Raw genomic sequence first — 72,089 nt, forward strand, 5'->3', positions numbered from 1 at the left:
CCCTAACTATGAATGACAACTTTGAATATCATCAGTTAGATACAATAGAACTGAGAATGTATCTAACCCTCAGTATGTATGAGAGCTTTAAATATCAGCAGTTAGATACACTGACGCAGAGAGTGTATCTAACCCTCAATATGTATGACAGCTTTAAATATCAGGAGTCAGATACACTGAAGCAGAGAATGTATCTAATCCTCGATATGTATACGAACTTTAAATATCAGGCGTTAATTACACTGAAGCAGAGAGTGTATCTAACCCTCAGTATGTATTACAGCTTTAAATATCAGGTGTTAGATACACTAAAGCTAAGAATGTATCTAACCCTCAATATGTATGAGAGCATCAAATATTAGGAGTTAGATACACTGACGCAGAGAGTGTATCTAACCCTCAGTATGTATGAGAGCTTTAAATATCAGCAGTTAGATACACTGACGCAGAGAGTGTATCTAACCCTCAATATGTATGACAGCTTTGAGTATCAGGAGTCAGATACACTGAAGCAGAGAATGTATCTAATCCTCGATATGTATACGAACTTTAAATAGCAGGTGTTAATTACACTGAAGCAGAGAGTGTATCTCACCATCAATATGTATGACAGCTTTAAATATCAGGAGTTAGATACACTGAATCAGAGAGGGTATCTAACCCTAACTATCAATGACAGCTTTGAATATCATCAGTTAGATACAATAGAACTGAGAATGTATCTAACCCTCAATATGTATGAGAGAATCAAATATTAGGAGTTAGATACACTGATGCAGAGAGTGTATCTAACCCTCAGTATGTATGAGAGCTTTAAATATCAGCAGTTAGATACACTGAAGCAGAGAGGGTATCTAACCCTAACTATGAATGACAGCTTTGAATATCATCAGTTAGATACAATAGAACTGAGAATGTATCTAACCCTCAATATGTATGAGAGCATCAAATATTAGGAGTTAGATACACTGATGCAGAGAGTGTATCTAACCCTCAGTATGTATGAGAGCATCAAATATTAGAAGTTAGATACACTGATGCAGAGAGTGTATCTAACCCTAACTATGAATGACAACTTTGAATATCATCAGTTAGATACAATAGAACTGAGAATGTATCTAACCCTCAGTATGTATGAGAGCTTTAATTATCAGCAGTTAGATACACTGACGCAGAGAGTGTATCTAACCCTCAATATGTATGACAGCTTTGAGTATCAGGAGTCAGATACACTGAAGCAGAGAGTGTATCTCACCATCAATATGTATGTCAGCTTTAAATATCAGGTGTTAGATACACTAAAGCAAAGAATGTATCTAACCCTCAATATGTATGAGAGCATCAAATATTAGGAGTTAGATACACTGATGCAGAGAGTGTATCTAACCCTCAGTATGTATGAGAGCATCAAATATTAGGAGTTAGATACACTGATGCAGAGAGTGTATCTAACCCTCAGTGTGTATGAGAGCTTTAAATATCAGCAGTTAGATACACTGATGCAGAGAGGGTATCTAACCCTAACTATGAATGACAGCTTTGAATATCATCCGTTAGATACAATAGAACTGAGAATGTATCTAACCCTCAATATGTATGAGAGCATCAAATATTAGGAGTTAGATACACTGATGCAGAGAGTGTATCTAACCCTCAGTATGTATGAGAGCATCAAATATTAGAAGTTAGATACACTGATGCAGAGAGTGTATCTAACCCTAACTATGAATGACAGCTTTGAATATCATCAGTTAGATACAATAGAACTGAGAATGTATCTAACCCTCAATATGTATGAGAGCATCAAATATTAGGAGTTAGATACACTGATGCAGAGAGTGTATCTAACCCTCAGTATGTATGAGAGCATCAAATATTAGAAGTTAGATACACTGATGCAGAGAGTGTATCTAACCCTAACTATGAATGACAACTTTGAATATCATCAGTTAGATACAATAGAACTGAGAATGTATCTAACCCTCAATATGTATGAGAGCATCAAATATTAGGAGTTAGATACACTGATGCAGAGAGTGTATCTAACCCTCAGTATGTATGAGAGCTTTAATTATCAGCAGTTAGATACACTGACGCAGAGAGTGTATCTAACCCTCAATATGTATGACAGCTTTGAGTATCAGGAGTCAGATACACTGAAGCAGAGAATGTATCTAATCCTCGATATGTATACGAACTTTAAATAGCAGGTGTTAATTACACTGAAGCAGAGAGTGTATCTCACCATCAATATGTATGACAGCTTTAAATATCAGGAGTTAGATACACTGAATCAGAGAGGGTATCTAACCCTAACTATCAATGACAGCTTTGAATATCATCAGTTAGATACAATAGAACTGAGAATGTATCTAACCCTCAATATGTATGAGAGAATCAAATATTAGGAGTTAGATACACTGATGCAGAGAGTGTATCTAACCCTCAGTATGTATGAGAGCTTTAAATATCAGCAGTTAGATACACTGAAGCAGAGAGGGTATCTAACCCTAACTATGAATGACAGCTTTGAATATCATCAGTTAGATACAATAGAACTGAGAATGTATCTAACCCTCAATATGTATGAGAGCATCAAATATTAGGAGTTAGATACACTGATGCAGAGAGTGTATCTAACCCTCAGTATGTATGAGAGCATCAAATATTAGAAGTTAGATACACTGATGCAGAGAGTGTATCTAACCCTAACTATGAATGACAACTTTGAATATCATCAGTTAGATACAATAGAACTGAGAATGTATCTAACCCTCAGTATGTATGAGAGCTTTAATTATCAGCAGTTAGATACACTGACGCAGAGAGTGTATCTAACCCTCAATATGTATGACAGCTTTGAGTATCAGGAGTCAGATACACTGAAGCAGAGAGTGTATCTCACCATCAATATGTATGTCAGCTTTAAATATCAGGTGTTAGATACACTAAAGCAAAGAATGTATCTAACCCTCAATATGTATGAGAGCATCAAATATTAGGAGTTAGATACACTGATGCAGAGAGTGTATCTAACCCTCAGTATGTATGAGAGCATCAAATATTAGGAGTTAGATACACTGATGCAGAGAGTGTATCTAACCCTCAGTGTGTATGAGAGCTTTAAATATCAGCAGTTAGATACACTGATGCAGAGAGGGTATCTAACCCTAACTATGAATGACAGCTTTGAATATCATCCGTTAGATACAATAGAACTGAGAATGTATCTAACCCTCAATATGTATGAGAGCATCAAATATTAGGAGTTAGATACACTGATGCAGAGAGTGTATCTAACCCTCAGTATGTATGAGAGCATCAAATATTAGAAGTTAGATACACTGATGCAGAGAGTGTATCTAACCCTAACTATGAATGACAGCTTTGAATATCATCAGTTAGATACAATAGAACTGAGAATGTATCTAACCCTCAATATGTATGAGAGCATCAAATATTAGGAGTTAGATACACTGATGCAGAGAGTGTATCTAACCCTCAGTATGTATGAGAGCATCAAATATTAGAAGTTAGATACACTGATGCAGAGAGTGTATCTAACCCTAACTATGAATGACAACTTTGAATATCATCAGTTAGATACAATAGAACTGAGAATGTATCTAACCCTCAATATGTATGAGAGCATCAAATATTAGGAGTTAGATACACTGATGCAGAGAGTGTATCTAACCCTCAGTATGTATGAGAGCTTTAATTATCAGCAGTTAGATACACTGACGCAGAGAGTGTATCTAACCCTCAATATGTATGACAGCTTTGAGTATCAGGAGTCAGATACACTGAAGCAGAGAATGTATCTAATCCTCGATATGTATACGAACTTTAAATAGCAGGTGTTAATTACACTGAAGCAGAGAGTGTATCTCACCATCAATATGTATGACAGCTTTAAATATCAGGAGTTAGATACACTGAATCAGAGAGGGTATCTAACCCTAACTATCAATGACAGCTTTGAATATCATCAGTTAGATACAATAGAACTGAGAATGTATCTAACCCTCAATATGTATGAGAGAATCAAATATTAGGAGTTAGATACACTGATGCAGAGAGTGTATCTAACCCTCAGTATGTATGAGAGCTTTAAATATCAGCAGTTAGATACACTGAAGCAGAGAGGGTATCTAACCCTAACTATGAATGACAGCTTTGAATATCATCAGTTAGATACAATAGAACTGAGAATGTATCTAACCCTCAATATGTATGAGAGCATCAAATATTAGGAGTTAGATACACTGATGCAGAGAGTGTATCTAACCCTCAGTATGTATGAGAGCATCAAATATTAGAAGTTAGATACACTGATGCAGAGAGTGTATCTAACCCTAACTATGAATGACAACTTTGAATATCATCAGTTAGATACAATAGAACTGAGAATGTATCTAACCCTCAGTATGTATGAGAGCTTTAATTATCAGCAGTTAGATACACTGACGCAGAGAGTGTATCTAACCCTCAATATGTATGACAGCTTTGAGTATCAGGAGTCAGATACACTGAAGCAGAGAGTGTATCTCACCATCAATATGTATGTCAGCTTTAAATATCAGGTGTTAGATACACTAAAGCAAAGAATGTATCTAACCCTCAATATGTATGAGAGCATCAAATATTAGGAGTTAGATACACTGATGCAGAGAGTGTATCTAACCCTCAGTATGTATGAGAGCATCAAATATTAGGAGTTAGATACACTGATGCAGAGAGTGTATCTAACCCTCAGTGTGTATGAGAGCTTTAAATATCAGCAGTTAGATACACTGATGCAGAGAGGGTATCTAACCCTAACTATGAATGACAGCTTTGAATATCATCCGTTAGATACAATAGAACTGAGAATGTATCTAACCCTCAATATGTATGAGAGCATCAAATATTAGGAGTTAGATACACTGATGCAGAGAGTGTATCTAACCCTCAGTATGTATGAGAGCATCAAATATTAGAAGTTAGATACACTGATGCAGAGAGTGTATCTAACCCTAACTATGAATGACAGCTTTGAATATCATCAGTTAGATACAATAGAACTGAGAATGTATCTAACCCTCAATATGTATGAGAGCATCAAATATTAGGAGTTAGATACACTGATGCAGAGAGTGTATCTAACCCTCAGTATGTATGAGAGCATCAAATATTAGAAGTTAGATACACTGATGCAGAGAGTGTATCTAACCCTAACTATGAATGACAACTTTGAATATCATCAGTTAGATACAATAGAACTGAGAATGTATCTAACCCTCAATATGTATGAGAGCATCAAATATTAGGAGTTAGATACACTGATGCAGAGAGTGTATCTAACCCTCAGTATGTATGAGAGCTTTAATTATCAGCAGTTAGATACACTGACGCAGAGAGTGTATCTAACCCTCAATATGTATGACAGCTTTGAGTATCAGGAGTCAGATACACTGAAGCAGAGAATGTATCTAATCCTCGATATGTATACGAACTTTAAATAGCAGGTGTTAATTACACTGAAGCAGAGAGTGTATCTAACCCTCAATATGTATGACAGCTTTAAATATCAGGAGTTAGATACACTGAAGCAGAGAGGGTATCTAACCCTAACTATGAATGACAGCTTTGAATATCATCAGTTAGATACAATAGAACTGAGAATGTATCTAACCCTCAGTATGTATGAGAGCTTTAAATATCAGCAGTTAGATACACTGAAGCAGAGAGGGTATCTAACCCTAACTATGAATGACAACTTTGAATATCATCAGTTAGATACAATAGAACTGAGAATGTATCTAACCCTCAGTATGTATGAGAGCTTTAATTATCAGCAGTTAGATACACTGACGCAGAGAGTGTATCTAACCCTCAATATGTATGACAGCTTTGAGTATCAGGAGTCAGATACACTGAAGCAGAGAGTGTATCTCACCATCAATATGTATGTCAGCTTTAAATATCAGGTGTTAGATACACTAAAGCAAAGAATGTATCTAACCCTCAATATGTATGAGAGCATCAAATATTAGGAGTTAGATACACTGATGCAGAGAGTGTATCTAACCCTCAGTATGTATGAGAGCATCAAATATTAGGAGTTAGATACACTGATGCAGAGAGTGTATCTAACCCTCAGTGTGTATGAGAGCTTTAAATATCAGCAGTTAGATACACTGATGCAGAGAGGGTATCTAACCCTAACTATGAATGACAGCTTTGAATATCATCCGTTAGATACAATAGAACTGAGAATGTATCTAACCCTCAATATGTATGAGAGCATCAAATATTAGGAGTTAGATACACTGATGCAGAGAGTGTATCTAACCCTCAGTATGTATGAGAGCATCAAATATTAGAAGTTAGATACACTGATGCAGAGAGTGTATCTAACCCTAACTATGAATGACAACTTTGAATATCATCAGTTAGATACAATAGAACTGAGAATGTATCTAACCCTCAGTATGTATGAGAGCTTTAATTATCAGCAGTTAGATACACTGACGCAGAGAGTGTATCTAACCCTCAATATGTATGACAGCTTTGAGTATCAGGAGTCAGATACACTGAAGCAGAGAATGTATCTAATCCTCGATATGTATACGAACTTTAAATATCAGGCGTTAATTACACTGAAGCAGAGAGTGTATCTAACCCTCAATATGTATGACAGCTTTAAATATCAGGTGTTAGATACACTAAAGCAAAGAATGTATCTAACCCTCAATATGTATGAGAGCATCAAATATTAGGAGTTAGATACACTGATGCAGAGAGTGTATCTAACCCTCAATATGTATGAGAGCATCAAATATTAGGAGTTAGATACACTGATGCAGAGAGTGTATCTAACCCTCAGTGTGTATGAGAGCTTTAAATATCAGCAGTTAGATACACTGAAGCAGAGAGTGTATCTAACCCTCAGTATGTATTACAGCTTTAAATATCAGGTGTTAGATACACTAAAGCAAAGAATGTATCTATCCCTCAATATGTATGAGAGCATCAAATATCAGCAGTTAGATACACTGAAGCAGAGAGTGTATCTAACCCTAACTATGAATGACAGCTTTGAATATCATCAGTTAGATACAATAGAACTGAGAATGTATCTAACCCTCAGTATGTATGAGAGCTTTAAATATCAGCAGTTAGATACACTGACGCAGAAAGTGTATCTAACCCTCAATATGTATGACAGCTTTGAGTATCAGGAGTCAGATACACTGATGCAGAGAGTGTATCTAATCCTCGATATGTATACGAACTTTAAATATCAGGCGATAATTACACTGAAGCAGAGAGTGTATCTAACCCTCAATATGTATGACAGCTTTAAATATCAGGTGTTAGATACACTGAAGCAGAGAGTGTATCTAACCCTCAGTATGTATTACAGCTTTAAATATCAGGTGTTAGATACACTAAAGCAAAGAATGTATCTAACCCTCAGTATGTATGAGAGCTTTGAATATCAGCAGTTAGATACAATAGAACTGAGAATGTATCTAACCCTTAATATGTATGAGAGCATCAAATATTAGGAGTTAGATACACTGATGCAGAGAGTGTATCTAACCCTTAATATGTATGAGAGCATCAAATATTAGGAGTTAGATACACTGATGCAGAGAGTGTATCTAACCCTCCGTATGTATGAGAGCTTTAAATATCAGCAGTTAGATACACTGATGCAGAGAGTGTATCTAACCCTAACTATGAATGACAGCTTTGAATATCATCAGTTAGATACAATAGAACTGAGAATGTATCTAACCCTCAGTATGTATGAGAGCTTTAAATATCAGCAGTTAGATACACTGACGCAGAGAGTGTATCTCACCATCAATATGTATGACAGCTTTAAATATCAGGAGTTAGATACACTGAAGCAGAGAGTGTATCTAACCCTCAATATGTATGACAGCATTAAATATCAGGAGTTAGATACACTAAAGCAAAGAATGTATCTAACCCTCAATATGTATGAGAGCATCAAATATTAGGAGTTAGATACACTGATGCAGAGAGTGTATCTAACCCTCAGTATGTATGACAGCTTTAAATATCAGCAGTTAGATACACTGATGCAGAGAGTGTATCTAACCCTCAGTATGTATGACAGCTTTAAATATCAGCAGTTAGATACACTGAAGCAGAGAGGGTATCTAACCCTAACTATGAATGACAGCTTTGAATATTATCAGTTAGATACAATAGAACTGAGAATGTATCTAACCCTCAGTATGTATGAGAGCTTTAAATATCAGCAGTTAGATACACTGACGCAGAGAGTGTATCTAACCCTCAATATGTATGACAGCTTTGAGTATCAGGAGTCAGATACACTGAAGCAGAGAGGGTATCTAACCCTAACTATGAATGACAGCTTTGAATATCAGCAGTTAGATACAATAGAACTGAGAATGTATCTAACCCTCAATGTGTATGAGAGCTTTGAATATAAGGAGTTAGATACTAGGGACTGCATCTAACCCTGCATATGTGTCTTAACATTTAATGAAAGTCAGATACACTAAAGCATTGGATACATAATTAGTGAGTGTATCTAACTTTACATATCTAGACAGACATTCAAATAAAATGGAACTATCCTCAGAGAACTTTAAAGATCAGATGCTAGATACATATTATCTACAAACCAGAGAGTGTATCTAACTCCCAATATCCAGACATTGAATGAAAGTGCAACTAATCCTGTCCTGAATTCACTAAAAGGCGTATCTAACTCTATTAACTGAAACAAAGTATAACGAAGTATATTATGTATCTAACACCAGAGATCAGAAAAGGATAATCTTAGTGAGTGATATTAATATAACATGTAGATAAACTTCAGTAGACGGTGTATACAACTCTGTATCCAGGGATACACTCAATAGAACTGTATCTAAGCCTATCAAGAGAAACACCAGATAAGAGATATTAGATACACTGAACAATATAGCATATCTACTCTCTATGACCAGAGAATCCTACTATAAATGATGTATCTAAACTGTCCAGTGTTGCTGAAGCGGAGGGTGTATCTAATTCATTGTCCAATATGTGATCATTAAAACTTTATCTAACGCTCTACCGAGAAAGAAATCCACGAGATCGTCTCATATTAGTAGTTGGATACATCATATTACAGAGTGTATCTAAGAGATACAATCTGTACTTATGTATCTAATCTTATATAGCCACGCGCCATTACATCTGACTCCTTCCTGCTCATATAAAGCCTTATAGATTAGGTATAGGACATATAGGGGGAATCGGAGGCAAGGTACAAGAGGTCCTTGTCTATGTTACTTCTATAGTCACTCCTCTAAGCCTCCCGTACCTACTTGGATTAGTACACAATGGGACATCCACATGACAGCCCACACAGACCTTGGAAATTATCAATGCAACCTCCTCCTCCTCCTCTTGGGAGAGCCTAGGAGAAAACCTAGTAATAACCTATTTACTGTACCTATAGGGTGGTCACCGAGCTGGGTGGAGAATATGTTGAGTTTTGTACTGATACCATCGTAGAGTTCTAAGAAAAGATGTTCCAAAATTGTTATTTCATGGAGAATACATGTATTTACTGAAAAAGACATATCGGGAGAGGTGACCGGTCCTCTTTAACCCCTTAATGGCATGTCACGTACATGTACGTGACGGCCATTAAGGGGAAATATGGAGCGGGCTCACGGGCTGAGCACGCGCCATACTCTGCGGGTGACGGCTGTGTTATACAGCCGACACCTCACTGAAATGAGCGGAATCAAAGATCACCTTGATTCCGGTTTGACACCTTAAATGCCACAGTCAATTGTGAACACGGCATTTAAATTGACTGAATCAGGGGGGCGCCCCCTCAAACACGTCATCGTCCCCCTCCGCGACGGGATCGGCCAGTGACGATAGTTGTCATGGCAAGCTGGGGGTCTAATGAAGACCCCCAGTTCTGCCATCTTTGCCTCCGGCAGGGCTTCGAAGGAGACAGTCAGTATCACGATATACTGCAACACATTATTATTGCAGTATATCATGCAACCGATCCAACGATCCCTAGTTCAAGTCCCCTAGGGGAACTAGTAAAAAAAAGTTCAATTTTTTTTATAATGTTCCAAAACATTATTTCCCTAAAGCAATGTTAAAATAAATAACCGTTAATGTAACTGGAATCGCCGCATCCGTAAAAGTCACAACTATCACAAGTAGCAAGTAGTTTTATTTTTTTTAAAGTAGTAAAACATAAAACAAAAAATACAAATGTGGTATCGCCGTAATCGTATCAACCGGTAGAATAAGGTGAATTTGTCGTTTTTACTGCTTGATGGACGCCATCAAAACAAAACCCCCAAAAAATGGCGTAATCACGGGTTTTTTGCGCATTTCACTCCACAAATATTTTTTTTTCCGCTTCCCAGTACATTATGCGGTGCAATAAATGGAGCCGTGAAAACTACAAATACTAAAACTTGTCCCGCAAAACACAAGCCCTCATATGGCTGTGTCGACGAAGAAATAAAAAAGTTATGGCTTTTGGAAGGCGGGGAGGAAAATGGAAAAACGAAAATGAAAAAACTCAAATTGGCCGTGTCCTTAAGGGGTTAATGTCATCGGGATCTTTGTTATTACCGTTGCACACTCAGGACGTATCATCAATAACGTCATTCTGTCGTTTCAAGACCGCCACCTCAAATTGGGTACCTGACCTGCCACATAGGTGTTGACTGGCTCGGCATAATTTAATATCTGGCAGTATTTCATTATTGAAATTCTGATGGTTTTTCGACGTCAATTGACTGTGAGAGTCTGACAGGTCTCTGAGGTATTGGCAGAGATTAACGGCATATATACACATAAGATTACAGCTGATCGTACCGCACTGGATGGAAATCAGGGCAATGATCCAGCACATTCCAGTTCAGGCCACAAAAAGATTATCACGTTATTAATGCGTGTCAATCCAGTCAAGTGGATATTTGTTGACTAAACGGTAAGAAAGAGTATCGTACCTGGTAACGACACTGCCCGCAACAATGGAGAAAACTCCTGCGTGTAACTTCAGGCAGGGCATCTTATCTGAGAGAGCCTCGGGCAGCAAATTACTTTCCGAGAAAGGACTCAATGTGCCTCATAGAAACCTGTGCACATTAAGAAGTCGTTTCCCATACATCTATTCAGCTTATTATTGCTATAATTAGCCTCTTCGCGGTCGATCCTTCTGTGGCCAATGGTTTGATTCCGCAATAACGGGTTATAGGGTTTTCAGGTAATTGTTTTATGCCCAACCTGGCCGTGAATTCAGATTGCCATTTGTTGTATCGACAAGAATACAAACCGCCAAGAGCAAAAGCTTCTGGACAGGTGTTTTCCCCTAAACCATGATCTTCAAGCTCTACGCAGGTACCTGCTGAGGATGGCAACTCCTGTACCTGCTGAGGATGGTAACCCCTGTACCTGCTGAGGATGGTAACCCCTCTACCCGCTGAGGATGGTAACCCCTGTACCTGCTGAGGATGGTAACCCCTGTACCTGCTGAGGATGGTAACCCCTGTACCTGCTGAGGATGGTAACCCCTCTACCCGCTGAGGATGGTAACCCCTGTACCCGCTGAGGATGGTAACCCCTGTACCTGCTGAGGATGGTAACCCCTCTACCCGCTGAGGATGGTAACCCCTGTACCTGCTGAGGATGGTAACCCCTGTACCTGCTGAGGATGGTAACCCCTCTACCTGCTGAGGATGGTAACCCCTCTACCTGCTGAGGATGGTAACCCCTGTACCTGCTGAGGATGGTAACCCCTCTACCCGCTGAGGATGGTAACCCCTGTACCTGCTGAGGATGGTAACCCCTGTACCTGCTGAGGATGGTAACCCCTGTACCTGCTGAGGATGGTAACCCCTCTACCCGCTGAGGATGGTAACCCCTGTACCTGCTGAGGATGGTAACCCCTGTACCTGCTGAGGATGGTAACCCCTCTACCCGCTGAGGATGGTAACCCCTGTACCTGCTGAGGATGGTAACCCCTGTACCTGCTGAGGATGGTAACCCCTCTACCTGCTGAGGATGGTAACCCCTCTACCTGCTGAGGATGGTAACCCCTGTACCTGCTGAGGATGGTAACCCCTCTACCTGCTGAGGATGGTAACCCCTGTACCTGCTGAGGATGGTAACCTCTGTACCTGCTGAGGATGGTAACCCCTGTACCTGCATAGAGAATAGAACTGTACACCAGTCTACGTCATGCTATCGAGACTCTACTTTATTCCCTATGGGATATGGAGAAAGCAAGGTCTACCCTGTGCAAGTACCGGCATAGAACCTTTCCAATGAAGACCCGATGGTCTTCTTCACTCGTGTCTGGAAGTGGTAGTAGTGAAAAACTTTTAGGGTCAGTTCACACAGTGCAAATTTTCCGCAACGGCATTCGTTGCGGAAAATCCGCCGCATAATACAATAGCAGCAGAGTGGATGAGATAAAACAAATCTCCTCCACACACTGCGTGAATAGTGAGCGGAAAAACCACACTCAGAAATTGACCTGCGTTGCAGAATTTTATTCTGCAGCATGTCAATAGTATTTGCTTAAACGCTGCTCATTTGTTGCGGGTTTTCATCACTGAATTTAATGGGGAGGTAAAACCTGCAATAAATAGAAGATGTTGCGTTTTAATAAACGCAACTCAGAAAAAAAAAAAAATCTTAAACTTACCCAGAAGTCTCTGTTTCTTCCTGATGTTTGTGACCATGTGAGCGCTGCAGCCAATCACAGGTTGTAGCGTCGGTCACATGGTTTGAAACGTCATCACAAGAGGCCGGCCGGGATAACGTCAGAGGGCCGGCCTCCTGGGAAAATGCTTCAACCCATATGACCTCCGCAGCAGCCAATCGTAGGCTGCAGCGGTCTCTTTGGATGACGTTTCATCCCTAACTACTGTAGTTTTCTGCAGCAGACATTCTGGGCGAAATAGTGCACCACAGTTAGGTGTGGTTTTTCGCCCGGAATTCCCTACGGCGCACACCGTGGATACGCTGCATGCTTTTACACAGCGTATTTGCCCCATGTGAACTCCGCCGTATAGGAAGAATGTGCATTGTTAGAGGCTATACTGCTGTCGGTAAAAATAACAAGCAGTCATTTTTGGAAATGTTTTTGAATGTCAAAAAGTAATGCAAAATGGGGCAAATTCATATTACTTTATATGGTTTGGATAGGAAATTAGCCCATAAAATAGATGTCAAAGAAACAAAGCTGCCCTTGACCTACAATATGTTTGTTGAATGGGTAAAGTCGAAGAAATAGTAGTCCCCAAAAGCTACAGAAGCAGCCCAGGCAATGGGACCACTGGATATGAGTGCCCAAGTTGGTCTCATAAACCAATCCAGTAGCCGGTGGGACTGGACCTTAGGCACACCCCACCCTTATGTCCTATAAGGAACAAGTAGAGTAGGTGGCAGTTACTGTACAACTCTGCCCAATTATTTTTGGACCCTAATGCCGTATAAGGAATGACAGTACAGTATGCATGTGGATTTATGATGCCCAATGATGCTATATGCACAGTGATAATATCATGCCATACATAATACAAAAACACCAAGTTGACATTTATGTATCAGCATGTCCACGTAAAGCCACACTAGGGCCCAGGAGCTTCAAAGTGCACCTAAGTAGAGCCCTACGGTCCTGTGCTTGCAAAATGTGGTGAAATTAAGCAGGACTAAAGGACTCCAATTTTGAGTTTTGATAAAGGCCATCTCTGCAATATGTTTACCCTCGTCACAAACTCTTACGAGGGGTAGGCTGGTTTAGAAATGGAAATTGTGACCTGCCATATCCTTGCTGCTGATAACTAACTTATGCCTAAACCATGACTTATGGGACTGCTGATAGGAATCCTGACGGTTACGCCAAATTTTACAAAAGACTTACAAGGCACAGGATCAGATCTTGACACTCTCAAGTCTTCCTGGCAACTTCATATGTGGGCCCATGGAGAGAGGTGGCCCAGCTCCAGTTCATCCCATCCTTTTTGCTTTTTAGGTGGCGAGAACCTTTTTACAGTTCCAGAGGAAGGGAAGCAGACAACGGGGTGTAGAATTTCTAACTATAGCCCTTACCCCTCCTCAAATTGTCACTTGCTCCTTTAGTATATGAGTTGCCCACATCTTGTCCTCCATATTGACCCTTTGGTAGCCTGAAGAGAGAATTTATAATTTTCTAGTTAGTAAAATATTACCCACTGTAATAAAATGAAAACAAATTGGGATATCGCCCAGGTATCTGCTGTTAGGTAAAACTCTGACCTCAAACACTTTGTGTAATGTATGCACTGTACAGTGGACATTGGACTGCATTGTTTTTCATTTAACCCCCTAGTAGTCGCATTCAAATTGGAAAAACACTCCCAGAAGTGCCATTTTTTTTTATTGTTGAGACTTAAATGATATCTTATGCTAACATAGTTGCCACATAATTTAAGTCTCTTTACTGCATATTACCCACTTAAAGGAGTTTTCCCATATTAATTCTTTATCACCTATCCTGTGGATAGGTGATAAATATCTGATCGGTAGGGGTCCGACTGCTAGGACCTACACCAATCCCGAGAACAGGAGTACTGTTGTGCTCTATGTCAATGGAGCGGTACTGAACATGTTCGGCCACTGCTCTATTCACTTTCCATGGGGCTTCCAGAACTAGCCGAGTGATATTTCCAGCAACCCCATAGAAAGTACCGCTCCATTCACATAGGGCACTCCAGGACCCCTGTCCTCAGGATCAGTAGGGTTCCCAGTGGTCGGACCCCCACCGATCAGATATTTATCACCTATCCTGTGGTTTTGGATGTGACTACAGAAAAATACATGATATAACTCAGGATCAATATGTTGCACTGAATGAGAGCTCAGCTATGTTGTGCGTGTTCGTCAACACTGTGTTGATAGGTTTGAAGTAACAGCCAGCAGAACTGCAAATACAGCTCTGGAGGTGACTATGATGATGTAACTTAGGAACAATGCAAGTGATTGAGAATGATATGTTCACGTTCCCTATATAGGTCACAAGTACAGTCATATACAGTATGGTGCTAGGTGCTTGTCTTGGGCTATGTGAGATTCTGGGAGGTATGAGTTATGGGTGAAACACCTGACAAGTCTAATAAAATATGATATAAGACGCTGCAATATACAAGAGTTTTGTGGCACATGAACTGTTGACATGAAGTGGTTCTGGGAGGTAAAACTTAATACAGATCATTGTCAGTAATGTGATATAATGGGGCGGGAGGGAGGCACACATATATGTTTCCAGCTCATTACCTGAAAGTGGAGAAGTTTTCAATGAGACCATTAATCAGAATAATTGCAGCTTAATCCTTCTTTTAAAGCACATCACGTACTGTATGAGTAGCAACTGTGCCAGCTTCCCCAATACTAACTCTGCTATATCGCAGCGTGTACCAGGCCGAGGCACAGGCATTGTACAATGAGATACAGTAGACTCAGCAGTTAGGCTATTGGACAGTCCCAAAGGCTAAGGAGGCCCCTGTGACCCCTTCCACACTGTACAAATGAGGGTGGACCTGTCTGAAGCAATTTGGGGAATTCCATTAAAGGGAATGTGTCGCTAGAAATTTATTTTTATTTTTTTTCAGTTAAACAATTAGTATTTGAGTGATTACACATTGTTTACATTTTTTTTAATTTTTTCACAAGTCAGGAAATTAGATTCTAATTTATAACATTTCCATGTGCTGGGCACTAGAGGGAGCAATTTCCAAAATTGCAGCATAGTCACTGTGGTAAAGTAACCTCATTGATTTATGCTGCAAATTTGGGGTAGACACTCTCTCTAGTGTCCTCACACAATCCCCCCTCCCTTCTTCTGGCTAGTGCCAGAAGAAGGAGGGGGTTGAATGTTCAAACCTCCTACACCGTGTGCCGCCATTTTCTGAGCGACTGCACAGTGTAGGAGGATTAGATACAGGGCTCAGCAGACAGTATCACACGAACATACACGAACATAATACACACATCACATACACAAACATAACTTACCTGCCGCCGCTGCCTCCGCTGGTCTATGCTCCTTGCGCCGCTTCGTTGAACATATGGCCGGAAGCCGCAGCCGGAAGTCATCATCTTACTGTACGGCAGCGGCTTCCGGCCCAAATGAAAATGGCGCTGGATTTCGCTCTACGAACGAGCTTCATTTTGGTCTTTGTGGGAGCGGCGCATGCGCTGTTCCCACACAGACGGTGTACGCTTCTGTGAATGGAACGGCGCCCGTTCGCATTCTCTATGGGGTTGTATGTGCCGTATTCCATCTCTGTATGTGTCGTTAATCGACACATACAGAGATGGAAAAAAAAATGTCAGCTTCCCTTTAAGAGCTTTTGAATAAGTGATGTAATCACTGGGACGCATTTACATCATTAAGTCCAGCACTTTCATTGTGCCCCATTGCATATTTGTTAGGACAGTTTGGATTACTTTGGTGGTTTATTGATTTTGAGAACTGACTGCCACCTTGGTTTGGCTGGGTCTTGGCAAGCTTGATTGCTGTTTAGACATTTGTTTTTATTCAGATTGGTGGGTGTCATCTCACTATAGTTGTGGATTCTACTTGGTACTAGTCCCTGACTCTAACTCTGATTGTTGCATGGTTCCTGGTATCAATATAGCAAACATGAGTCCTCCTCCCAGTGCTCATTCTGAGTCAGGAGGGACTGCACCTCATTTAGCCACCACACTGCCCATCCTTTGTAGTAGTGAAGGGTGATATGGCCCTCTGGTTGGTTTACCTCTTTCAATCCCTCTCAACATGACAGAGTTTATTGTGCCATATAGAAAAGGAAAAGGACTGACCTGAGCTTAGACCCCAGCCAAGAGTCCACCCTCTCCAAGGGCCTCTTGGCTGGGAACCACCCTCTCGATGGGTCTTCTATCTGGGAACCACACTTTCCATGGGTCTCTTGGCTGGGAACCACCCTCTCCAGGGGTCTCTTGGCTGGGAACCACCCTCTCCAGGGGTCTCTTGGCTGGGAACCACAATCTCCATGGGTCGCTTGGCTGGGTACCACCCTCTCAATGGGTTGCTTGGCTGGGAACCCCCATCTCCATGGGTTGCTTGGTTGGGAACCACCCTCTCCATGGGTGCCTTGTCTAGGAGCCACCCTGACTATGGGCTTTATAGTAGTTGCAGAAGTTCCCTCAATGGTAGATCCTTGCATAAGGTCATTTTTCAGGACAATCTTCGAGTAGTGTAAAATAACTATAACACAACGTGATACCTACAACTTGCATAAGTGTGGAAGCAGGTTCTTAGCCGATAGTCCAGTTTTGCAGCATCAGATGGTTTCCTCATCATCATGTATGGTCGATTTTACTAAAAGAGGAGCCAATGATCACAACAGGAAATGAGGTCAGGAGACAATGTGTTCCCTTATAGCACTCAACTACTCTTTCAAAGTGAGGATGTCAATGTGTAGCGTGTTAAAGGGGAACTAGACTTTGAAATATCTTCTCTGACATGTCTTAGAATAAATTTCGAGGGTTTTTTGAGCTTGGCCATCTAGCTCCCTGAACCCCTCACAATTTTCTGTAACTTCTTTGGTACTTTAGAATGCAAGTACTCTAATGTCAACCACAGATATGATCTTCTGAAATATTATCTATAGGAGGGTTCAGGAGGCCACATTTGGTGGATTTGCCCTACAAGAGTGTTCCTACAATAACATATAAGGCTTTCGAAGTAAAAAATCAAATGACCGGCATTGAAAAAAGTGTATAGCAGTCCATATTCTGCTTTTAGATAGGCAGGGAAACTAGATTTTGATTGTTAGTCCTGTATTAAATTCAGCTCACGTTCAATGATAGTGATTCACCTGACATCATTATATTCGGCTTACAGTTGTCTACTATGAAGAGTAGTTCCAAGGTGGTTGCTTACTCCAACCTACCCGCTACCTTCTAAGGAATATATATGGCTGGAATGGGGGTACGTCAGTTGCATTTGGGAAACGTCTCTGTCAGGCAATCTGGGGGTAATCTCTGATGCAGGGGCATTTGAGGCTAAGGGAACCTGAGGAACAAGTAGACCAATAAAAAGAAAACAATTGTGTGGAGTTTCATAATCGACTGCTGTAGGATTTTACTGTCTATCCTCAGGGCTATAGTAAGGATGCTTTTTTTGTAGGGTCATCATACGCCCCCTACTGGTGAAGTAGAAGTCTACAGTAACAAATACGTAGTCCTCACATGGTTGTTTAGTTCTGACGTGAAGATCTCCTTTAAAGTTCCTTATTATAACTTTCCTGATGTTTCAGTGTTAAGCCGCTTGGTAAAGGACACATGGAGTTTGCTAATGGGGTTGTTATGCATTAATATTATCTACATATAGAGGTCGATCTATTGGTTTATTGGAAGAACATGGGGTAACCATGATGAGATACATGAATGAGCTTTGTACAGAGATCCTGATGGAGTCACTGAGGATCGTTCTGTTTGTCTTCACAGGTTACTTGCAGGCTTCCAGGGCTCTGATGATCTCCTGCCTGGTGTTTGGTCTTTTCGCATGCTTGTTGGGGATGCTCGGGCTCCAGTGCACTAAGGTTGCAGAAGGAAACATAGCACTGAAAGGCAAGCTGGCGACGGTGTCCGGAGCACTCTCGATATTTGCAGGTGAGATAAGATTTAATTTTTATGTAGTTGTTTGGATCTTACAAGCTGTTTTGACATCAAAATACACAGTCGAGTCACATTATTATGAGCAGCAGCTAATATCCAGAGTAACCGACGTCTGCAGCACGGACAGCAGCTAGACGGGCGTGGGAGTGACTCAATAAGGTGCTGGTCGGTTGTCTCCGGTATCTGGAGCCGTGCAGTGTGTTAAAGGGCTGTTGTACTAGTGGGGTTCTTTGGCTAGTGTCGCCCACTCTTACTACCTCCTTTATATCAGGAGTGCATCCCACATTTGCTGGAGGGTGCGTGGGGGAGGATCCAAAGAGCGAACAAGACGATTGAGGTGGTTCCACAGATGCTCAATTGGGTTCAAGCCTATGATGACTTACCCCCGCCACAGCCCATTTCTGCAGTTTGCAGCTCAGATGTCTTCAACTTCTCACTTTTCAAACATTTTTGCACCTATAAACGACGATAAAATCTCATGGTGCCACACACTATGACCCTAAATATAAAAGTGCCATACACTGCACCACTAATAATAATAGCACCATACACTTTGTCCCAGATTAGAATAGTGCCCCACATAGATCCCCCTGTAGACAGTGCCCCACATACCTAGTGCCCCTTATAGAGCCTCCTGTAGATACTGCCCCCCAAATAGCCCCTGTAGATAGTGCCCCCCATAGATAGTGCCCTAAATAGATCCGCCCTCTACATAGTAGCCCATGTAGATATTGCCCCACATACAGCCCCCTGTAGTTAGTACCCTACATACATCCCCCTGTAGATAGTAGCCACTGTAGATAGTGCCCCACATACAGCCCCTGTAGATAGTGCCCCACATATAGCCCCCTGTAAATAGTGCCCCACATATAGCCCCCTGTAAATAGTGCCCCACATATGGCCCTCCCCTGTAGATAGTGCCCCACATATAGCCCCCTTGTATAGTGCCCATATATAGCCCCCTGTAGATAGTGCCCCACATATAGCCCCCTGTAAATAGTGCCCCACATATAGCCCCCTGTAAATAGTGCCCCACATATGGCCCTCCCCTGTAGATAGTGCCCCACATATAGCCCCCTTGTATAATGCCCATATATAGCCCCCACATATAGCCCCCCCCTGTAGATAATGCTCCACATATATCCCCCACATATAGCCCCCTGTAGATAGTGCTCCACATCTAGCCCCCGTAGACAGTGCTCCACATCTAGCCCCACATATACTCCCCTGTAGATAGTGCTACATATATAGCCCCCATATATAGCCACCCCTGTAAATAGTGCTCCACTTATAGCCCCCACCCCCTGTAGATAGTGCTCCACATGTAGTCCCCCAGTAGATAGTGCCCCACATATAGCCCCTGTAGATAGTGCTCCACATATAACCCCCACATATTGCTTGGCACATAGCCCCCACATATAGCCCCCCCCCTAGATAGCGCTCCACATATATAGCCCCCACATATAGCCCCACTGTAGGTAATGCCCCATATATTACCCCCCTGTGGATAGTGCTCCACATATAACCCACACATATATCACCCTGTAGATAGTGCCCCACATGTAGCCCCCCTGTGGATAGTGTGACACATATAGCCCCCACATATACCCCTGTAGATAGTGCTCCCCATATAGCCCCCCTGAAGATAGTGCTCCACATACAGCCCCCACATATACCCCTGTAGATAGTGCTCCCCATATAGCCCCCCTGTAGATAGTGCTCCCCATATAGCCACCCTAAAGATAGTGCTCCACATATAGCCTCCCTGTAGATAGTGATCCACATATAGCCTCCACATATAGAGCTAACACACACATAGCCCCCTTGTAAATAGTGCTCCATCTATAGCCCCACATATACCCCTGTAGATAGTGCTCCCCATATAGCCCCCCTGAAGATAGTGCTCCACATATAGCCCAGACATATACCCCTGTAGATAGTGCTCCCCATATAGCCCCCTGTAGATAGTGCTCACCATATAGCCCCGCTAAAGATAGTGCTCCACATATAGCCTCCCTGTTGATAGTGATCCACATATAGCCTCCACATATAGAGCTAACACACATAGCCCCCTTGTAAATAGTGCTCCATCTATAGCCCCACATATACCCCTTGTAGATAGTGCTCCCCATAAAGCCCCCCTAAAGATAGTGCTCCACATATAGCCCCCCGTAGATAGTGCCTCATATATAGCTCCAACATATAGCCATTCCTATAAATAGTGCTCCACATATAGACCCCACATATAGCCCCCCTGTAGATAGTGCTCCACATATAGCCCCCACATATAGCCACCCGTGTAGATAGTGGCACACATATAGCCCCCCGGTAGATAGTGCCCCACATATAGCCCCCCTCTGTAGACAGTGCTCCACATATAGCTCCCACACATAGCCACCCCTGTAGATAGTGCTCCACATATAGCCCCCACCCCCTGTATATAGTTCACATATAGCCCCCCTGTAGATAGTACCCCACATATAGTGCTCCACATATAGCCCCCACATAAATCTCCACACATAGCCCCTACATATAGCCCTCCCATAGATAGTGCTCCACATATAGCCACCACATATTCCCCCTTGTAGATAGTGCTCCACATATAGGCCCCCTGTCGATAGTACTCACATATTTACGCATACTTTGGGCGGTGTAATGTTTTCTGTATGACGCTGTCCAATCAGCTTCTGCCCCTTCCCTGTCCAGCAACACAGTGTGATCTTGTAGTATACAGCTTTCATTCCCGATTCTGTATTCAAATGGCTATATCTCTGACACTGTCACAGCTAGAACTGTGATTCCTCTGTCATATGAAAGATTGGAATCTCTCCTTTCATATGCCACCGGAACCGCTGTTTGCTATGTTGTCCACAGCCCGAGATATGGCTGTTTGAATGGATCCCCCTTCCCTCTAGACTGTCTCCTAATGCTGTGAAACAGCTTCATGCTGATAGGACAGAGTCAGAGGCTGGGAGGAAGCCCCACCTCAGGAGAATCGCTGATGTTACCTCCCAGTTGTCTAATAAAGCCTCATTTACATATTTGGAAAAAAGCTCATAACTTTTGAAATAATAACGTTTTGAGAGACAAATTTTCACTAGTATTATCAGTGTGACAGCACCTATCAAATTAGCTAGGAGGTAGGGAAGTACAAGTGACAGAGCCTCTTCAAATAAGACCAAATTGCAGTACCAGGGTTATTATCTGTCTTACAAGCAGATACATTTAGAAAAATGCTAATTTTCTCTACAATTTTCTGTCAGAATGCTTGGATAAGTAAAATAATTCCAAAGTTATTACCACATAAAGGGAAGAAAATATAAGTATCACAAAGTGCCTCACATAAAGCCCCTGTAGATAGTGCTCCACATATAACCCCCACATATATCTCCTCTGTAGATAGTGCCCCACATATAGCCCCCCTGTAAATAGTGCTCCACATATAGCCCACACATATACCCCCTGTAGATAGTGCTCCCCATAAAGCCCCCTGAAGATAGTGCTCCACATATAGCCCCCACATATATCCCATTGATAGTTCCCCACATATAGCCCTCACATAAAGCCACCCCTGTAGATAGTGCTCCACATATAGGCCCCACATATACCCCCCTGTAGATAGTGCCCCACATATAGCCCCCCCTGTAGATAGTTCTCCATATTTAGCCCCCACATATAACCTCCCTGTGGATAGTGCCCCACATATAGTCCCCACATATAGCTCTACATATAGCCCCCGCATATACCCCCTGTAGATAGTGATCGACATATAGCCCCTACATATACCCCCCTGTAGATAGTGCTCCACATATAGCCTCCCTGAAGCTAGTGCTCCACATATAGCACCCTAGTAGATGGTGCCCCGCATATAGCCCCCTGTAAATAGTGATCCACATATAGAGCTAACACATATAGCCCCCTGTAGAAATTGCTCCACCTATAGCCCCCACATATAGCCCCCCAGTAAATAGTGCTCCACATATATCCCCCACATATATCCCCCTGTAGGTAGTGCTCCACATATAGCCCCCCTGTAGATAGTGCTACACATATAGCCCCCACATATACCCCATGTAGATAGTGCTCCACATGTAGCCCCCACAGATAGAGCAAACACATATAACCCCTCTGTAAATAGTGCTCCACCTATAGCCCCCACGTATAGCCCCCACTGTAGATAGTGGTCCACATATAGCCCCTCACACTTTCACACCTTTTTTTCCGATGCATCTTTCTTAGCATAGGAGCAGTGATAATCCATCTGCTTCGGAGCCCCACAGACAGTAGGGTTTGCTGAACTGTTATTTTAGACATACGTCTGGTAGTCCCCTAGTTAATTTTCACGGTGAGCTGCTTCACTGTAGCGTGTCATTTGGCCCTCGCGCACCTTCATAGCCGACGGTCATCTCTCATATCAATGGCACGTGGTGCTCCACAGTTTCCACGTCGGTTATTCCCAATGGTGCCATTTGTCCACTCACGATACACTTTCACCAACAGCAGCACGTGAACAGTTCACAAACTGCGCTGTGTGAGAAATGCTGCCACCCTTGGCCCGAAAGCCAATAATCACCCCTTTTTGCAACTCTGATAAATCGCCCCTTTTACCCATGGAAACAAGTGATATGTGTTCAGACAGCCTATCGCACACCTTATATACCCACCAAGCCAGCCCACGACACATCACTTCCTTCATGAGCTACGCGCTCCCGACATCGAAAGTAGGAGGTGGTCATAATAACGTGACTTGACTGTGTAAGTGTTGTATATCCAGAAGATGGGAAACAGCTTAGTATTTAAAGGGGACATTCAGCCAAAGAGATCTTCTGATGGGTTATACATACATGTGAGAAGATGTGTTACGACCAGCAGGTTTGTGGACCCACTGGGCTACTCCACCAGTTTGGCTTAGGGCCACCTCTAAGAGCGTTATCTAAGTAGGTTCCCAAGTCTTCACCCTTTAACCCCTCTACAGGGATCTGGTCTTCACTACAGGGAGGCTACCAGGTTGCTACCTCTTGAGGTGGTCCTGGTGGAGCAGCTGCTAGCCAAACAGACAAGAGACAGGCACTGGCAGGTGGCACGTTGAAGAATGGAAGCTGATAGCAGATCACTGGTCACAGGCAGGTAACGGGTAGCTCAACACTGGTAGATAACTGATAGCAACAACGGACTGGATACAGGCTAGTAACGGACAACTGGATACAAGCGGATAACGCGGCTGCCAGCAGGGGACACAATCAGATGCTAGCGGCTCAATGTACAAGACCCAACAACAGGAACCACCGGCCTTACGGGATGAAATTGGTGAAATCTTGGACCACCACTGATTTTCTGACTGGAAGGTCTCTCTCTATATTGAGTTTAACGGACTGCTGCTTAAATATTGTGTTAGATAACAGAAATTTCTGAGCAGGGCTAAGTGGAAACCTTACATTCTGTAAATCAGTGGTGGTCCCAGATCACAGACGTCACCGATGTTATCTTCTCACATGTATGTGAGACACATCAGAAGATCATTTTAAGTGGATTTCCCTTTTAAAAAGGTTTGTAAAACCCCTGTTCTGTGACTGCAGTAACTGATAGGCTAACAGAGGTGGGATCCCAATGGGGGACACCATTTAGTGCCTTCTTTTTTCCTAACGCAGCATTAGGAAAGGGGCGGACAACACCATTAATTACATAAATGAAAGCCCTAAATTCTTCAAAACAATGAAATTGCATTTGTCTTCTTACAATGTAGCCTCGCAAATTTGATATGGCTTCTAGAATGAAAAGGTTTTTTTCCTGCCAAGGAGCTTCACTTCCTCATAGACATCCATAGGCTGTAATATCATTTTTTGAATTTGATCAGTCTTCCCCAGTAAAAAAATTTTTATAATATTTGTCCTCCAGGTCTCTGTGCTGGGATCTCAGTCTCGTGGTATGCCTTCAACATCACCCAAGAATTCTTCAACCCCTTGTATCCTGGAACCAAGTATGTACTGACTATCGATTAGGATATTTGAACCTCCCAATGCAATTAAAACAGCTTCACCCAGATGGCTTAGGTCTTCATGGTGGACTAGGGTGGATGTTCTCAGATGTGCTGTTTCCAGAGACGGGATGGGACAACCTCCCATACTTTTGGATAGTCTCAGACATCACAGATCAAGTCACAGATCAAGTCTCAACCATGCCACTGGCAGGGTCTTCTTGACGTGTCAAAAACAGTTGGTTGACAAGTTAGCCCATTAGGTGGGCTACATACAAGACCATGAGTTTATAGTCTCCTTTTCAAGAATTATTTCAGTGGTGCTTTATCCTGCTCTGTTCCATACCCTGAGATCTTTGCTCTTTCCCTACAGATATGAGATTGGTCCTGCTCTTTACCTCGGCTGGTCAGGTGCACTTCTGGATGTTGTCGGAGGAGGGCTGATGTGCTGCTCATACAAACAAGTGGCCAAAGCTAAAAAGTAAGTTCCAGGGGGTATTTGTACATACGTTTAGGAGGGTACACATACAATCGAGGGCCCCTGAACAAAAACAGTTGGATGAACCTAAGATGCCAATCCACCCGTAACTCATGAAAATTCAACATCTGTAACCCCAACCCAAGGTTTTGCCAATGTGTGTGTATACATGTCATGGTGTAGTAATATGGCATTATATAACTACCTGTAATAATGTTATCATATGTTCCTGCAGGTCATACACCTACAACTACCGTTCAGCAAATGCCCACTCCTCGGCTAAGGCTGCACCTCAAACTGCCCTTCCTCGATACGAATCCAGTAACAGTATCTCAAAATATGGGAAGAATGCATACGTATAGGTCTACAGACTACAGACTGTACAAGGTGCGTTGGATATTTTGGCAAGAACGTGATGTCCATTTTCCATCCACGTCAAGCTCCACTGTCTGCAAACATGGTCCGTCTGCATTTTCAGTCATCAAACCTTTACGCATTGCTGTTCTGTCTTGAAACCCCCCCGTAGTGGATGTGTTGATCCATTGGTGCAAAAAAGTGAACTATGACCCATAATTACAATATTCTGAAGGCTTACAATGTGATGTACTCAATTAGCAATGCCCAAATCTTTAAAGCCAACGAGGACCAAATCTACAACTTTATTGACGAATGTTGTTCTGTTTTTGAATATTTTTGAAAATATCCAAAACTTTTTCATGTCTGTGATTTTTTTTGTACTGATATAGCACCAAAGAATGTTCTACTGAAGGACAGTGAAAGATACTGAAGGATAATATTATCAACTTCAAAAATGTTGGGAAGATCTGAATGGTTATTTGAATCGAGAGCCATTTGGTGGAGCCGCCTTAAAGGCTTGAGTGACCATTCGGAAAGTTTATGGAAACAAGGTCAACCAATGAATTTTTGGCCTGACTCTAAACTCAGGAACGAGGTTGACATTGTGTCATAACAGTTCTCCCAACAACAGGATGAATCATTTTCATGGAAAAAACCAGGACAACATTTCTCGAGTGAAGACTTCATCGTGTCCCAAATGTTGGTGGTTTTCATCATGACTACGACAACCAATTGTCCAAGTGGCTGATTTTGTCTTCTAGAAGCTTTCTTATATTGTGATATGTTTCTTTGTTTCTTTTTTTGTTTGATACTTTTATAAAAAAAAAATAATGGCCATTGATAGTGGATCCAAGCAATCTCCAAACTTTGTCTTTTTCGATGACCTTGGTCTTCAGGATGGTGGAAAATTTCCCATTTTGAACAAGTCATGATGGGTTCATGGGCAGCTCGTCTTGAGCGTCGCCGTTACTGATCCACATTGTTTTTGCAGTGTTGTATCAAGCAAATTTTTTATTGGCCAACCCCTTTTTTTTTTTTCTTCTACTGCTCTGTAGACCCCCCTAAGACCATCTAAACATTACCTGCTGACTCAAAGAAACAATAGTTAACTTGTATATCGCATACATCCTGAAGGTACCAGGTTGTTTCGAGAAAGTTGGGCTAAATGAAGGAGAATCAAACAAACGTTTTGGCCAAGATCTCTCCCGGTAATAAGAACTGTAAAAACACCTACAAATTAATATATTGTAACTTGTCTTCTCCAATATTGGTACCAAGTATGATATTCCAAGAAATATCTGCATCTAAGACGCGCTTTCGTTTTAGGCTCTGTTCCCACTTGCGTCGTGGCTTTTTCTTATCGAATTTAACGGAATCTCCAACGATTCTCAGACGTAGATGTGAACAGAGCCTAAAACATTTGATCTCGAGGACCCCATAGAAGTATTTTTTTTTAGCTATGCCACAATAAGGACAAGTCAATAAAGCTTTGCTAAACTGTAATGTGTCTCATCAAAATACAGCGGTCAGAGGAATCCCTTAGATTACAGCTGGAGGAGGTGCTGGTGTTTTGGTGTCTTTTACTAGTATTTGCTGCCACCAGTGGTCAAAAAGTATAAAAATAGTCCACCAAAATTCTTCATAGTACCATATAGGGTAGCAGTTTCCATACTAGGTGACCCAAGCCAGTCAGGCCCCTACAATGTGATATTTTGATCTCCTCATCCACATCTGAGGGGGCATCACCAAGCTAGGTTAATGTCCATGATGACAACAGCCTTATATAATAGAATTCTGCTCGCAATTTATGCCAAATATTAAAACTTCAGGCCTACAAACTGCTCCATAGAGACAATTCTATAACAGCTATATTTCTGCCCACAAGGGGCAGTATTGTAGCAGATATATTCATCTCCATAAGAGCATTGTTCTAGTAATTATATTCTTGTCCACCTGGTGGCATTGTTCTAGTAATTATATTCTTGTCCACTAGGGGGCAGTAATATAATAGTTACAGTATATTTCTGTCCAAAGGGGGGCAGTAGTACATTAGTCATATTCTTGTCCACAAAATTATAGTAGTGATATGCTTGTCCACCAGGGGGGGGGGGCATTGGTATAGTAGTTATATTCGTGTCCAATAGGGGGCAGTATTATAACAGTTACAGTATATTCCTGTCCAAAGAGGGCACTAGTGCAATAGTCATATTCGTGTCTTGTTCATAGGGGGCTGTATCAGAGCAGTTAGTGCCAGTATCAAAAAATACAAACTGCATTACACAGCAGGGGGCAGTAATGAGCACAGAAGATCTTCTCATGGTAAAGAAAAAAAAAAGATAACATAAAATTTGCCTTCAATCCTGAGGCATCATGGGAAAAACAATCACAATAACGAATAAAAAAAAATATGTATCTCTAAGAATTACTGCAGTCGTAATTGGAGTTGTTCTTAAATAATTTCGGATGGTTGCTGTATCCGGCATTGAAAAATAAAAATGAAAATTACAATTTTTTTTATATCAAATTTTTAAACTCCCCTACCTAAATTTTCCAGCTTAAAAAAAAACCCCAAAATTGACACTCCAGTAGTAATGTACATTATACAGCATGACACCAAATAACGGATCGTTGGTTGTTTATACTACAGGGGGTGGAGCTCCAGCAGAGGCAGGTGGAGTTATAACATTTATGGGCGGAGTCAGGACATGTCAGGGGGAGTGGCTTATGTCATACAAAATATTGCATTTTGACTAATGTTATGCCAGTGGTTTTATATCATTGTCCGGTTTCAGACTTTTTGCCTACGTAATAAATCTCTAAAATAAATGTGTAAATTTCTGTCTAATTGGATGTGTAATTTGTAATAAAGTAATAAAATATTTTGTATATATGAGAAGCGCGTGACGTGGATTCTCTACCGTGTTGGCTGCTGTATTTGTGACTCCAGCTCAGCTGCATTGTCTATTGGAGTCCGAGGCAGTCTGAGATCCACCTCTTGTCTCATCACAGGCTGCTGCTCCGTTCACTATGATTTACACTGCAGCTCTGCTTGTTTAGCTTGGCTGCTGTGTAGGAGCACAAGCTCAGCCAGACGTCCGTCCCGGAAAGGGCTGATATTTATCAGGTAACTTCTTCACATTTACTGAGGGGGTTGAGCCTTAAACAAGGAGTTGGAATGTTTGGCTGCCGTTGTTAGATGAGCACAACTAATAGTGATATTTTTTCTATGCATTGGTCCACCTTGTGCCGCCATTACAGCTCTGACCCAACGAGGCCTGGACTCCAGAAGACCTCTGCATGTTCCTGTGGTATCTGGCACCATTAACTTCTGACATGTCAGAGGTGTGGATTGCTGGGGGTCCGAGCACTGAGACCCCCACCAATCGCTAAAATAAGAGCATTGTTATAGTAGTTCCATTCTTGTCCACCTGGTGGCATTGTTCTAGTAATTATATTCTTGTCCACTAGGGGGCAGTATTATAATAGTTACCATAACGGCTGCTAGCAGCGCCACCGAGCTTGTTGTCATGGCAGCCTGTGGGCCTAATGAAGGCCCCCTGGTCTGCCATCTTTGTACTCCTTTGAAGCCCTGCATCCGGCTGTCAGTATCACAATGTACTGCAATACGTTAGTATATCATGCAAGCGATCAAACGTTCGCTGGTTCAAGTCCCCTAAGAGGACTAATAAAAAAAAGAGTAAAAAACGGTTAAATAAAGTTGTTTTTTTATGTTCCAGAAAAAAAAAAGTTACAAAAAAAACCTTTTCCCATTTTTCGCATTCTTAAAAAAATAAAAGATAACATGACTGGTACATCATTAGCCCCGTGTACCCCTGAGGACGCTACTTAGTAGCGAAACATGTCAGGGGGGCTTTCAAACTTATCTTAATTCCTATCATTGACCGGATCTACTATACTATACTATACTATCCATCTAGTTGATTACTATCAAAATCTAACTTATTGAACCTGCTGACACGTACCTTATTGGTAGTACTTACGCCTGTACCTGCAGGCAAATCATTGTCATCCGGTCCTCTGGTAGTGAGAATTTTAAATTTGTGTGTGTGGTTTGTCCTGCTACAAGTAGCCAATAAAGATTTATTTTAACCTATTTTTGGGTAGTTGGGAAATTTGGCCTGTCGCCTGAGGGCGATCCTTTCTTTCTTGTAGCAAAATGTAACATCTCACATCGCTGAATTGAAGGAAAAAAGTTACGGCTCTCAGAATACGGCGAAACAAAACATTTTTTTACTGCCTGATGAACGCGGTAAAAACAAAATAACGGTGTAATCGCTGTTTTTTGACCATTTCACCCCACAAATAACTTTTTTTCAGCTTCCCAGTACATTATGCGGTATAATAAATGGCGCCATGAAAAACTACAACTTGTCCCGCAAAAAAACAAGCCCTATGTCGACGAAGAAATAAAGAAGTTACGGCTTCTGGAAGGCGGAGAGGAAAAAACTAGAATGAAAAAAACTCAAATCGGCCGTGTCCTTAAGGGGTTAAAGCACGTATGAAAATCACTTGTAACTTTCATATAAGACGGATTATTCCTCACTAGGGGGCGTCACAATGTCAATGTATTCAGACAGCCGTTCCGTTACTGAACCAATTTCCACCACTAGGTGGCGACCTGGAGGCCTTTCTTGGGTTTTGTGAATTTTTGGTAAGGAATACCAGGCCGGCGTCTGCGGATAATAAACCATGGGACTAAAAAAAAAATTATAAAATAAATAATAAATACAATTATAATAAATACATTTTATAAATTACATAGAAACAAAAAAAACCGACACATATTAGGTATCCAGACGACCGGAATAACCACAAGACGTCATTTAACACGTTATTTAGCGTTAAATGTAAAAAGGATAAAAAAATAAACATAAAAAACAATGGCGAAAATCACTTTTTTTATGTTCACGCCACAAAAATAAATGACAGAAATGACACAGTGAATTTTTGTACCCCCCAAAATGCGCAGGAAAAAAAAATACAAGGTCTCCGGCGTGAAACAAAACCTCAGACACGTCAATGAAAAAAAAAAAAAAAGGTTATGGCTGCTGAAAGGCAAAAATGAAAAATGTTGCTGGTTATTAAGGAGTTAAAAATATTCTAACTTTTTATTTTGAACAGAATAACATTTATTTGCTGTATTGAGACTACTCCTTTAAGTTATTGACCTGCGCTATGAAATACATGTAACACAGATGTATATACTAGTCAGGATCTTTGGAAAGTTGGATGTAACTCATGCGTTACAATGTATCAGTGCAGTAAATTGTATGTAATACCCTCTTTGTCCGCTGGGTGGCGCTGTGTCACGATACTGATAAAGTCATGTGATGCTCTGTGGATATTCTAATCACAACTCGGGTAGAGGCGTGGCTAAATCATAGCTGACCAATTGAACCTAAAGTAGTGAAACAAAAGTAGGCGGGGAAATGGGAATGAGACAAATCAAAAACGAGCAGGTGGCAAAGGCGCTTGGTGATGTCCAGAGTCAGCAGCCAATAGGAACTACAGAAGGCGGAGTCTTGAATGCCTCTCTACCAATCAACAGGTAGAGATGAAGCGCTGCCAATCATCTCCAAGGCGTTTCTAGGATACGAGAGAAGTGAAACGTGAAAAAATGAAAGAAGGCGTGGTAATGACGTTTATATCCATCTTGACCAATCAGCGCACCCCACGCTATCACAAACGTGTCCCTAATTGGTCAGTGATGTAAACCCGGATGTGTCTCCAGGAGTGGTTGTCAGATACGAATGTATGACATCCGGAAGCGGAAGTGCTAGTGTGTCTGTGTACCGGGGATGTACAGTACAGTGGGGTGACAGCTGAGCTGCAGGTACAGTGTGGGCTGCATGTGGACTGTTCTTGGTGGGAGGGGGGTACATTATGTATGAGAGAGCTGACAGGGGGCATATAGTTGGTTATTGACCACTGCTGAGCCTCTCTGGACAATACTCTAGTCACATCCAGAGCTGCAGTCACAGTTATTCTGGAGATCCCTCTTCTGGTTCAGTGTCTGTACAGAGCATGCTCCGCTGTGTTGCATTGTGAATGATGTAGTGTTTTTACCACCAGTCCCTGTACAGATAAACACTACATCTCCTACAATGCAATACATCCTGTTTACAATACATGGTAAGAAGAAGCTTGGTGACGTTGTGTTCCCCTCCTCCCTTCCGCAGGTGCAGCAGAGCAAGAACTGCGACATCCCTGCGGTGCCCCCTCCTGGCAGACATGGACAGGGCGAGACGTGGTATCAGCGGCGTCCTGTCCTCCCTCTCCCTCCTCTGTGTCATCCTGGACCTGCAGCTGGACGGTGAGTACTCATCCTCTGTCTGCCTACCCCATGACAACACTTCCTGCACTCTGCGTTCAGCCTTGTGGTTGCGGCCATGGGTAGTGACTCAAATGATCACATATCCCTATGACAAGGCTGAAGCGCATGCAGGAAGAGTTGTCATGGGGACTTAGGAATAGAGAAGCTACAGGTATCAGGGTCTATAAACTGTACTCCCACCAATAGATAGATCCATAGGCTGTGGTTCCCCCTGGTGGTGACATTCTATAATGACTGGTAATCTCTGGCAGGATCGCAGGCGGCTGTGGCTCCCCCTGGTGGTGACATTGTATAATGACTGGTAATCTCTGGCAGGATTGCTGGCGGCTGGTCAGGCTGTAGCTCCCCCAAGTGGTCACGTTGTATAATGACTGGTAATCTCTGGCAGGATCGCTGGCGGCTGGTCAGGCTGTAGCTCCCCCTGGTGGTCACGTTGTATAATGACTGGTAATCTCTGGCAGGATCGCTGGCGGCTGGTCAGGCTGTAGCTCCCTCTTGTGGTCACATTGTATAATGACTGGTAATCTCTGGCAGGATCGCTGGCGGCTGGTCAGGCTGTAGCTCCCCCTGGTGGTCACGTTGTATAATGACTGGTAATCTCTGGCAGGATTGCTGGCGGCTGGTCAGGCTGTAGCTCCCCCTGCTGGTCACATTGTATAATGACTGGTAATCTCTGGCAGGATCGCTGGCGGCTGGTCAGGCTGTAGATCCCCCTGGTGGTCACGTTGTATAATGACTGGTAATCTCTGGCAGGATCGCTGGCGGCTGGTCAGGCTGTAGCTCCCTCTTGTGGTCACATTGTATAATGACTGGTAATCTCTGGCAGGATCGCTGGCGGCTGGTCAGGCAGTAGCTCCCCCTGGTGGTCACGTTGTATAATGACTGGTAATCTCTGGCAGGATTGCTGGCGGCTGGTCAGGCTGTAGCTCCCCCTGGTGGTCACATTGTATAATGACTGGTAATCTCTGGCAAGATCGCTGGCGGCTGGTCAGGCTGTAGCTCCCCCTGGTGGTCACATTGTATAATGACTGGTAATCTCTGGCAGGATTGCTGGCGGCTGGTCAGGCTGTAGCTCCCCCTGGTGGTCACATTGAATAATGACTGGTAATCTCTGGCAGAATTGCTGGCGGCTGGTCAGGCTGTAGCTCCCCCTGGTGGTCACATTGTATAATGACTGGTAATCTCTGGCAGGATTGCTGGCGGCTGGTCAGGCTGTAGCTCCCCCTGGTGGTCACATTGTATAATGACTAGTAATCTCTGGCAGGATCGCTGGTGGATGGGCAGGCTGTAGCTCCCCCTGGTGGTCACATTGTATATTGACTGGTAATCTCTGGCAGGATCGCTAGCGGCTGGTCAGGCTGTAGCTCCCCCTGGTGGTCACGTTGTATAATGACTGGTAATCTCTGGCAGGATCGCTGGCGGCTGGTCAGGCTGTAGCTCCCTCTTGTGGTCACATTGTATAATGACTGGTAATCTCTGGCAGGATCGCTGGCGGCTGGTCAGGCTGTAGCTCCCCCTGGTGGTCACATTGTATAATGACTGGTAATCTCTGGCAGGATTGCTGGCGGCTGGTCAGGCTGTAGCTCCCCCTGGTGGTCACATTGTATAATGACTGGTAATCTCTGGCAAGATCGCTGGCGGCTGGTCAGGCTGTAGCTCCCCCTGGTGGTCACATTGTATAATGACTGGTAATCTCTGGCAGGATTGCTGGCGGCTGGTCAGGCTGTAGCTCCCCCTGGTGGTCACATTGAATAATGACTGGTAATCTCTGGCAGAATTGCTGGCGGCTGGTCAGGCTGTAGCTCCCCCTGGTGGTCACATTGTATAATGACTGGTAATCTCTGGCAGGATTGCTGGCGGCTGGTCAGGCTGTAGCTCCCCCTGGTGGTCACATTGTATAATGACTGGTAATCTCTGGCAGGATTGCTGGTGGATGGGCAGGCTGTAGCTCCCCCTGGTGGTCACATTGTATATTGACTGGTAATCTCTGGCAGGATCGCTAGCGGCTGGTCAGGCTGTAGCTCCCCCTGGTGGTCACATTGTATAATGACTGGTAATCTCTGGCAGGATCGCTGGCGGCTGGTCAGGCTGTAGCTCCCCCTGGTGGTCACATTGTATAATGACTGGTAATCTCTGGCAGGATCGCTGGCGGCTGGTCAGGCTGTAGCTCTCCCTGGGGGTCACATTGAATAATGACTGGTAATCTCTGGCAGGATTGCTGGCGGCTGGTCAGGCTGTAGCTCCCCCTGGTGGTCACATTGTATAATGACTAGTAATCTCTGGCAGGATCGCTGGTGGATGGGCAGGCTGTAGCTCCCCCTGGTGGTCACATTGTATATTGACTGGTAATCTCTGGCAGGATCGCTAGCGGCTGGTCAGGCTGTAGCTCCCCCTGGTGGTCACATTGTATAATGACTGGTAATCTCTGGCAGGATTGCTGGCGGCTGGTCAGGCTGTAGCTCTCCCTGGGGGTCACATTGTATAACGACTGGTAATCTCTGGCAGGATTGCTGGCGGCTGGTCAGGCTGTAGCTCCCCCTGGTGGTCACATTGTATAATGACTGGTAATCTCTGGCAGGATTGCTGGCGGCTGGTCAGGCTGTAGCTCCCTCTGGTGGTCACATTGTATAATGACTGGTAATCTCTGGCAGGATTGCTGGCGGCTGGTCAGGCTGTAGCTCCCCCTGGTGGTCACATTGAATAATGACTGGTAATCTCTGGCAGAATTGCTGGCGGCTGGTCAGGCTGTAGCTCCCCCTGGTGGTCACATTGTATAATGACTGGTAATCTCTGGCAGGATCGCTGGCGGCTGGTCAGGCTGTAGCTCTCCCTGGGGGTCACATTGAATAATGACTGGTAATCTCTGGCAGGATTGCTGGCGGCTGGTCAGGCTGTAGCTCCCCCTGGTGGTCACATTGTATAATGACTAGTAATCTCTGGCAGGATCGCTGGTGGATGGGCAGGCTGTAGCTCCCCCTGGTGGTCACATTGTATATTGACTGGTAATCTCTGGCAGGATCGCTAGCGGCTGGTCAGGCTGTAGCTCCCCCTGGTGGTCACATTGTATAATGACTGGTAATCTCTGGCAGGATTGCTGGCGGCTGGTCAGGCTGTAGCTCTCCCTGGGGGTCACATTGTATAACGACTGGTAATCTCTGGCAGGATTGCTGGCGGCTGGTCAGGCTGTAGCTCCCCCTGGTGGTCACATTGTATAATGACTGGTAATCTCTGGCAGGATTGCTGGCGGCTGGTCAGGCTGTAGCTCCCTCTGGTGGTCACATTGTATAATGACTGGTAATCTCTGGCAGGATCGCTGGCGGCTGGTCAGGCTGTAGCTCCCCCTGGTGGTCACATTGTATAATGACTGGTAATCACTGGCGGCTGGTCAGGCTGTAGCTCCCCCTGGTGGTCACATTGTATAATGACTAGTAATCTCTGGCAGGATCGCTGGTGGATGGGCAGGCTGTAGCTCCCCCTGGTGGTCACATTGTATATTGACTGGTAATCACTGGCAGGATCGCTAGCGGCTGGTCAGGCTGTAGCTCCCCCTGGTGGTCACATTGTATAATGACTGGTAATCTCTGGCAGGATCGCTGGCGGCTGGTCAAGCTGTAGCTCCCCCTGGTGGTCACATTGTATAATGACTGGTAATCGCTGGCGGCTGGTCAGGCTGTAGCTCCCCTGGTGGTCACATGGTATAATGACTGGTAATCTCTGGCAGGATTGCTGGCGGCTGGTCAGGCTGTAGCTCCCTCTGGTGGTCACATTGTATAATGACTGGTAATCTCTGGCAGGATTGCTGGCGGCTGGTCAGGCTGTAGCTCCCCCAAGTGGTCACATTGAATAATGACTGGTAATCTCTGGCAGGATCGCTGGCGGCTGGTCAGGCTGTAGCTCCCCCTGGTGGTCACATTGTATAATGACTGGTAATCGCTGGCGGCTGGTCAGGCTGTAGCTCCCCCTGGTGGTCACATGGTATAATGACTGGTAATCTCTGGCAGGATTGCTGGCGGCTGGTCAGGCTGTAGCTCCCCCTGGTGGTCACATTGTATAATGACTGGTAATCTCTGGCAGGATTGCTGGCGGCTGGTCAGGCTGTAGCTCCCCCTGGTGGTCACATTGTATAATGACTGGTAATCTCTGGCAGGATTGCTGGCGGCTGGTCAGGCTGTAGCTCCCCCTGCTGGTCACATTGTATAATGACTGGTAATCTCTGGCAGGATTGCTGGCGGCTGGTCAGGCTGTAGCTCCCCCTGGTGGTCACATTGTATAATGACTGGTAATCTCTGGCAGGATTGCTGGCCGCTGGTAAGGCTGTAGCTCCCCCTGGTGGTCACATTGTATAATGACTGGTAATCTCTGGCAGGATTGCTGGCGGCTGGTCAGGCTGTAGCTCCCCCTGCTGGTCACATTGTATAATGACTGGTAATCTCTGGCAGGATTGCTGGCGGCTGGTCAGGCTGTAGCTCCCCCAAGTGGTCACGTTGTATAATGACTGGTAATCTCTGGCAGGATCGCTGGCGGCTGGTCAGGCTGTAGCTCCCCCTGGTGGTCACATTGAATAATGACTGGTAATCTCTGGCAGGATCGCTGGCGGCTGGTCAAGCTGTAGCTCCCCCTGGTGGTCACATTGTATAATGACTGGTAATCGCTGGCGGCTGGTCAGGCTGTAGCTCCCCTGGTGGTCACATGGTATAATGACTGGTAATCTCTGGCAGGATCGCTGGCGGCTGGTCATACTGTAGCTCCCCCTGGTGGTCAAATTGTATAATGACTGGTAATCTCTGGCAGGATTGCTGGCGGCTGGTCAGGCTGTAGCTCCCCCTGGTGGTCACATTGTATAATGACTGGTAATCTCTGGCAGGATTGTTGGCGGCTGGTCAGGCTGTAGCTCCCCCTGGTGGTCACATTGTATAATGACTGGTAATCTCTGGCAGGATCGCTGGCGGCTGGTCCGGCTGTAGCTCCCCCTGGTGGTCACATTGTATAATGACTGGTAATCTCTGGCAGGATCGCTGGCGGCTGGTCAGGCTGTAGCTCCCCCTGGTGGTCACATTGTATAATGACTGGTAATCTCTGGCAGGATCGCTGGCGGCTGGTCAGGCAGAGGTGGAGAGTCACCTGGAGTTGGGCCGGAAGCTCCTGGCTGCGGGACAACTGGCAGAGGCGCTGTCTCATTATCACTCGGCAGTGGGTAAGTACGTGGGTATATATATAGATGGGTGCAGTCAGGATACCACACCCCAGGACCGGGTATACAGAGGGACAGTGTATTGTTTGTAGACCAGGCTCACATTACAGATCTAATAAAGTTTAACCCCTCAGCGCCATTATTGTGGGGGAGGGGATTGTTTATAATACATACAGATCCCTATGGAGGTGTGAAGGGCAGATACTACAGACCAGGTATATCCCCACAAGTACCCCTTCCCTGTATCCGCCTGTCCTGAGGTCATCGCTCAGGCTGAAAATAAAGGTGCACTCTATATAAAGAGAACGCCGCCTGCACTGTAGTTATTCGGGCACACCTGCTGCAGATCACTGACTGCACACTAGGGGGCAGCACTCCTCATTATACAGGTGACAGCAGGTGTAGTCATGTGTAACGATAGCATAGCAGAGCTGCTCCGGTTACCTGCAGGGGAGAGCTCAGCACTAAGGCCCCATGCACACGACCGTAAAAACTCTTGTACTGATCTCACGTTTCATATTGTACTCCAGTCACATCCAGAGCTTCCACCACATTTGTACTGGTACACCAAACCGCATACTCCATTATACACATTTTGCATTCTTAATTCTGCCATTATACCATGTTTTATGCTCCAGTCACATCCAGAGCTGCATTCTTAATTCTGCCATCATATCATATTTTACACTAGTCACATCACTAGCTGCATTTATAGTTCTGCATTATATTATGTTTTATACTCAAGTCACATCATGAGCTGCACTTACAATGCTTTGTAGCTTTCTATCTTATACTCCAGTCACATCCAGAGCTGCATTCACAAATGTTTTGATAATAGCCACTTGAAATCCATCGTTACTATGTCAACAGGCAAAAGCTCTGACGCCAAAGTCCTGTCAGGCACTCGTCTGCGTTGCTTTCTCTGGGAGATGTTTTTTTTTCTACATAAGATTTCTGGCATAAACCCGACATCTCCCACTATGCACCACTGCCGAGCATGTTGTGGATCAATGCTGAAACGGCAAAAGCAGCAGTGAGGTTTATTAGGCCAGTAGAAATGTGAATGCAGATTTGGATGTGACTAGAGTATGTGATGTGGATCTGTATTGGCATTTCCAGATCTCAGCAGTATATGGAGGGGTGACCTGTATATTACTTCTCATCGGTGGAGCAGGGTTATGGGGTCAGAGAAGGGCCGGGGGTCCATCGTCCTCAGTGACCCCCCTCCCCCACATGACCATATCTTTCTGTTCCAGATGGAGACCCAAAAAATTACCTGACCTATTACAAGCGAGCGACCGTTTACCTGGCGATGGGGAAATTTAAGTCAGCGCTGCCTGATCTCAGCAAAGCCATCGAGCTGAAGCCGGACTTCCTGGCCGTGAGTGTCTGACCGCTACCTGTGTGCATAAAGGGTTAATACCGCTGTGTGGCCCATCAGTGGCGCCCAGATGTATAGATCATGTGCCTGGGAATTATTAGGGGGCCAACTGTGTCACATGGGAGATGTAAATGGCTGTGATTTTAATGTGGAGGGATTGCAGTACTACTCCTTGCCTGTAGGGGCACTGCAGAGACAGTGATTTTGAAGGTTGCTGTGATCACAGTGGTGATCGCTCATTCTTTTCCTGCAGGCCAGGCTCCAGCGAGGGAATGTTCTTCTAAAGCAAGGGGACATTCACGAGGCCAAAGAGGATTTCCAGATAGTGGTAAGTCCGTCCTGATTGTGTTGCACTGCATTGTGGGAGATGTTGAGTTTTCAGGTATCTGTTGTAAATGCTACCTCTACCACAATGCAATGCAGTGAGATGTGTAATCCTACAGTTTTAGATCTGAACAAAATAAACATGACATTAAGAATTATTTGTACTCCAATGACATCCAAAGCTGCAGCACTCTTCTACTATTACATTATGTCTCGTTCTCCAGTCTCTTCCAGAGCTGCAATAATAATTCTGCTTTGTAATGGTATCCAAAGCTGTGATCACAATTCTGCCTTTAATCCATTCTTTATACTCTAGTCACATTCAAAGCTGCATTCATTATTTTAGTGAATGCAGCCTTGACTGTGGCTGGAGTATCCTGTAACTCAAAATCAGGACTAGAGAAGTAACTTTATCAGGGTGGTCCTGGATCATCCTATGGCTCTGAGGTTCCTCACATGATATTATTCTCCCCTGGCAGCTGGTGAGCAACCCCTCCAATGAAGAAGCCAAGAGCCAACTGGAGCGGGCACGTGATGTGGAGGCTCATAGAGAGGAGGCCTGGGAGGCCTATAACCGGGAGGATTATGTGGGGGCCGTCAGCTGGATGGAGAAGGTGGTGGAGGTAATGTATTTCTGAGGTACACATGTCTATGGCTCGGGGGTCTTGCATGTCCGGTACTGGTAATGTTCCTGTCTTCCAGTATTCCCCCTGGGATCCCAGTATCCGGGAGCTGAGGTCTGAGTGTCACCTGCACAATGGAGATCTGAGTAAGGCCATCCAAGACCTGAAGCCCACAACCAAGCTCCGCAACGATAACCGAGCCGCCTTCCTGAAGCTCAGCAAGCTCTACTACGTCATGGGCGAGCACGAGGAGAGTCTGAGGTGAGGCCTGTGATGTCATGTGATTTTTATAAGATGATGTCACACGATGCTTTATGATGAAGTCACATTTTTTTACAGTGTGTGGTGTCATGTGTTTGCTATATCGTGATGCCACAGGGTTCTCTATATTTGATGTCACACACTTCTTTAAATCATGAGATATGCCGCTCTGTATGGTGATGTCACGATTCTTTCTATGATGATGTCACGTCTCTGTATATGATATTATATGCCTCTTTATGTAATGAAGTCACATTTCTCTCTATGGTGATGTCACATTTCTTTCTATGATGATGTCACTTGTCTCTGTATATGATATTACATATCCCGTTATGTGGTGATGTCACGTGTCTCTATATATGATATTACATAGCACGTTATGTGGTGATGTCACGATTCTTTCTATGATGATGTCACGTGTCTCTGTATATGATATTACGTACCCTGTTATGTGGTGATGTCACGTTTCTTTCTATGGTGATGTCACGTTTCTGTGTGCGTTTGACCTACACTGTAATAATGAAGTGTTATGTCATCTCCGCGCTGGAGACCATTGCCACCCCGCTTTGGTCATGGAGAGTTTGAATGTTACATCCACTAGGTCTTCTCCATGTGACCATCGTGTATACTTTGTGCCCTGCAGTCAGGTTCGGGAATGTCTGAAGCTGGATCAGGACGATAAAGATTGTCACTCACATTATAAACAAGTAAAGAAACTCTCCAGACAACTGCAGTCTGCCGAGGAACTTATCCGAGACCAAAGGTGAATGTCCCTGCCATAGACTGCACCAGTGACCCTGCCCACAGAAACGGGCACACTCTACTGGCAGCACGGCGGCCATGCTCTACTGGTAGCCTGGGGGAGGGGGCCCTATTGGTAGCCTGGGGGAGGGCGCCCTATTGGTAGCCTGGGGGAGGGCGCCCTATTGGTAGCCTGGGGGAGGGCGCCCTATTGGTAGCCTGGGGGAGGGCGCCCTATTGGTAGCCTGGGGGAGGGCGCCCTATTGGTAGCCTGGGGGAGGGCGCCCTATTGGTAGCCTGGGGGAGGGCGCCCTATTGGTAGCCTGGGGGAGGGCGCCCTACTGGTAGCACAGGGGAAATAAGCTATGTCTACTGGTAGCCTGGGGAGGGCGCTCTACTGGCAGAACTGCGGGGCACTAGGCTCTGTCCACTGGTAGAATGGGGAGGCACTACCGGGACCATGAAGGGCTCCCAATCTTACAATTTTGGATATTATGGGTGATAGGGGGAGAGAAGTAGATAAAGTGTCGCTGGTGACATGAGTCCCCCTCCTCACCCTTTCACACTGTATACAGGACATTACATGATATATAAACACAGTGACTATGTCTGCAGATATGAAGCCGCCGCTGAGAAGTTTGATGCAGCGATGAAGACTGAGCCCGACGTGGAAATATACAGTAAAAGAGCAAAGGAGAGGATCTGTCACTGTCTATCCAAGGTGCGTCCACCCCAGACCCCCCCCCCCCGCATCCCAGAATATCTCCACCGCTCTCCATGATTGGTCTCCTGAAGTAACCATGAAAGAAGCTGGAACCACCGGCTTACAAAGAAGTATTAACCCTCTCTTCTCCTCCAGAGTCAGCACACAGAGGCAGCCATTATAATGTGTACAGAAGCTCTTCAGAGAGACCCACACAGTCCTCACGTGCTGAAAGACAGAGCAGAGGTCTACATCCTGAATGAGGAGTATGAGAAAGGTCTGTCCAAGACTACAGTGACCGGTGGTCTGCATGTGTCACAGGAGAGGAGCACTCCTCCCTCCCCCGTGCTCTCTCCTTCCCCCGCGCTCTCTACTTCCACCTTCCCCCGCGCTCTCTCCTTCCACCTTCCCCCGCGCTTTCTCCTTCCACCTTCCCCCGCGCTTTCTCCTTCCACCTTCCCCCGCGCTCTCTCCTTCCACCTTCCCCCGCGCTCTCTCCTTCCACCTTCCCCCGCGCTCTCTCCTTCCACCTTCCCCCGCGCTCTCTCCTTCCACCTTCCCCCGCGCTCTCTCCTTCCACCTTCCCCCGCGCTCTCTCCTTCCCCCCGCGCTCTCTCCTTCCCCCCGCGCTCTCTCCTTCCCCCCGCGCTCTCTCCTTCCCCCCGCGCTCTCTCCTTCCCCCCGCGCTCTCTCCTTCCCCCCGCGCTCTCTCCTTCCCCCCGCGCTCTCTCCTTCCCCCCGCGCTCTCTCCTTCCCCCCCGCGCTCTCTCCTTCCCCCCCGCGCTCTCTCCTTCCCCCCCGCCCTCTCTCCTTCCCCCCCGCCCTCTCTCCTTCCCCCCCGCCCTCTCTCCTTCCCCCCCCGCCCTCTCTCCTTCCCCCCCCGCCCTCTCTCCTTCCCCCCCCCGCCCTCTCTCCTTCCCCCCCCCGCCCTCTCTCCTTCCCCCCCCCGCCCTCTCTCCTTCCCCCCCCCCGCCCTCTCTCCTTCCCCCCCCCCCCCTCTCTCCTTCCCCCCCCCCCTCTCTCCTTCCCCCCCCCGCCCTCTCTCCTTCCCCCCGCCCTCTCTCCTGCCCCCCGCCCTCTCTCCTTCCCCCCGCCCTCTCTCCTTCCCCCCGCCCTCTCTCCTGCCCCCCGCCCTCTCTCCTGCCCCCCGCCCTCTCTCCTTCCACCGCCCTCTCTCCTTCCACCTTTCCCCCCCCCCCCTCTCTCCTTCCACCTTTCCCCCCCTCTCTCCTTCCACCTTTCCCCTCCCTCTCTCCTTCCACCTTTCCCCCCCCCCTCTCTCCTTCCCCCCCCCCCTCTCTCCTTCCACCTTCCCCCCCCCCTCTCTCCTTCCCCCCCCCCTCTCTCCTTCCCCCCCCCCTCTCTCCTTCCACCTTCCCCCCCCCCCCCTCTCTCCTTCCACCTTCCCCCCCCCCTCTCTCCTTCCACCTTTCCCCCCCCCTCTCTCCTTCCACCTTTCCCCCCCCCCTCTCTCCTTCCACCTTTCCCCCCCCCTCTCTCCTTCAACCTTTCCCCCCCCCCTCTCTCCTTTCCCCCCCCGCGCGCTCTCTCCTTCCACCTTTCCCCCCCCCCCGCGCGCTCTCTCCTTCCACCTTTCCCCCCCCCCCCCCCCAGCGCGCTCTCTCCTTCCACCTTTTCCCCCCCCCCCCCCCAGCGCGCTCTCTCCTTCCACCTTTTCCCCCCCCCCCCCCCAGCGCGCTCTCTCCTTCCACCTTTCCCCCCCCCGCGTGCGCTGGCCCTCACCTCTCCCTGTCCAATGTTTCATTCAGTGACTTTCTGTCTCCTTCTCGGTCTCCCCTTCCTCTGGCCCTTACGTCATCTCTTCCTCCATCTCTCAATTTCTCTCCTTTTTCTATCAATCTCCATAACATTAATTGTTTATCTATATATACATCGCTCGCTCACTATTCCTTCCGCTTTTTTGTTATCTCGTTGCCTTAGCCCAGATGGTCTCAGTCACTATTTGTCGCATTAATTTATTTTCTTTGCTTTCTGCAGCGGTGGAAGATTTTCAGCAGGCGAAGGAACTGGATGGAGACAACGAGGAGATAAATCAGGGTCTGGAGAGAGCGCAGAAGCTGCTTAAACAATCCCGAAAACGAGATTATTACAAAATCCTGGGAGTCAAGAGGTAACTCTCTGATTAAAACGTTACTATTCACGTGGCTGATGACTCTTAAAGGGAGGTTACGACCATACGTCTGCTTCCTTACAGAAATGCCAACAAGCAGGAAGTGATCAAGGCGTACAGGAAGCTGGCACAGCAATGGCACCCGGACAACTTCCAGTCAGAGGAGGAGAAGAGAGAAGCCGAAAAGAAATTCATAGATATTGCAGCAGCCAAAGAAGTGTTAATAGATCCAGGTACATCTGTAATAGATGCAATTATATATAATACTGCCCCCTATTGATGATGATATAACTTCTAATACTGCCCCTATATACAAGAATATAACTACCATAATACTGCTCCTACATACAAGAATATAACTACCATAATACTGCTCCCTATATACAAGAATATAACTACTATAATACTGCTCCTATATACAAGAATATAACTACTATAATACTGCTCCCTATATACAAGAATATAACTACTATAATACTGCCCCCTATATACAAGAATATAACTACTATAATACTGCTCCTATATACAAGAATATAACTACTATAATACTGCCCCTATATACAAGAATATAACTACCATAATACTGCTCCTACATACAAGAATATAACTACTATAATACTGCACACTATATACAAGAATATAACTACTATAATACTGCTACTATATACAAGAATATAACTACTATAATACTGCCCCCTATATACAAGAATATAACTACTATAATACTGCCTCTATATACAAGAATATAACTACTATAACACTGCCCCTATATACAAGAATATAACTACTATAATACTGCTCCCTATATACAAGAATATAACTACTATAATACTGCTCCCTATATACAAGAATATAATTACTATAACACTGCTCCTATATACAAGAATATAACTACTATAATACTGCTCCTATATACAAGAATATAACTACTATAATACTGCTCCTATATACAAGAATATAACAACTATAATGCTGCTCCTATCTACAAGAATATAACTACTATAATACTGCTGCTATATACAAGAATATAACTACTATAATACTGCTCCTATATAAAAGAATATAACTACTATAATACTGCCCCTATATACAAGAACATAACTACTATAATACTGCTCCCTATATACAAGAATATAACAACTATAATACTACTCCTATATACAAGAATATAACTACTATAATACTGCCCCCTATATACAAGAATATAACTACTATAATACTGCTGCTATATACAAGAATATAACTACTATAATACTGCCCATATATACAAGAATATAACTACTATAATACTGCCCCTATATACAAGAATATAACTACTATAATACTGCCCCTATATACAAGAATATAACTACTATAATACTGCCCCTATATACAAGAATATAACTACTATAATACTGCCCCTATATACAAGAATATAACTACTATAATACTGCCCCTATATACAAGAATATAACTACTATAATACTGCCCCTATATACAAGAATATAACTACTATAATACTGCCCATATATACAAGAATATAACAACTATAATACTGCTTCCTATATACAAGAATATAACTACTATAATACTCTCCCCTAGATACAAGAATATAACTACTATAATACTGCCTCCTATATACAAGAATATAACTACTATAATACTGCTCCTATATACAAGAATATAACTTCTATAATACTGCCTCTATATACAAGAATATAACTACTATAATACTGCTGCTATATACAAGAATATAACTACTATAATACTGCTCCTATATACAAGAATATAACTACTATAATACTGCTGCTATATACAAGAATATAACTACTATAATACTGCTCCTATATACAAGAATATAACTACTATAATACTGCTCCTATATACAAGAATATAGCTACTATAATACTGCCCCCTATATACAAGAATATAACTACTATAATACTGCCTCCTATATACAAGAATATAACTACTATAATACTGGCCCCCTATATACAAGAATATAACTACTATAATGCTGCTCCTATCTACAAGAATATAACTACTATAATACTGCCCCTATATACAAGAATATAACTACTATAATACTGCCCACTATATACAAGAATATAACTACTATAATACTGCCCCTATATACAAGAATATAACTACTATAATACTGCCCCTATATACAGGAATATAACTACTATAATACTGCCCCCTATATACAAGAAAATAACTACTATAATACTGCCCCCTATATACAAGAAAATAACTACTATAATACTGCCCCTATATACAAGAATATAACAACTATAATACTGCTTCCTATATACAAGAATATAACTACTATAATACTGCCACTTATATACAAGAATATAACTACTATAATACTGCACCTATATACAAGAATATAACTACTATAATACTGCTCCTATATACAAGAATATAACTACTGTAATACTGCCCCCTATATACAGTGAAGGAAATAAGTATTTGATCCCTTGCTGATTTTGTAAGTTTGCCCCCTGTCAAAGTCATGAACAGTCTAGAATTTTTAGGCTAGGTTAATTTTACCAGTGAGAGATAGATTATATATATAAAAAAAAAAAAAAATCACATTGTCAAAATTTATATATATTTATTTGCATTGTGCACAGAGAAATAAGTATTTGATCCCCTACCAACCATTAAGAGTTCAGCCTCCTCCAGACCAGTTACTGCTCCAAATCAACTTGGTGCCTGCATTATAGACAGCTCTTACATGGTCACCCGTATAAAAGACTCCTGTCCACAGACTCAATTAATCAGTCTGACTCTAACCTCTACAACATGGGCAAGACCAAAGAGCTTTCTAAGGATGTCAGGGACAAGATCATAGACTGCACAAGGCTGGAATGGGCTACAAAACCATAAGTAAGATGCTGGGTGAGCAGGAGACAACTGTTGGTGCAATAGTAAGAAAATGGAAGACACACAAAATGACTGTCAATCGACATCGATCTGGGGCTCCATGCAAAAGCTCACCTCGTGGGGTATCCTTGATCCTGAGGAAGGTGAGAGCTCAGCCGAAAACTACACGGGGGGAACTTGTTAATTATCTCAAGGCAGCTGGGACCACAGTCACCAAGAAAACCATTGGTAACACATTACGCCGTAATGGATTAAAATCCTGCAGTGACCGCAAGGTCCCCCTGCTCAAGAAGGCACATGTACAGGCCCGTCTGAAGTTTGCAAATGAACATCTGGATAATTCTGAGAGTGATTTGGAGAAGGTGCTGTGATCAGATGAGACTAAAATTGAGCTCTTTGGCATTAACTCAACTCGCCGTGTTTGGAGGAAGAGAAATGCTGCCTATGACCCAAAGAACACCGTCCCCACTGTCAAGCATGGAGGTGGAAACATTATGTTTTGGGGGTATTTCTCTGCTAAGGGCACAGGACTACTTCACCGCAACAATGGGAGAATGGATGGAGCCATGTACCATCAAATCCTGAGTGACAACCTCCTTCCCTCCACCAGGACATTAAAAATGGCTCGTGGCTGGGTCTTCCAGCACGGCAATGACCCAAAACATACAGCCAAGGCAACAAAGGAGTGGCTCAAAAAGAAGCACATTAAGGTCATGGAGTGGCCTAGCCAGTCTCCAGACTTTAATCCCATCTAAAATTTATGGAGGGAGCTGAAGATCCGAGTTGCCAAGCGACAGCCTCGAAATCTTAATGATTTACAGATGATCTGCAAAGAGGAGTGGGCCAAAATTCCATCTAACATGTGTGCAAACCTCATCATCAACTACAAAAAACGTCTGACTGCTGTGCTTGCCAACAAGGGTTTTGCCACCAAGTATTAAGTCTTGTTTGCCAAAGGGATCAAATACTTATTTCTCTGTGCACAATGCAAATAAATATATATAATTTTGACAATGTGATTTTCAGTTTTTTTTTTAAAAATATAATCTATCTCTCACTGGTAAAATTAACCTAGCCTAAAAATTCTAGACTGTTCATGTCTTTGACAGTGAGCAAACTTACAAAATCAGCAAGGGATCAAATACTTATTTCCTTCACTGTACAAGAATATAACTACTATAATACTGCCCCCTATATACAAGAATATAACTACTATAATACTGCCCCTATATACAAGAATATAACTACTATAATACTGCCCCTATATACTAGAATATAACTACTATAATACTGCCCCTATATACAAGAATATAACTACTATAATACTGCCCCTATATACCAGAATATAACTACTATAATACTGCCTCCTATATACAAGAATATAACTACTATAATACTGCCCCCTACATACAAGAATATAACTACTATAATACTGCCCCTATATACAAGAATATAACTACTAGAATACTGCTCCTATATACAAGACTATAACTACTATAATAGTACTCCTATATACAAGAATATAACTACTATAATACTACCCCTATGTACAAGAATATAACTACTATAATACTGCCCCCTATATACAAGAATATAACTACTATAATGCTGCCTCCTATATACAAGAATATAACTACTATAATACTGCTCCTATATACAAGAATATAACTACTATAATACTGCCTCTATATACAAGAATATAACTACTATAATACTGCTCCCTATATACAAGAATATAACTACTATAATACTGCCTCTATATACAAGAATATAACTACTATAATACTGCTCCCTATATACAAGAATATAACTACTATAATACTGCCCCTATATACAAGAATATAACTACTATAATACTGCCCCTATATACAAGAATATAACTACTATATTACTGTTCCTATATACAAGAATATAACTACTATAATACTGCCCCTATATACAGGAATATAACTACTATAATACTGCCCCTATATACAGGAATATAACTACTATAATACTGCTCCTATATACAAGAATATAACTACTATAATACTGCCTCCTATATACAAGAATATAACTACTATAATACTGCCCCTATATACAAGAATATAACTACTATAATACTGCCCCATATACAAGAATATAACTACTATAATACTGCCCCTATATACAAGAATATAACTACTATAATACTGCTCCTATATACAAGAATATAACTACTATAATACTGCCTCTATATACAAGAATATAACTACTATAATACTGCTCCTATATACAAGAATATAACTACTATAATACTGCTCCTATATACAAGAATATAACTACTATAATACTGCCTCTATATACAAGAATATAACTACTATAATACTGCCTCCTATATACAAGAATGTAACGACTATAATACTGCCCCTATATACAAGAATATAACTACTATAATACTGCCCCTATATACAAGAATATAACTACTATAATACTGCTCCTATATACAAGAATATAACTACTATAATACTGCCCCCTATATACAAGAATATAACTACTATAATACTGCCCCCTGTGGATGAGAATATAACTTTGCGTAACCGGTCTTATGTTTTACAGAAATGCGGCAGAAGGTAGACGCTGGAGAAGATCCACTAGATCCCGAGAATCAGCAAGGCTCCGGACACCACCAACAATGGCCTTTTGAGTTTAACCCCTTCAGCTCAGGAAACTTTCACTTCAAATTCAATTATAACTGAGACTTCTGGGCCTTTGAAGTGGCTGATGGGAGACCGGAGAACACTCCACACGCCGCCTCTGTAAGGACCCCACTCCTCATGTAGAGCGCTCGCATCTGTGGTGGAGGAGGGGTAATGTTCCGCCTCGGTTAACGCCGTATTTGATCTTGGACAACTCTGTGATCAGATCCTGGCTCCTATTTATCACAATGACCAATAATGGTGGTTGTGGCCCTTTAACATTCAGCAGAGCGGTCATTCATGGACACGTGAAGCAGGATTGACCGTTCGTATAAATGAGAGCCGTTCACATTCTCTGGAAGGTGGATCTATACAGGAGACGGCTCTGGGGTTGGGGGTAGGGGTTCAGATATATAATAAAATCTCTCTAATTTTAATGCCTTAATTGGTTATTTTCTCCATATAATGCTCTCCATCCCAGCAGCACAGATTATTTTAGAAGATCATAGACTGTAGCAAACCCTTTGTTGGACAAAGCCACGTGTCTATTTTATGGTGGCCTTTATCTGTAGTACATTGAGAGAATACAGGCTGCCATAAACAGCACCTGTGCTCTTCTGATTGGTTGCCAGCAGGACGTCAGGAGCTAATTCCTCCCCTAAGGGGCTTGTGTGAGTGAGCAGTAACACTGATGTCATAGTAAGGGCTGCTCCAGTTCTGCTCTGTGATGTCATCACTGTATGGATCTCTTACCTCCGCTCTGATAGACATCATCATCAGGATGACATTAGAGTCCCACTCTCGGCTTATTACATGGAGGAGAGGTAAGCCCACTGTGCTCCCTGGCGTGTCTCACCAGAATATGGCGGCCTTCCTTGTTGTGGGCATCGAGGCCAAAAATAAGAATAAATAAAAAATGTTTCCAGAGCTTTCTTCTACTTCCACCAGTGATGCCAGGTGTATGGTTCTCACCGCCGAAACACCATGGATTGGTAACCTCATCAGGGGCCCGATAACACTGGAGGGGGCCTTTTTCCAGGTTCATCGCCCTCCATTGTTGTATGTGACCTGGCTGCCTCAGGATCTTGTAGGAAACAAATATTCCATTATATTGCACTCTTATTAGGGTGTTGTACTACTGTACTTTTCCATGCTCCTTTATAAAGATGTTCTGCAGCAGTGTGTATTTTGCAGTACAGTGAGCCGGCTGTGACCGGTGCTGCAGGTTTCAAATATCTTCGCAATATACTGCCTAAATAATACCACCTTATAGTGCCCAAATAACGTTGCTAAATTAATACTACCATACGGTGCTCACATAATAGTGTCATTACAGTGCCCAAACTATACCAGGCTATGGTGCCTAAATAAGTACCCAGTGCCGCAGAATATCCTAAAAATATCACCCAACACTGCCCGCATGATACCATATAGTGTGTAAATAGTCCATTCATAAGGGTGCTCATACAGTGCTTTATAGTACCCAGATGATTATGCCATATTGTGCCCACATAGTTCTGTACAGTCACAACTGGACAATCACTACTTAGCAGGAAGCACCCCAGCGATAAGTTCATCACCGAGGGTCTGTTTTCTCTAAACCCTGGCGGTCAGCTGATATCTCCGGTTTAGGCCGCAGGTGGTCACTCTTTTTCCCTGCAATAACCGATGACCGCGTAATACATTGTCATGCCAAGTCCTCCAGACTGAGAGCTGCTTTTTTTTTTACAGCTGGGACATCTATATGTCCTGGTGGTACCTAGGGAGAGGGGTTGTCCTGATGAGTCAAGTCAATATAATGCCAACCTACACATAACCGTGCCAATATTGTGTTTTGTGGTGCCCAAATGATACATCTGGTGCCATGAGGTACATTTTCAACAAGCCTCGGTTGAGTTGGTATAAAGTGGTGGGAGCAGGCTGCTAGACCACCTTTATTGGTGGTGGGCCCAGGGCTAACCATCTGCAGCCCTGCATGCACAATTGTGATAGGTTGAAAAGAGTCAAACTCAAAATTTCCACCCAAAGTCCTTGATGTTTTAACTTTTGTGGCCAGATTTGTGATGTCATTTGGGAGAGTAAGGAGCCGGTGCCAGTCGTGTACCTTGTTGGTCCTTTTGGCATAGATGGGTAGCTTCTTCCCAGCATAATTTGGTGCCAACAATGTTCTTCCATGAGCAATGGAAGTCATGATTGTGATAAGGGTGGTCATGGTAAAGGGAGTTGAATAACCAGAAGTGTTCTTCAACAGGTTTCCGTGCAAGGTCTTGGAATATCGTTCTGGTTCTGCTCTGGATATTCGACAGGAGGGGTCCTGTACTGGGAGCCGGGAGTAACGGTAAGCTGGAGACCACCCTTGTTTGTAGAACCTCCATGATGGTTCCTATAATTCAAGGGAAATTACACCAAGAAGTTTTTGGGATTGAGCTTGTCCTCAATGGACGCATTAAGGTTGAAAAGTCCTAAAGCAATGCACCTTCAAATCATGCTTACAGACTGTCTCCAAATCTCACTGAAGGGGTAGAAGCTCTCTAGCGACCAGAGATATTGGAGGTTTCCAACACTGAACGTTACTGGGAATTAGTATGGAGACACCATTGCAACCACGGAAATAGCTTCTAAAGTGCAAACAATGAATCCATATGAAGTAACACTAAAGGCGTAAGAGCTAAAGGGCAGGGCATGATGTTGACCCCTCTCTACTCAATGAGGGGAGGGGAGGGGAGGGAACTCAAGTTCATTTGGTCCAACTATTCCTCAAGTTCAATGGCGTTAGGGCACCTCTAAGGGTTAGTGAGTCAATACTTATAAAATAAGGGCTTGTAGTAGAGTGTCGAATTCAGATGTCCATCACTTGGTGTAGACCTTTCTGTGTGTGGGAAGGGGCGTGAGAATATTTGTTCCTCAACACTGTAACCCAGATCTGGTGTTCTTATGTAGATTAATACCAATTCTAATTGTTTTCTGTTCCTACCCAGTTTCCTGTGGCTTTAGAGAGGATTTTGATGACCAGCAGATGGGTTCAAGGGACACAAGACCTAACATACAAAGCAGGATCATTGGTGGTGTGGACTCGCTCCCCGGAGAGTGGCCCTGGATGGTTAGTCTACAGATGGATGAGGATAACTTCTGCGGTGGTTCCATTATCAGTCACTGGTGGATACTGACGGCCTCACACTGCCTCCTAGATGTCTCGTGAGTCCATCCCTCATCAGTGTGTGCAGTACAGATTATAGGGGTTTGAGGCTATCCGTCTTTCCCCATTCCTGCAGGTTGGCATAACATTTTGGTGACACAGCCTCAGGATTGTCCATCTTTCTTCTCCAGAGTGAAGAAGCTGCAGGTTTTGGTTGGACACACAGAGCTGAAATATGCGACCGATCGTGTAAATGTTGAGAAAATCATTATGCATCCCCAGTACTCAAAAACATCTGGTAATAATGACATTGCTCTGCTCCTCCTATCATTTTCTTTGCGTTTTAACAAGTTAATTGTCCCCATCTGCCTCCCGTCTGGAAGAGCGTACCAACCAGGAGACTGGAAAACATGCTACGTCACAGGTTGGGGGACCACCATCTCTGGTAAGCCATAAACTCAACCGTATTCTTTTGGGAGGTAATGTCAGGGCCGTAGCTTGAAGCTTCTGAGTTAGCATCTTGTCTCTGGTTAGTAGTATTTCCATTGGTCCAAGGAAGCGGATAGGCTACTGTGTGTTCTCTGGAGGTCCAGTGGGATAGGTATCCACTGAAAAGGGAAGATATAATTTCCCTGATTCCTAGTAATTTACCTTACCACTATGCTCTGTTGGCTGAGACTGATGATGTCATCAGAACGTCATGGTGACCTGTCAACATAATCAGATAAAATTATTAAAGGGTAATAAAAAATTCGAAGGTGACACACGTTTACATTATTTCAGGCAGAATGTACTTTCCCACAGTCTTGAAGAAGGTGAAGATTTTACTGTACAGTATCAATCAATGTCAGGACTGGATGGGGTCATTGACCGATAACATGCTCTGCGCTGGAATCTCCGAGGGAGGAAAAGACGCGTGTCAGGTGAAATATTAAGGATTATTGGACCACATATCAAATCTGTTCTTCACATATGATATAAAAAAGAGTTTTTGGTTATTTCTCACAATGAAAACTATTTAAAAATTCTAGAGAGGTTTGTAAAGTGAAATCTAGCAACCAGTGCCAGGCAGCTGCTGCCAAGTCAAATCAGGTTATGGAATGCATTAAAAGACCAAGATAAAGAAAACTTAACTCCCTGGCTACTTAGGCCACACAGGGAATATACACTATTAGAGACCCCTGCCTTTTACGATCTAAGCTTTTCTGTATGGAAATTAGACATGTGACCCTGGATTGCAGCATAAAATCAAGTGAGCAAGTTTTCCGTGGATCGTTTCAGTGCGAATCCACATTAGAAATGGAGAATCGAGTGATCTGAGTGACCTCGAACGAGCCATGGACATCGGTGCTAGACTTGCCTGGGCATGTATTTCAAAAACTACCAACCTTGTAAAGTTTTCTCATGCAATGGTGTCGAGAGTATACCAAGAATGGTGTGATCGTAGAAAAACCTGCAAAGGGGATCATGTCAGACAAAACGGTTCAGAAGAGGATGTCAAGAATTGTTCTGACAAACAGTCGGTGCACAGTCAAGCAAATTGTAGCCCAATCCAACGCTGGTGGTCCAACTAACGTGTCTGGACGCACAACTCGTCGTACCTTAGCACAGATGGGCTAGAACGGCAGACGACCAGTTCCAGTGTCATTACTGTCTAAGGACAACAAAAAGGCGAGACTCTAGTGGGTAGAAGAGTGCAAAAATTGGATCACTGAGCAGTGGAAAAACATCTCCTGGTCAGATGAATCCAGTTTTTTGTGGCACCATGCAGATAGGAGGATCAGAGTTTGGCACAAGCAGCGTGAATGAATGAACCCGTCCTGCCAGGTGTGAACAGTTCCGTCTGGTGAAGTAATGGTGGAGTAAAGATGTTTTCTTGGCACACCCGGGGTCCTCTGATATCTGTGGATGGACGTTTGAACAGCAGGACTCACCTAAACATTGTGGACGACCAAGTTCATCCCTTCACGGCAGCGGTTTACCCTATGGCAGAAGGACACTTTAACAGCAACTGCGAGAAACTACCCTGTCCACGTGGGTCAATATTTCCGCAGAACAATTTTAACTCTAATAAAGTGGCCATTCATTGTATTGTGTAGTTGTAAGCAGAGCGTATTAATCAATTGAACGGGTGTGTTATATTATCCACGAAGATTAGAGGAATTTGGGAAAACGATGACGCCTTAGTGGAGACCTAATCACTATGTATAAATATTGCGTATGCAAAGCACAGGGGAGTGTCCTGTTATCTTTTTATGTACTCAGGTGTGCCAGCAAGTCAACGGGAAATCTATGTGTAAAGTAAGAAGGTTAGAGCTCAGCATAGAAAGGAGTTTTTACTTCAACAGTGACATGATGAAGCTATCGGCCTACCGTTATTTCAGACAATAACTTTCTTCTTCTGTTTCTCAGGGTGACAGTGGAGGACCCTTGGTCTGTAGATTCTTCAACACGAAGACCTGGTACCAGATTGGTGTCGTCAGCTGGGGTAGAGGTTGTGGTGAACCTAGAAAGCCCGGCATCTACGTGGTCGTGTCAAACTACATTGAATGGATCCGTAATGTATCATCTACTCAAGGAAGACCTCTGGAGGTCATCTCCCCAGCTACCAGGGCAAAGGGCACCGAATCCATGACTAATGATGCTTATGACTTTGGGAACGTGACTTCCTCTACTAACCAAAGTCAAAATATGGTTTATTGTTCTTCATACTTTTTAGCTTTTGCTCTGGGCTTGCTCTTAATCTGACATGAATATATTCTAAAATAAAAATCAACCGGTTGTAGCAGATGTAATATAGATAGATATTAACACACCTGGGATGACACTTCCATGGAGCTCAGAATAGGGAAACCCAACAACCTAATATGTTTGGGGCAGCTCAATTGTTCTTTGACAACTACTGATGTTGGAATTTAACATGCCCAATTCCTTGTTCCCATGAGAGAAGTGTTGACAGAGGTGTCTGGCAGCAGCTTATCTGACTCTCCACATGGAATTTGACATGAACAAAACCACCATACATGTTATATGGGGGAGTCCGGACCGATAAATGTTTGGCCTTCCAGCTATGTTGTGTGTATGGCCAGTCTAAAGTTGATCATAGACATGAGATGAATCTTAGAAGGATCTAGGGTTTATGGTGGGCCATAGACATTAAATTGTCAGCAGATCCAACCAAAACTTTCTGGACCTACAAACCTATATCTCTTGTCTTTTGACCGCTGTAACTGTTGTCCAAAAGAAATTCAACAACTCTACCCCTTTCAGCCCATTGTTATGAGCCTGTGGCACCAACTATGTTGTGGGAAGACAATAGGGATCAGCTGGGAAAAATTAACCCAACCAATGAATTTTATTTTTTGAGAATGGATGCCATTTTTTACAGCATTCATAGAATGTCATCAGACATGACTGATCTTAACCCAATTTCCAGAGAATGGGCAACTTTATGATTGGTATATTGTGGATCTGAGGCTTTAAGTCTTAACTTTTAAACTGTCTTCACCAGGCTGGGGTAGGCATTAACTTGGTTGTGTCGATCAGGAGGATATTGGCCTCCTGTATGTCCCACAAAATCCAGTGACCTAATGGGCCAGGAGAAGGACATGTGCTGTCAGGAGAAGACACAAAACAGATAAGCCAATGGTGGTATCAAGAAGCAACTAGTGTTTTCACAAAATCAAACCAAGATTCAATCCAGAATGGAAGAGCAAGAAAATCCAACTGGTGGCACATTTAAGAAATCAAGACAAGACTCTAGGATCCAAAGACAAGCGGATGAAGATGAAATACCAAGAAGTAAATCAATAGAACTGCCAAATTCCACAGTGAAAACTAACAACTGTGTAATAGTGAATAGAGAATTTCAAGGACTTGAGTCTACAACGAGCAGCCAAGAGAATATTATTGTGATGTTCTCAAATAAACCTACAGTAGAGTCAAAGGCAAAAACAGGGCTAACGCTTTCTTTACAAGGGGGTGTGTGAGTCTAAAATATCATTATAAGTGGTCTACATTGTCTGCGTTGGTTAGACTTTTCTATTGTTTGATTGTCTTGAACATGTATAGAGTAGAGATGAGTGAATCGATTCTACACAAATCTAATTTGTTACGAATTTCCACAAGTTTGTGGATTGTAGCAAATCCAAAAATGTTGGAGTTCGTCCTGCACAATTCACTCAAAATGGTGGCCGCTGTTTTACAGATCGGAAGAAGACAAGAAGAGAGAGAAGAAGGATCACTTGACTGGCGGGCTTCCCCATGATGCCTTGCAGGCAAGCCCTTCCTCTAGAACAGCCAATCATGAGGGGTACAGGTGTGAGTGACTGATGACTGTCATATGAGTCTTCGCCACTATAAACAGCTCAACCAGCAAATGCTGCTGCTCTATGAGGAAATAGGCAGGAGAAGAGAGGACCTCAGACAGAGAGTGAGAGATGGTAAAACACAGAATACAGACAGATCGTGGATTAGTGTCTGTGATTGTGTTTCATAGTGAGGAGAATAGGATAGTTAGATTTGCAATAATTTGATAGAGAGAGATAGTAGTGAGTTAGTGTCAGTGTGTTAGCTAGACAGGCAGCAATTGCTGTGAGTGAGTGCTGCTGCAGCTATACAATTCTTACATTAATTTGTGAATCCCCACTCTTCACCACATCATTTACAAATCGTATTCAATAAGATTTAATCCTGGTGCTAATATTGTGCCACTGCTTTCTGATACAGATGTCACAGACATGATGTCACTCATTGTTTGGCATATGTCTAACTGCTAATAGCACCACCTAAAATCTACATAATGTTCTACGTCAAACTTCTCCAGCAACAACCAGCAATACAGTGCATTTTTAAGAGACTATGTGACTTCAGAAATGTTTTCTTTAGAATTATAGGCCTTGTGGTCAGAATAACCAGCGCGGGCTCAGTGGTGCCTCATTCAATAATAAACTGTGTGGTGGCACAGAGTGTAAATAGACAGGGTAATGTAAGAGGAAACACCCGTGCCATGTCATCCGCCAGTAAGTGATAAATGCATCATTTTTGTTGCTTGTTAAAAAGCCATTGCTTCTTCCGATACCACCGTAGCGGGAAGGCAGCTGGCCAAACCACAGGAAACCCCAGAAATACAATGTCCCGCACAAGGGTACCTGGATAGTCCAGACGGTGACCGAAGCTCTGGCACAGATGGAGATGGTTGCAGCAGACAGCGCCAAACGTGGCGGATGACACAGGAGCCGCAAGTTGTGCCAGACGTGGCGGATTCCTCCGGACGTGGCAGATGACACAGGACGTGACGGATTCCTCCGGACGTGACAGATGACGCAGGACGTTGCAGATTCCTCTGGACTTGGCAGATAACACAGGACGTGACAGATTCCTCTGAACGTGGCAGATGACACAGGACGTGGCAGATTCCTCTGGATGTGGCAGATGGCACAGGACGTGGTAGATTCCTCTGGACATGGTAGATGACAGGACGTGGCACGACTTGATACTAAGGCAAAGCACGGGAAACAGGAACGGGGAACAAGGTACGGGTAACAACAGGAACGGGAAACACTAAGGGACCATTTGCAAGACAGACTGGGAAAACTAACAACGCTCAGGCAAGGATTAGAAGGCCAGGGGCCTTCTTATAGACCAGGAAATCGTGGCAGTTGATGATGATGACTTCCTCCAATTTGCGCGAGCTGGCCCTTTAAGGCCGGGCACGAGCGTGCGAGCGCACCCTACGGGACACAGCCAAACGTAGCGGAAGTGAGCGCTGGCGTCTCCTCGGAAGGAGACGGGGACCAGCGCTCACAGATCCATGGCTGCGGGCGTCGGGAGGTGAGTAAACCCGACGGCCCGCGGCCATGGACGCTACAGTATAGAGCTCTTTATAGTTGGTAAGGCACAATTGTAGCTATCTTCTCTAGCCCTAAAGATCCAACCACAAGTCTTGCTCTTAGTCAATTTTTCTCCGGAGGAGGCTCTTCATGCCATAGACCATATTTGATTTCTTCTTTAAAATAGTCAGGTCTTACCGGATAGTTTTGTTTGGAATACTTACTAGGCAGTGTAGACACCAGTTGGTTATAGGCATGGGAGGTGTATTTACATACTCCAGATATATGAACCTAGATGAACAGAATCATGACAATATCACACACCAGCCATAAATGCCGCAAACTCTCTGTGAAGTCTTCTCTACCGAGTATAACAGGACTCTCGCCTTGCCGCTTTGGCCGATGTCCCTCTTTGCTCCCCACCACCACTCCGTGCAAGTAATCACCAATGACTGAGCCCCTTTTAGTAGTTAAACCTACCTCTGATAGTCTACCCTAGCCTGAGAAACAAGGTTTTTTGGTTCTGACCTATACCTGTATCCAAGTACATTACTCCCCCAGCCCGGACCATGGTTTCCAAAAAAATACTCTTCTGCCTATCGATTCAGGTACCACGAGTCAGAATTCCTATTAACTTGCAGTCTGCTATTGCTATTAGAGACTACATTGGAAATGCAATCTAGGGACAAGGGAAGGTCATACCCGCATGAGGGTGATATGGTATTCATTAGTGAATTGTTTTTTTTTTACAATTATGCTATGTCTATCCATTTACTATTATTTCTCTAATCCAACATCCTTACAGGTATATTTAAAGCCTGACTAAAAACCGAAATAATTTAGGTATGACTGTATATAACGCCAATAGTCTACCCATCCCCCACGTCACACCCAAAGTCGAGACTCGAAGAGCCACCGAGCGGGGTCCCTGGACCATAGAGCCGCTCTATCTGTCCCTATGTCATGGATGGGACAATGTGGTCACTGATGATGTCATCTTCCTGACTAGCAGAATAATGGTTTAGATTCAGCCACGTATTTAAAATACGTTTTGCCTTATTATCATAGGCAGAGAAACAGCCAAAGTAACTCCACAGTGTGGAAAAGCCCACCGAACAATAACTGCCCTCCATTCCTGCCCACAGACTCTCGTGAGGGTGAGGTAAGGGGAAAGGGACATTAGATTTTAACTTAAGTCAAACTTAAACTTTCTGGACCCCTTTCTTTTTTTAGCTACATATAAGAAAGCCCTGATATGGCCATAACACATATCCCCTCCCTTATTTCCTCTATAATCCCTATATGGAGGTAGTAACAGAAAGAAAGGAGAGGAAACAAAAAATTTCAAAAACTAGACTCAACTCAAATAAAACTTCCACAGTTTAAAAGGCTAAGGGGAGAGTCGGAGTTCCAGTCCTGCAGTATATTTTTAATATTAACTATTGTGGCAGTTCCCTATGTCACATCAGTCCCCCAATAGTCCGACACCAGCAGCACCTACAGGCTTTGATATTGAGATGTTGCATGTTCTTCTCCATTAGATTGTACGGTTGGTCCGCTCGGTCACAGAGGGCAGAGTTCTCATCGGCTTGTTCCTGATCAGATAATTCGGGATATTTATAGTCTAGTGGCTTCATTAGTCCAAACTCAGACGTGATAAGGGTTGTTTCCTGCACCTGATAAGGGACTGTTATCACATCACGGGATACACCGTTTTATATCCCAATTGTTTACACTCCTGCATTACATGAAGATGGGGCGATAGTGGGGGGGATGGGGGTTAGAAGTCTTCTGAAAGGGAAGGTGTCATGAAATTTTTAATATGATATTAAGATAAATTTTATTTATTTATATTCTTGTGTTCTACTTTTGACTTTGTTCTTATTTTTACTTCCCTATGGGGGCTGGCATATTTTTTTTCATCTCTGTATGTGCCGATTAGCGACACATACAGAGATGGAATACGGCACATACATCCCCATAGAGAATGTGAATGGGAGCCGTTCCATTCACTGCAGCATACGCCGTCTGTGTGGGAACGGTGCATGCGCCACTCCCACACAGACCAAAACGAAGCACGTCCGCAGAGCGAAATCCGGCGCCATTTTCATGTGAACCGGAAGCTGCTGCTGGACAGTAAGATGACGACTTCCGGTGGCGGCTTCAAGCCATATGTTCAAGGAAGCGAAGGCGCAAGGAATAGAAGCGGAAGCGGCGGCAGGAGCAGGTAAGTTATGTTCGTGTATGTGATGTGTGTTTTACGTTCGTGTATGTTCGTGTTATACTGTCTGCTGAGCCCTGTATCTAATCCTCCTACACTGTGCAGTCGCTCAGAAAATGGCGGGGCACAGTATAGGAGGTTTGAAGATTCAACCCCCTCCTTCTCCTGGCACTAGCCAGAATAAGGGAGGGGGGATTGTGTCCGGATACTAGAGAGTGTGTCTACCCCAAATTTGCAGCATAAAGCAATGAGGTTGCTTTACCACATTGACCATGCTGCAATTTTGGGAACTGCTCCCTCTAGTGGCCAGCACATGGAAATGTTATAAATTAGAATCTAATTTATAATATTTCCTGACTTGTAAAAAAATTAAAACAATGTGTAATCACTTAAATAATAATTGTTTAACTTAAAAAAAAAAATTTCTAGCGACATATTCCCTTTAAGCCATGGCTAGATGGAGACTTGCTGGATGCAGGTAAGTGATGTAACCCAAAGATTGCGACGAGACTGGTGGGAAATCCCAGATGCATTCTCCGCCTGTTAGGGTCTTACTTCAATATTTATTGGAGTTAAAAACTACTACCTGACCATTCATAGCCAAGTTGTCACCAGTTTAGGTGGGATTTATGGGATTCAGTGCCCATTGGATGTAGGACTGGAGCTGCTCTTTAGACTGGACACCTGTCAATAAAAAGGGCATCAACATGATGGGCATAAAGAGATAAATCAGCAGATCCTCGGGACAGAGAGGGTGCAGTTATCCAATTCAATATAATGATGGAAGTAACATACAATATCCCCAAACTCCAGTTCAAGGGGTTGTACAGTGGGTGACCTCAACACCTATTGAGTTTAACTCTTTAGGGGCATCATGAACATGCCCCTTTTTATAGTGCCTCCCCTTACAATATGTGCACTTTAAAGAGCTGTTCCCATCTGATAAGGTGAAGGCATATTGCTAAAATATAAGGTCACTTTCTGTTCTCTTGGTTTCCCCCCAAGCCTCAGAAGGAAGGGGCTGCAGCGCCGGTGAACGGGGCAATGCTGTAGGTCATTAGACAGTCTGCAGCTTCTTCATTCTGAGGACCGTGAGAGTCCCAGAGGTTGGACTCTTACCAATCACCGATATGCTATCACTTTATGAGATGGGAATATTCCCTTAAAGAGGCTCTGTCACCAGATTTTGCAACCCCTATCTGCTATTGCAGCAGATCGGCGCTGCAATGTAGATTACAGTACCTTTTTTTTTTTTAAAAACGAGCATTTTTGGCCAAGTTATGACCATTTTTGTATTTATGTAAATGAGGCTTGCAAAAGTCCAAGTGGGTGTGTTTAAAAGTAAAAGTACAAGTGGGCGTGTATTATGTGCGTACATCGGGGCGTTTTTACTTGTTTTACTAGCTGGGCGTTGTGAATAGAAGTGGATGATGCTGACGAATCAGCATCATCCACTTCTGTTCGTTAACGCCCAGCTTCTGGCAGTGCAGACACAGTGTGTTCTCGAGAGATCACGCTGTGACGTCACTCACTTCCTGCCCCAGGTCCTGCATCGTGTCGGCCACATCGGCACCAGAGGCTACAGTTGATTCTGCAGCAGCATCAGCGTTTGCAGGTAAGTAGCTACATCGACTTACCTGCAAACGCTGATGCTGCTGCAGAATCAACTGTAGCCTCTGGTGCCGGTGTCCTCGCTCGTCCGACACGATGCAAGACCTGGGGCAGGAAGTGAGTGACGACACAGCGTGATCTCTCGAGAACACGGCTGTGTCTGCGCTGCCAGAAGCTGGGCGTTCTGAAGAGAAGTGGATGATACTTCTCATCAGAACGGCCAGCTAGTAAAAGAAGTAAAAATGCCCCGATGTACGCACATAATACACGCCCAGTTGTACTTTTACTTTAAACACGCCCCAATGTAACACACATAATACACGCCCAGATGTAACACACATAATACACGCCCAGATGTAACACACATAATACACGCCCAGATGTAACACACATAATACACGCCCAGCTAGTAAAAGTAGTAAACACGCCCCGATGTACGCACATAATACACGCCCAGTTGTACTTTTACTTTTAAACACGCCCAGTTGTACTTTTGCAAGCCTCATTTGCATAAATAAAAAAATGGTCATAACTTGGCCAAAAATGCTCGTTTTTTAAAAATAAAAACGTTACTGTAATCTACATTGCAGCGCCGATCTGCTGCAATAGGAGATAGGGGTTGCAGAATCTGGTGACAGAGCCTCTTTAAGTTCAGGGCTAGAGGACAACTCCATAGGAAAACATTAACCGTATCAGGACCGGGCTATTTTGAGCCTTCAGGACCAGACACCGTTTTGCCATTTTTAGCACCCGTTAGTTGAACCGCTATAACTTTTTTATTTGTTGGGCTAACGACGTGATGTTTGCAATGTTTTTTTTGTAGACAATGCAGGTTTCTTTGATGACTTTTATACACATCCTTTTTGCTATTTTAGAATTTTTACGCTTATAGTTTGAAAATGATAGTAAAGAAAATAAGCTTTTTGACTTTTCAGCTGTTTTTTTTCTGGTAATAATATAGGTTTACCCTAAAATAGACCTTTTATTTGTGATCGTCATTGTCTACCATCATTTTTGATATGACATGCCTATTTTAGGGTAATTGGGTCAGGGCTAGCGTTATGATAATGATTGGCGTTGGGAATGTATTTTTTCTGGGGTGGGTATTTTATGTTTATTATTTAGTTTATTTTTACTTTATTTAACTTTTTTTTTTAATTATTATTATGGCTTGTCCCTCAAAGAAAGGGGTCACGTGTCATAGCTGCGCCCTAATGGAATAAAGATCAATAGCTAGCATGCAACCAACAAATAAATGACAGGTGACCATTACCCATAGGCACTGACATAATTTGTAAGAGCACAACTGGACATCAGCATCGATCAAATTAAGAGAAGGATTTTTTACTGTTAGAGCATTAAAACTAAGGAACGTGCTCCCTCGGGGACTGGCAATGGTGGAAAGTGTTGACTTATTCAATATACAGAATTGCTCTACATAAAATAATACAGAATATTGATCCAGAGATTTCACAGCTTTTCACACTCTTAACGTGATCATAGATAGAAAGATCTGCTCAGTACCAAAATATTTTTTTTTAATTTTTGCCTCGGGAGACCATTGTGATTGTGGTAAAAAATATTGCATTGGCCAGAAAAATATTGGTTAAATTGGAAAATTTTCACAAATAATAGAATAAGTTTCCTTTGGTCATAACAATTTTTAAGCATTTGCTACAAGCGGAAAGTATGAGTGTCGTCGGAAAAAACGATCTACGCAGCTAAAGCAAATAGGACTATAAGGAGTTTGTACCTTCTGCTCGATCTGTCCTAAGCTGGGGCTACAAAACAACATTGGCTGTCAGTTAATATGTGATATTGGCTCTTGCCATCACCTCAATCCCACAATGCCTAACCATTGAGTTGCACCTGACTGTAACCGGACCTCATAGCTGGGACAACCTCAATCCACCGGAAGGTCTAGTTGGCATCTACTAAGCAGCACAACTATGTGGGGTGCAGGGGTAGTAGTCGCACCTGGACCCTGGTACCTGAGGCAGCTCAAAGGTCCCTCTGCCACAGAAAAATACACCACATGGTTGGTCAAGGCCCTGTCATAGATTTTACATTGGAGCCCAGGAGCTTCAAGTTACCACTCTGCATCTATGCTTCTACTGATGCCTTAGACCCTCGCTCACCACACATATTGGCATTGATGGTGGAATCATTATGAGAAGACAAAGGCAAAGTTCTAAAATAAAGAAATGATCATACTCATTCAGTATGTCCCAATTTTTGTGGGATAGTCCCAAGTTTTTAGAGTCGGCGGAGTGTGTAGAAATGAGGAGGAGGGAGTTGTGGCTTAATTTCTGGTATGAAACATTTGTCAGGTATGAAGCACCCAGTATAATGTGTAAATGTAGATAAGCTCCATGACTACAGTATGAGTCAATGATTAATTCAATATCACCTGGTCATGGACTTGAGGGTGACGCCATTCATAAACCGACAACATGGATGATTTTCTCTTGTGTTTAGCTGTGTGACTTGTTAAACCATTGCTAATATTTCATATTGATCATCTTGATCTTTTGATCTTTCCCTCCCTCTTCTTCCTATCTCGCCCACTTCCCTGGTCCCGTCCCCGGGCTGCCACCAATAGCTTCCAATGACCTTTGTCCACCTCCTTATCACTAAACTAACAGTTCGATTTCAGTAGAGCAGACACACAGGACTCTTGGAGAAGCAACATCACGTCCCAGAGGAGCCAGGATGTGTACGGGGAAATGTTCCCGCTTTGTGGGGCTTTCGCTCCTCCCGATGGCTTTTTTTTGCATGATTGCCAACCTCTTACTGATGTTTCCTAATGGCGAAACAAAATGGACTGACCATATTGCACTCCAAGTCTGGCTCATGGGTGGTCTCCTGGGTGGTGGTCTTTTTGTGAGTATAATAAAACTTGCTTGGTAGGCATTTTGATGTTGAGATTAAGGAAACAACACATTGGGACATGAGTCTGCTCCTCTCCTTCCAGGGTGATGATGCAACCGAAACAGGGGCATGGGTCTGTTCCCCTCTTTGGAGGGTGATAAAAAGATAATATAACATAAGGTGGTCTTAGGTCGAGGGAAACAAATTGACAGTAACATAGGGGGTGGGCATGGCTGATGAGGTGACAGGAACATAAGGTGGTCATGGGTTGAGGGTGACAAATTGACATTTACATAAGGGGGCCATGGGTGAGTTATTTTCCTTCGATGACAAAGAAGAGACATAGACATAAGGTTGGGAAACTGGAGGGGGGTGGGCACCATGGCTGAAAAATAGGATTGAGAAACTGGAGGGGTATGGTCACTGTGGCTGAAAAATAGGATAGAAAAACTGGAAGGGGACAGGCACCGTGGCTAAAAAATAGGATTGGGAAACTGGATGGAGATGGGCACAGTGGCTAAAAAATAGGTTTGGGAAACTGGAGGGTGACTGACACTTGGCCAAAAAATAGGATTGGGAAACTGGATGGGGACAGGCACCGTGGCTAAAAAATAGCATTGGGAAACTGGAGGGGGACCCTCGGTGTATGGCTCCTTAGATGGAGATTTCCCCCATGGTCCAATGATATGTAGACCGTGTAAAAAGTACTCCTTTGTGGGGCGCTCTCGTGCAAGATTCCTAAATAATCCACGTCAGGCCTGACGAAGACCTCAGTTCGTGGTTGAAACGCGTAGCACCAGTATTTTTTATGTGTGTATACGAATAAATCAACTTTTTTTCGATTACCTATGGTGGATTATTTAAGAATCTTGCACGAATCTATGCTTCTACTGATGCCTTAGACCCTCGCTCACCACACATATTGGCATTGATGGTGGAATCATTATGAGAAGACAAAGGCAAAGTTCTAAAATAAAGAAATGATCATACTCATTCAGTATGTCCCAATTTTTGTGGGATAGTCCCAAGTTTTTAGAGTCGGCGGAGTGTGTAGAAATGAGGAGGAGGGAGTTGTGGCTTAATTTCTGGTATGAAACATTTGTCAGGTATGAAGCACCCAGTATAATGTGTAAATGTAGATAAGCTCCATGACTACAGTATGAGTCAATGATTAATTCAATATCACCTGGTCATGGACTTGAGGGTGACGCCATTCATAAACCGACAACATGGATGATTTTCTCTTGTGTTTAGCTGTGTGACTTGTTAAACCATTGCTAATATTTCATATTGATCATCTTGATCTTTTGATCTTTCCCTCCCTCTTCTTCCTATCTCGCCCACTTCCCTGGTCCCGTCCCCGGGCTGCCACCAATAGCTTCCAATGACCTTTGTCCACCTCCTTATCACTAAACTAACAGTTCGATTTCAGTAGAGCAGACACACAGGACTCTTGGAGAAGCAACATCACGTCCCAGAGGAGCCAGGATGTGTACGGGGAAATGTTCCCGCTTTGTGGGGCTTTCGCTCCTCCCGATGGCTTTTTTTTGCATGATTGCCAACCTCTTACTGATGTTTCCTAATGGCGAAACAAAATGGACTGACCATATTGCACTCCAAGTCTGGCTCATGGGTGGTCTCCTGGGTGGTGGTCTTTTTGTGAGTATAATAAAACTTGCTTGGTAGGCATTTTGATGTTGAGATTAAGGAAACAACACATTGGGACATGAGTCTGCTCCTCTCCTTCCAGGGTGATGATGCAACCGAAACAGGGGCATGGGTCTGTTCCCCTCTTTGGAGGGTGATAAAAAGATAATATAACATAAGGTGGTCTTAGGTCGAGGGAAACAAATTGACAGTAACATAGGGGGTGGGCATGGCTGATGAGGTGACAGGAACATAAGGTGGTCATGGGTTGAGGGTGACAAATTGACATTTACATAAGGGGGCCATGGGTGAGTTATTTTCCTTCGATGACAAAGAAGAGACATAGACATAAGGTTGGGAAACTGGAGGGGGGTGGGCACCATGGCTGAAAAATAGGATTGAGAAACTGGAGGGGTATGGTCACTGTGGCTGAAAAATAGGATAGAAAAACTGGAAGGGGACAGGCACCGTGGCTAAAAAATAGGATTGGGAAACTGGATGGAGATGGGCACAGTGGCTAAAAAATAGGTTTGGGAAACTGGAGGGTGACTGACACTTGGCCAAAAAATAGGATTGGGAAACTGGATGGGGACAGGCACCGTGGCTAAAAAATAGCATTGGGAAACTGGAGGGGGACCCTCGGTGTATGGCTCCTTAGATGGAGATTTCCCCCATGGTCCAATGATATGTAGACCGTGTAAAAAGTACTCCTTTGTGGGGCGCTCTCGTGCAAGATTCCTAAATAATCCACGTCAGGCCTGACGAAGACCTCAGTTCGTGGTTGAAACGCGTAGCACCAGTATTTTTTATGTGTGTATACGAATAAATCAACTTTTTTTCGATTACCTATGGTGGATTATTTAAGAATCTTGCACGAGAGCGCCCCCCAAAGGAGTACTTTTTACACTGTCTACGTAAAAAATAGGATTGGGAGGGGAACGGGCGCCGTGGCTGAAAAATAGGTTTGGGAAACTAAAGTGGTATGAGCACGGGTCACGGGTCTGTTCCCCTCCTTCGAGGGAGATGAAGTGACAGAAAGAGTAAGTCCATGACAGAAACAGAAGAGAGCCATGCGTCTGACCCCGATCCCCCACAACTAATTCAATGGAACACAGACCTGGCAGATGACCATTATTTGGCATTGTAGGTGTTTATGGTTGTTATCTTCCCTTTCTCTAGATGCTGTGTCCGTCATGTAACGCTATACGTGCTGGTGGTAAAGGCTGCTGTGGTGAAGGATGCTGCGGTAATAGGTGTCGGGTAAGTGTTGCCTTGTTGATGATTTATATGGACCATATAAAAAATGGCTAAGTTGAATGGAGCCATGTTTATTGAAGAACAACGTAATATAATTGGGGTTAGAGTGGTCCTCCAGTGGACCAGAGACTCTGCCAGTGGGTTCAAGTTCTCCTATGATATGACTTTGAGGTCCATCCAAACCTCACTATGGGTCTGGTCATTTACATTGAGGTTTTAGTACTTTTTTGGGGGGTATACAACAGAAACCTTTCAGTTATTATTGATTCGAAGGAGTGAAGGTTGGATCTTTAAAATAATTTCCTTTGATAGACTTAGTCCAACACTGAATAGAATGCTACCAGATGATTTCACAAAGTGAAAGGAGGGTGCAACCCTATATAAGAAGTTGGCGTAATCCAATCGTAGTTGTCTCGACATATGTAATGCGTTTTGTTTGAAGAAGGGCTTCATTGACACCCTAAACCGGTTCCATTTGTGGAGTCAATATAATTATTTTTGTATATTACATCACCATGGTTTGAGTCATCTGGCTAATTTCTTCTATGGGATTTGCACTCTCTAGTCATCTTTGGCATCTTTTTTGGTTCTTAATAGACCCATACATTTTGGAGAACTCACGGAACCATGAGAACTGCTGCCCCCACATGATTTTCTCATTAGTGTTGCAATTAAGTTTATACATCGCCTGAGGCATCTGGTGACTCTTTCCTGCCACTTAGCTAATGTCCTTTCATGTCCTCTCTCAGATGTTACGGTCAGCCATATCTTCAATATTCGGAGGACTCGGAAGCTTTTACTGCGTGATAGTGTCAGGAACAGCATTGGCTGATGGACCTATGTGCAACGTGAATGATGTCAGCAACCCAACGACAAATTGGGGCTACCACCTGAAGGGCTTGAAGTAAGGAACATCATCGATGAACCTGTCCTTTTTGAGGCATACAATTATTGTAAACACAATTGTCTGGAGAGAAATGTTTCCAAACACAAGGTTGGGCCATCACTTTCAAGCCACGGGGTACTTGTTGCCCTCGTATAGTGGTGGGTGGGTTTGTAAGTAAATTATATCTGTAATTAGTAGGTAAGACAGGTGGTCCCTATGGGAGGGGAATCCACATGGTGAGCCAAACAGGAAGGATGGTGGTCTCTATAACAGAAAGGTGCAAGGTTTTTATGAGGAGTAGTATCGGGGATTAGGGGCTGGTAGGTTTACATCTACCCAGTGGGGCAAGAAATGGTGGGATGGAATTTTCTCTAGGATGTCTAAAAGTTGGAAAATGTTTTAAACCAAAGTGCAAGACAAGATGAAGGGTTAGGGAGTAATTATGGGTGCTAAGTGTAGAGCAGGTAGGACTGCAATTTAAAAATCCACCTATGGCCATGGTGGACTGTGGGATCTGTTATGAGGCCGGAGATCTCTCGACCATAGACACAAGATAATAGTCAGCTGGACAATTGGTGTTCAGTCTTGGTTCAGCCATAATATGTATATGACAGCTGCCACATGCTCTTGATACTACCAATCTCTCGTGAAAACCCTTCCAGATCCTTCAGCCATAAACCAATGGAGATATCAAAATTGGTGTACCTAATCGGCGTTAGTCAGATTCAAGGAGTTGAAAAGCCTCATGTAAAAAGGAAGGAGAAGGTGTAGTACAGAGGAAGGGGCGCATTGACTTTTTTGACCTTTGTGGTTGGATAATAGGTGGAAGATCAAGCAGGAAAGGTGATGTGGACAGTCTCGTGGGTGGTGGACGCTGTCGTTGTGGATATAGTTGGAATATTCTAGGATAGAGTATACGGTAGGGGATCTCCATGGTGTGTGATGAGGGTGGTAGAGTAAGAAGTATATGGGCAAAACGAGTGGTCCACAGGGTTTCAAAGGTAAAACATGAAGTCCAATCTGACAAAATTGGAGAAAAATTGATAGAGTTCTTTGGCAAGAACAAGAAATAGATTCAACAAACCATAAATTGCACCCCTCTCCTCAGTTGGCACCCTAGGCGGATGCCTATTCTTTTCCCATAACTAACCAATCAACCAACCAACCAACCACAAGTCCTTCTGAATCTTCATTGGGACTACCTGCCATGCTTCTACGGCCCTCGGGGGCAAGGTATTCTGTGCTCCATATTACAGTGCACCCCTTATTGTATCCCCCTGCAGAGGTAGGGGTAGACTCATGTTTTTTTGAAATTATGGATTTCTCTGTTTTCTCCGCAGTGAGAGTTACCTGTTCAATGAGAATACATGGAATAGATGCACACAGCCACCCAACATTGTGCTCTGGCACGTCGTTCTCTTCTCCATTCTGCTGGGGTTCGGAGCTCTGCAGTTTGTCCTCTGCGCTTCCCAGATCCTTAACAGTCTCTTTGGAGTAATGTGTGGAGACTGCAGGAAGAAAGGAAAGGTGAGCGCCCCAAAGTGTTATACAGATAGTAACATGGAAAGGGAAATCCTCATCATCTACAGTGTTAGTATCACATGTATAATTCAAAGAGATATCATGCAACCAGCGGCGTAACTACCGCCATAGCAGCCATAGCGGCTGCTACGGGGCCCGCGGCATGAGGGGGCCCGTGTCGCCCGCCGGCACGGGCCCCCACAATGGCCGGAGGCTCCGCTAGCAGCCGCTATGGCTGCTACAGCGCGACGCCGCTGAACACTACGGCAGAGCAGGGAGGTATCTCCCCGCTCTGCCATTTAACAAAAGACATGTATCCCCTATCCACAGGATATCCACAGGACAGGGGATACATGTGTGATCGCTGGCATTGATAGGGAGAACGGGGGACTGAAAGTCCCCTGAAGTTCTCCATCACAAACCTCGGACTTCCGTGGTCTGTGTCGGCAGCTCCGTAGAAATGAATGGAGCGCCGGTCCCGCTTGTGCGCATGCGTGACCAGCGCTCCTTTCATTTTTAGTGAGCTGCGCAGACGCCGGAAGTCAGAGGTTAGTCATGGAGAACTTCAGTGGACTTTCAGTCCCCCGTTCTCCCCATCGCTGCCAGCGATCACACATGTATCCCCTATCCTGTGGATAGGGGACACATGTCTTTTAGTAGGACACACTGTAGGTCGGATTTTTTTGGGAGGGGGGACGCTGTATGGCGTTCAGGGGGGGGGCTGTATGGCGTTCCCTACAAGGGAGGCTGTATGGCGTTAGCGCCATACAGCCCCCTCTGTAGATAACGCCATACAGCCCCCCCTGTAGATGACGCCATACAGCCCCCCTGTAGATAACGCCATACAGCCCCCCCTGTAGGGAACGCCATACAGCCCCCCTGTAGATAACGCCATACAGACCCCCCTGTAGATAATGCCATACAGCCTCCCCTGTAGATAACGCCATACAGCCCCCCCTGTAGAGAGCGCCATACAGCCCCTCTGTAGAGAATGCCATACAGCCCCCTCTGTAGATAACGCCATACAGAGTCCCCCCTGTAGATAACGCCATACAGCCCCCTTTGTAGATATCTACAGGGGGGGGGGGCGCCGTAAAAAAGGCACTATCTACAAGGGGGGGGGGGCAGTCAAAAGTTTGCTATGGGGCCCAGTCTTTCCTAGTTACGCCCCTGCATGCAACTCAGTAGTTGATGATGCTCCTGCCACGTGGCTTGTACTGCCCTCTAGTGGTCTATTATAAGTGATTAGAGGCGCTGGATCTTACCAGGCTCACACTAGATCCCCTGTACTTTCCTCTAGTGGTCTAACCTAAGTTCTGAGCTGCTCAGGATCTTACCAGGCACACACTAGATCCCCTGTACTGCTCTCTAGAGGTCGGACCTAAGTACTGAGCTGTTCAGGATCTTACCAGGCATATATTAGATCCCCTGTACTGCCCTCTAGTGTTCTACCCTAAGAACTGAGCAGCTTAGGATCTTACCAGGCTTATATCAGAACCCCTGTACTGCCTTCTAGTGGTCTAACCTAAGTTCTAAGCTGTTCAGGATCTTACCAGGCTTACATCAGATCCTCTATACTGCCCTCTAGTGTTCTACAATAAGTACTGAGCTGTTCAGGATATGACCAGGCTCACATCAGATCCCCTGTACTGCCCTCTAGTGTTCTACCACAAGAACTGAGCTCGCAGGATCTTACCTGGCTTACATCAGATCCCCTATACTGCCTTCTAGTGTTCTACAATAAGTACTGAGCTGTTCAGGATATGACCAGGCTCACACCAGATCCCCTGTACTGCCCGCTAGTGTTCTACCCTAAGAACTGAGCTTGCAGGATCTTACCTGGATTGCATTAATTCCCCTGTACTGTCCTCTAGTGTTCTATAACAAGTACTGAGCTGCTCGGGATCTTACCAGACTTACATCAGATCCCCTGTATTGCCCTCTAGTGGTGTATAATAAGTAATGAGGTTCCGGATCTTACCAGGCTCACACCAGATCCCCTGTACTGCCCTCTAGTGTTCTTCCCTAAGAACTGAGCTTGCAGGAATCTTACCTGCCTTACGTCAGATGACCTGGACTGCCCTCTAGTGTTCCACCTTAAGAACTGAGCACGCAGGATCTCACCTGGCTTACATCAGATCCCCTATACTGCACTCTAGTGGTCTAACCTAAGAACTGAGCTGCTTAGTATCTTACCAGGCTTATATCAGATCCCCTATACTGCCCTCTAGTGTTCTACCCTAAGTACTAAGCTGCTCATGATCTTACCAGACTTACATTAGATACCCTGTACTGCCCTCTAGAGGTGTATAATAAGTAATGAGGTTCTGGATCTTACCAGGCTCACACT

General features: G+C 44.0%; 4 protein-coding genes across 6 annotated transcripts in view; all 4 read left to right on the forward strand.

Moving 5' to 3' along the window:
• Positions 1-16,641: 16,641 nt before the first annotated feature.
• On the forward strand, positions 16,642-28,416 carry LOC142682173 (claudin-15-like). The gene is made up of 4 exons (XM_075847300.1): positions 16,642-18,705; positions 24,607-24,688; positions 25,059-25,166; positions 25,399-28,416. Exons 1-4 carry the CDS (start codon positions 18,465-18,467, stop codon positions 25,523-25,525), a joined length of 558 nt encoding a protein of 185 aa, XP_075703415.1. The 5' UTR covers positions 16,642-18,464; the 3' UTR covers positions 25,526-28,416.
• A 2,853-nt stretch (positions 28,417-31,269) lies between these two features.
• On the forward strand, positions 31,270-49,195 carry LOC142682190 (dnaJ homolog subfamily C member 3-like). The gene is made up of 13 exons (XM_075847313.1): positions 31,270-31,374; positions 31,721-31,854; positions 36,959-37,069; positions 38,323-38,447; positions 38,701-38,775; positions 39,251-39,394; positions 39,474-39,655; positions 40,299-40,418; positions 41,012-41,117; positions 41,256-41,376; positions 43,098-43,230; positions 43,315-43,463; positions 48,679-49,195. Exons 2-13 carry the CDS (start codon positions 31,773-31,775, stop codon positions 48,816-48,818), a joined length of 1,488 nt encoding a protein of 495 aa, XP_075703428.1. The 5' UTR covers positions 31,270-31,374; positions 31,721-31,772; the 3' UTR covers positions 48,819-49,195.
• Positions 49,196-49,254: 59 nt separating this feature from the next.
• On the forward strand, positions 49,255-54,679 carry LOC142682191 (serine protease 55-like). 3 transcript variants are annotated; one of them, XM_075847314.1, is made up of 6 exons: positions 49,255-49,582; positions 51,010-51,096; positions 51,737-51,953; positions 52,086-52,339; positions 52,678-52,817; positions 54,307-54,679. In XM_075847314.1, the coding sequence occupies exons 1-6, from the start codon at positions 49,486-49,488 to the stop codon at positions 54,640-54,642; spliced, it is 1,131 nt and encodes a 376-aa protein (XP_075703429.1). In that variant the 5' UTR covers positions 49,255-49,485; the 3' UTR covers positions 54,643-54,679. The 3 variants fall into 3 exon arrangements, with proteins under 3 accessions (XP_075703429.1, XP_075703431.1, XP_075703430.1); XM_075847316.1 differs by having other exon boundaries at positions 52,086-52,192; XM_075847315.1 differs by lacking the exon at positions 51,010-51,096.
• A 10,857-nt stretch (positions 54,680-65,536) lies between these two features.
• The window catches only part of TM4SF5 (transmembrane 4 L six family member 5), an 11,628-nt gene continuing 5,075 nt past the window's right edge, over positions 65,537-72,089 (forward strand). Inside the window, exons 1-4 of the mRNA XM_075847301.1 lie at positions 65,537-66,087; positions 67,255-67,335; positions 68,082-68,236; positions 69,559-69,745. Of these exons, the coding sequence (XP_075703416.1) occupies positions 65,917-66,087; positions 67,255-67,335; positions 68,082-68,236; positions 69,559-69,745 (594 nt within the window). The 5' untranslated portion in view covers positions 65,537-65,916. The remainder of the gene's footprint in view (positions 66,088-67,254; positions 67,336-68,081; positions 68,237-69,558; positions 69,746-72,089) is intronic.

This window comes from Rhinoderma darwinii (genome assembly GCF_050947455.1).
Source record: "Rhinoderma darwinii isolate aRhiDar2 chromosome 3 unlocalized genomic scaffold, aRhiDar2.hap1 SUPER_3_unloc_11, whole genome shotgun sequence".
Classification (NCBI taxonomy): domain Eukaryota; kingdom Metazoa; phylum Chordata; class Amphibia; order Anura; family Rhinodermatidae; genus Rhinoderma; species Rhinoderma darwinii.

Bases quoted from the DNA above. Each gene is read 5' to 3' on its own strand.
- LOC142682190 (XM_075847313.1), top strand. From the start codon at position 31,773: ATGGACAGGGCGAGACGTGGTATCAGCGGCGTCCTGTCCTCCCTCTCC. The intron at 41,377-43,097 runs GTCTGTCCAAGA...TGCTTTCTGCAG, and splicing joins GAATGAGGAGTATGAGAAAG to CGGTGGAAGATTTTCAGCAG. The intron at 43,231-43,314 runs GTAACTCTCTGA...GCTTCCTTACAG, and splicing joins AAAATCCTGGGAGTCAAGAG to AAATGCCAACAAGCAGGAAG.
- LOC142682173 (XM_075847300.1), top strand. From the start codon at position 18,465: ATGATGAGATACATGAATGAGCTTTGTACAGAGATCCTGATGGAGTCA. The intron at 24,689-25,058 runs GTATGTACTGAC...CTTTCCCTACAG, and splicing joins CCCTTGTATCCTGGAACCAA to ATATGAGATTGGTCCTGCTC. The intron at 25,167-25,398 runs GTAAGTTCCAGG...ATGTTCCTGCAG, and splicing joins CAAGTGGCCAAAGCTAAAAA to GTCATACACCTACAACTACC.
- LOC142682191 (XM_075847314.1), top strand. From the start codon at position 49,486: ATGTCATCACTGTATGGATCTCTTACCTCCGCTCTGATAGACATCATC. The intron at 51,954-52,085 runs GTGAGTCCATCC...TTTCTTCTCCAG, and splicing joins CACTGCCTCCTAGATGTCTC to AGTGAAGAAGCTGCAGGTTT. The intron at 52,818-54,306 runs GTGAAATATTAA...TCTGTTTCTCAG, and splicing joins GAGGAAAAGACGCGTGTCAG to GGTGACAGTGGAGGACCCTT.